Source organism: Dendrobates tinctorius, unplaced genomic scaffold (genome assembly GCF_039654945.1).
Source record: "Dendrobates tinctorius isolate UK_male_01 unplaced genomic scaffold, ASM3965494v1 ptg000048l, whole genome shotgun sequence".
Taxonomy (NCBI): domain Eukaryota; kingdom Metazoa; phylum Chordata; class Amphibia; order Anura; family Dendrobatidae; genus Dendrobates; species Dendrobates tinctorius.
Window position 1 is genome coordinate 23,761,700 of NW_027361716.1, and position 72,089 is coordinate 23,833,788.

Genomic DNA, 72,089 nt, shown 5'->3' on the forward strand with positions numbered 1-72,089 from the left:
CTGCATGAGTCAATGGTGAAATGCAGCAGCAAAAAGGCAAACACCATTCTAATATGTTTTAAGAGAAACATAAAGTCTAGATCATATGAAGTAATTATCCCCCTCTTCTCCTTCTTGGTCAGGCCTCATCTGGAATACTGTGTCCACTTCTGGGCACCATATTTTAAAAAAAGACGTTGAAAAACTGAAGCATGCTCAGAGAAGAGCCACCAGGATGGTAAGCAGACTGCAAAGCATGTCCTACGAGGAATGGTTAAAGGATATGGGTATGTTTAGCCTGCAAAAAGGAAGGCCAAGAAGAGATTTAATAGCTGTCTCCAAATATCTGAAGAGATGTCACAGTGTAGAGGGATCATCATTATTCTCATTTGCACATGAAGACACGAGAAGCAATGGAATGAAACTGAAAGGGAGAAGGTACAGATTAGATATTTGAAAAAAAAAATTGACAGTGAGGGTGATCAATGAACAGGCTGCCACAAGAGGTGATGAGTTCTCATTCAATGAAAGTCTTCAAACAGAGGCTGGACAGACATCTGTCTGAGATGGTTTATTGAATCCTGCATTGAGCAGGGGGTTGGACATGATGACCCTTGAGGTATCTTCCAACTTTAACATTCTATGATTCTATGAACACCAGGTTGAATTGCTGGTTTAACTACCTAGTTCATGCTGTTTCACAAGCTACTTACATATGTAATACTATTTACATATGTGACACACCAGAGTCCGGTTGTCACAGTGACATCGCCTCCCTCTATGAGATGAAGTCAAGCTTGGAGGCAGAAGGGGACCCCCATACCAGGTAACATAGATTAAATCACGATTCCTGCTGCAGGTCAGAAAAGGGAGCTACCTTATAAATTCTGGCCATCAGAGGGGGTTGGTGAGTCAGCTAGAAGTGAGCTGAGGGGGTTGTCATGGAAACGAGAGCAGCTGTGAGCTGTGAGGAAAATGACAAGACAGTTAAACGTGAGGTAAAAAGATCTTGCTGGAAGATCCAGTCAGTTCAAGACAGGGAGCTGATCTGTGAGGAGCTGGTGAGGAGGAGCTGATCTGTGAAGAGGGAAAGGACAAGAGCAGAGATGGAGAGGCTCTGGGGAAGCTAAAAACTGCATATAGCAGACCCCAGAGCAAAGCGCTAATAGGGAGAAAAGGGACGTCAGAGTCCTTGGTGGACAGGAGCTGTATGTCCTGATCGCCGAATATGAAAGTACAGGGGATTGTAAATTTCTGTGCAACATTGAACACCTGAGGGCATGGCAGCGGATAAGGAGCCCAGGGCCGATGGTGAAAAGGATGGTACCTGTGGAATAGGCTCACGCTGACAGCCGTACAGGTTAGTGAAATCATCACACAATTGAGGGTCGCAGCATAGTTATAAACAGCGGAGACCCACACACAAAGCGCAGAAGGAAGATCCTAAATCCCCACCTGGTAAGGTGGATCCCCTGAATGCCTCCAGGCGAGCCGGACTCATTCCATCACCTGTATGTGGTACTCCGGATAGCAACCAACTGCCAGTAAAAGGTAAACAAACTGCTCCTCTCTGTGTCCTCCTCTCACTTCTCTGCACCCCAATGTTCACAGCCATTTTGACTATTAATCTAACATCTTTGCCCTGGGACTATTGCTCTACCTGTGGAGAGCTATTTTCACCTCAGCTGCGACACACCAACAGTCTCAGGGGGAACAACACCGCAGCACTGGTCACCTCTGACCAGAATACCACAGGTGGCGTCACGTATTTAATCATCTATAAACTTTATCTTCATTTTTACCACATCTAACAACATCACAAAAACTTTTCCCCTTTCATCATTTTTATTTAATGGAAGCCCCAGGGCCACGGACCGGGTCGCCGCCGCCGTGACCCTGTCCCCCATTGAAGTCGACGGGCCCGGTACCGAGTACCCCATGGTCCTGCACAGCGTGCGCGCTCTCATGCCGCCGCGCCTGCCCGGGCGCTCCACATACACTCTGGCTCTGTGAGCTTCTCTGCTCCTCTCATGCATGCTCATACATGGAAAGTGTGTATAAAATGTTTGAATATTGACTTTTACATGAGCAGCGGTTCATAGCAGCTTGTAAAAGAATCATTAACTAGGCAGTTAAGACCACAATTTCAGCATGGTGTTTCAGAAAGAAGCAAGCATACTTCGCAAGTTTGTAAAGACTGATTAAATAAAGACTTTAAAAAAGCTAATTAAATATGCAAAAAAAGTTTAATTAATCTAGAATTGTCCAAACACTGAAATATAAAATGTTGTCAAACCATTCCGAGAAAATGTTGCAGTGCTTGTAACATTATTTTCCAACTTAAGAACATGACTTGATGGTTGTATAATTTCAAGCCAATGCCATTAACATGTTAGTGAGTTCTCTATACTCAAATAACCCGTATGGTTATCAGATCAGAACAGTTTATTGCTTTGGAGCACAAAGGAGATTTTCTAAGTTAATATGATCAATCCGTTTTCTACTCTTGTATTTGGTGCTATCAACAATGACAAAACGTGGACATTTCTAGCATATTCTTGACTCCATGACATGCAGAAATTTTAGTACACTGCTTCTGAATAAGTTACAGAGTGTACAATAAATGTAGTTTCATTCAGAAAAAAATAAAAAGAATTATTCTGTTCTGTACAGCTGTTTATGACAAGTCTTGCCAACTGAATTCATATCCAAGGACACGATACGCATGTTATTCCATATCACCGTGCCAAGTTTGCCACCTGATATAAGACCAATGTGTCCCATTGTTCAGGACTCATATGCCATCATGAGACCCTGGATAGCTCTGTCTCTGCTTCTAGCTGGTAAGCCATCTGAGAAAGAAAAAGAACTTTAAACTTTTTCTTCTTCAATTTTTAATGGTGTGAACAATTATTTTAAAATGTAACCATGATTTTATTTTTTTTCATAAATCAGTAGTACACATGAAAATGAGGAACTGTAATAAATATTGTTAGATATACTTAAGTCTTCCTGGAATGATCATTCACAGTATTCTCAATTCACAGGTAAAATCTGTCGTCTGTGTATACAGATTTTCCCTTTACTAAGATAGGATATGATAATTGGTGCTTATGAAGTTCTATGGAGAAGTGAGGAGGGACGAGCTAGAGGGAGACATTCTGCTGAAAGTTCTCCTGAATCACCAGTCACACTTTTCCAAATTTTTCAAGCCCTTTTTGTAATACTCCTGTAGCTTAAAGTACTTGCATATGTATAAAAGATCGTAGATTACATGTCATATATTTACACATAACGTATAGATGTAGGATTTCAGTAATCTTAGCACTTGGTAGTTTCTTCAGAAGAGAAGGGCAATGTCTGATTCAAATGTGATGGTGCAGCAGGGGAAGTGAACACAGGCCGGCGTCACGTTAACGCAGAATATGGGCTAGTGCTATTCGAGAAAACATCGCATAGCACTCGGACCAGTGTTTTTCTATGAGGCAGCTCACATCACTGTTTATTTTCTCAGGCGTATTCCACATGCGTGTAAAATCATAGCATGCTACGATTGTAAGCGTATATCGTCCGAGACTCGCCAAAGCAAGCCTATGGGTGCAAAAAAAAAATCACACAGCACTCGGACCATGCGAGTGCTGTCCGATTTTTACGCACCGGTGTTCTTTGAAAAGCCGGCAATTCATGTGACGCATACAGTAAAATCACAGAGTGACAGGTTAGAATTAGTGATGAGCGAGTATACTCGTTACTCGAGATTTCCCGAGCATGCTCGGGTGATCTCTGAGTATTTTGGCGTGCTCGGAGATTTAGATTCTGTCGCCTCAGCTGCATGATTTGCGGCTGCTAGACAGCCTGAATACATGTGTGGATTTCCTAACAAACAGGCATTCCCCACATGTATTCAGGCTGTCCAGCAGCCGCAAATCATTCAGCTACAGTGAAACTAAATCTCCGAGCATATCGAAATACTGGGAGATCACCCAAGCATGCTCAGGAAGTCTCCAGAAACGAGTATACTCGCTCTTCACTAGTTAGAATAGATAGAATAGATATATACTGTACACAAAGAATAAATAGATATATACACTCACTGGCCACTTTATTAGGTACACCATGCTAGTAACGGGTTGGACCCCCTTTTGCCTTCAGAACTGCCTCAATTCTTCGTGGCAGAGATTCAACAAGGTGCTGGAAGCATTCCTCAGAGATTTTGGACCATATTGACATGATGGCATCACACAGTTGGCGCAGATTTGTCGGCTGCACATCCCTGATGCGAATCTCCCGTTCCACCACATCCCAAAGATGCTCTATTGGATTGAGATCTGGTGACTGAGGAGGCCATTTGAGTACAGTAAACTCATTGTCATGTTCAAGAAACCAATCTGAGATGATTCGAGCTTTATGACATGGCGCATTATCCTGCTGAAAGTAGCCATCAGATGTTGGGTACATTGTGGTCATAAAGGGATGGACATGGTCAGCAACAATACTCAGGTAGGCTGTGGCGTTGCAACGATGCTCAATTGGTACCAAGGGGCCCAAAGAGTGCCCAGAAAAAATTCCCCACACCATGACACCACCACCACCAGCCTGAACCGTTGATACAAGGCAGGATGGATCCATGCTTTCATGTTGTTTACGCCAAATTCTGACCCTACCATCCGAATGTCGCAGCAGAAATCGAGACTCATCAGACCAGGCAACGTTTTTCCAATCTTCTACTGTCCAATTTCGATGAGCTTGTGCAAATTGTAGCCTCAGTTTCCTGTTCTTAGCTGAGAGGAGTGGTACCCAGTGTGGTCTTCTGCTGCTGTAGCCCATCTGCCTCAAAGTTCGACGCACTGTGCGTTCAGAGATGCTCTTCTGCCTACCTTGGTTGTAACGGGTGGCAATTTGAGTCACTGTTGCCTTTCTATCAGCTCGAACCAGTCTGCCCATTCTCCTCTGACCTCTGGCATCAACATGGCATTTCCGGCCACAGAACTGCCGCTCACTGGATTTTTTTTCTTTTTCGGACCATTCTCTGTAAACCCTAGAGATGGTTGTGCGTGAAAATCCCAGTAGATCAGCAGTTTCTGAAATACTCAGACCAGCCCTTCTGGCACCAACAATCATGCCACGTTCAAAGGCACTCAAATCACCTTTCTTCCCCATACTGATGCTCGGTTTGAACTGCAGGAGATTGTCTTGACCATGTCTACATGCCTAAATGCACTGAGTTGCCGCCATGTGATTGGCTGATTAGAAATTAAGTCTTAACACACAGTTGGACAGGTGTACCTAATAAAGTGGCCAGTGAGTGTAGATGTCAGTGGCACACACATGTATATATGGTTTATCAATCATATTTCACAATGGTATATACTATATAGAAAAGAAGTGAGGATAACAAAAAAGTGAAATGAAGTCATTATCTTTACTGAATACAATTAAAAATGTGAGAAAAATTTAAAAAGACAAGGCAAGATGGCCTCCAAAAAAGGGGGATTGACTACGGCAGAAAAAAAATTAAATTTTAAATGCAATAGAAAAATTGGTAACCCTATGAAATTATAATAATGCAGATAGGATTTCCCAAGCAAAATAGTCTATATAGGAAGAAGCTACCTAGTGAAACGGCGTTCGTCGGGCAGGGGTAAACAACCTGCGGCAGTTAACCCCTTTCATACTTGCAATCACTGCACCAGCCCTAGCAGTCCTTTAACATCAGGTAAAAACAACTTGTGTTTACCGTCTTATGCATGTGCACTTTACTTACAATCTCTCATTCTGTGCAGTTCTAGGTGCATTCTAATTGATAAACCCTTATGTTATTATTTTTATAAGAAATACTTCAAAGGTTCCTAACTGTCAATATGGGCGACATGTAGTGTTGAGTATTCTGATACTGCAAATATCGGGTATCGGCCGATATTCGCGGTATCGGAATTCCGATACTGAGTTCCGATACTTTTTGCATATCGAATACCGGAATCGGAAGTTCCCATAATGCTATGAGCCAGTTTGATTTCATTCAGCCAATGAGGAATCCTAAGAAGTGTGGGCACATCCTGTTAGGCATGTAGGCATGTTAACTAATAGCATGTGTTATGATTGAGTCACCGAGGAGGAAAAAACAAAACACAAGCTCAGCCCAGAAAATCAGAGAGGTTGGAAACTAGTGGATTGCAGACCCCTAATCCTATCACACAACTAGCAGTAGCCGTGGAGTGTTCCTACGGTGATCCTAGACACCTCGTCACAGCCGGAAATCTACATAAGCCTAAAGAGAGAAAAGGGAAAAACTGACTGCCCCAGAGCAGCCCCCAACATATAATGACGGTGAAGCAAGATGAAAACACTAACACAGATAGAAAGATAGGTTGAGCAAACGATGGGGCCCAAGCTAACTAAAAAGGACAGGACAGAAAAGCTGCTGTCTGCAATCCGAGAAAACCCTGCTAAAAATATTACCAACACAACTGATAAGCAAAAAGGACCCTGAAGTCACTAGACTTCAAACCCTATATAAGCACTCAGAATATTCTGAAAGCAGAGCAAAAGAGAACACTGATCAAGGAAAAAGAATCCAGCACACCCCCAGCCGGGGATGGCTGAACTCAGAAAACAAGGAAAACAAAACCAAAACTAATAAGTTCAATAGCAGAGCAAAAACTTATCTTTGGGAAGCAGGAATCAGACTGGTCTCCAAGAATCCAGCAAAGAAATCACCAGCCACTCAGAAGGGCGTCGGCTGCCTTATATCCAGTCTGAAGTTCCCGTTACCCAGTCACAATCCACCTGATCAGGTGTTTGGTTTCTTTCATCCAAATCAGCCTCACTACCTTCCTTCACCAGAAGAGGGAGATCCTCAGACACAAAAGGTGAATGAACAGATGAGCTCACAACAGTACCTCCCCCTTGAGGAGAGGTCACCGAACCCTCATCCAAGCCACCAGGCCGATCAGGATGAACCCGATGAAAAGCATGCACCAAATCTTTCGGCATGAATATCAGAGGCAGAGACCCAGGAATTATCCTCCTGACCATAACCCTTCCACTTAACCAAATACTGGAGTCTCCGTCTAGCCAGACGGGAATCCAGTATCTTCTCTACCTCATATTCCATGTTACCTTCAACCAACACAGGGTCAGGAGGTGCCGCCATAGGAACTTCAGCAAACCTCTTCAACAAGGACTTATGAAACACATTATGAATTTTAAATGTAACAGGAAGAGCCAACCGAAAAGAGACCGGATTAATAATCTCCAAAATCTTGCAAGGTCCAATAAATCTAGGTTTAAACTTTGGAGAAGCCACTTTCATAGAGTTATTCTTTGATGACAACTAGACCATATCACCCACCTTAAATCGGGGACCAATGGTCCTATGCTGGTTAGAAAACCGCTGGGCCTTTTCCTGGGAAAGAGACAACTTATCCACCACTTGGTCCCAAATGTGCTGCATTCTTTCCATCACAGTGTTAACCCCTGGACAGGCAGAAGACTCCACCTGCCCTGAAGAAAATCGAGGATGAAACCCAAAGTTACAGAAAAAGGGTGACATCAAAGTGGCAGAACTAGCTCTATTATTTAAAGCAAATTCGGCCAAGGGTAAAAATGAGACCCAATCATCCTGATCAGCAGATATAAAACATCTCAAATAAGCCTACAAAGTCTGGTTTGTTCTCTCCGTCTGCCCATTGGTCTAAGGGTGAAATGCAGAGGAGAAGGACAACTGAATTCCCAACTTGGAACAAAAGGTCCTCCAGAATCTAGAGACAAACTGAACTCCTCTGTCCGATACAATGTTCTCAGGAATCCTGTGCAAGCGAACCACCTGTTGCAAAAACAAGGGCATCAACTCTGAGGAAGATGGCAACTTAGGGAGTGGTACAAGATGGACCATCTTAGAGAACCTATCACAAATCACCCAGATAACAGTCATCCTCTGAGAGACAGGCAGATCAGAAGTAAAATCCATTGAAATATGGGTCCATGGCCTCCTGGGCACCAGCAAGGGCATCAACAACCCACTAGAACGAGAAAAAGGCTTAGATCGGGAGCAAGTCCCACAGGACTGCACAAAATTTCTGACATCATGAGACAAGGCAGGCCTCCAGAAAGACCGACTCACCAAATCTCTAATACCAAAAATACCTGGATGACCAACCAACGCGGAGCAATGAACCTCAGACATCACTTTCCTCCTCCACTGGTCAGGAACAGACAACCTACCACTGGGACAACGCTCAGGCTTATCCTCCTGAAACTTCTCCAGAGCACGTCTCAAATCGGGCGAGATGGCAGAAAGAACCACCCCCTCACCTAAGATGGTAGCAGGCTTGGTCACAATAGGAGAATCAGCCAAAAAACTCCTAGAGAGGGCGTCAGCCTTAACGTTCTTAGTGCCCGGAAGAAAGGAGACCACAAAATCAAAACATGTGAAAAACAAGGCCCACCTGGCCTGTCTCGGATTCAAGCGTTTAGCCGACTCAAGGTAGATCAAATTCTTGTGGTCAGTGAGGACCACAACTTGATGTCTAGCTCCCTCCAACCAATGTCTCCACTCCTCAAATGCCCACTTCAAGGCCAACAGTTCTCGATTCCCCACATCATAGTTGCGTTCTGAAGGAGAGAACTTTCGGGAAAAGAAGGCACAGGGGTTCATTTTAGATGTTACAGGATCCTTTTGGGACAAAACAGCTCCTGCACCAGTCTCTGAAGCATCCACCTCCACCTGAAATGGAAGTGAGACATCGGGTTGTCGCAAAACCGGAGAAGTGAACCTCTGCTTCAGCTCCTGAAAAGAAGAAACAGCCTCTGGAGACCAATTCAGCAAATCAGGGCCCTTCTTAGTCAAATCAGTCAATGGTTTGGCAATAACAGAAAAATTGGCTATAAACTTACGATAAAAATTAGCAAACCCCAAAAACTTCTGGAGGGACTTCAAAGAAGTGGGCTGAACCCAATCATAAATGGCCTGTACCTTGGCCGGGTCCATTTCAATAGTTGACGGAGACAAAATAAATCCCTGAAATTAAATCCCGGAAAATATCATTCATGAAGCACAGGAAGACAGAAGGGGCGTTAGTGAGCCCAAAAGGCATCACCGGGTACTCAAAATGTCCCTCCGGAGTATTAAACGCGAATAAGATTATACGCCCCCCTGAGGTCAAGCTTGGTAAACCAGCAAGCACCTTCAACTCAAGAAAATAGGTCAGAAATCAGGGGTAACGGATACTGATATTTAGCAGTAATTTTGTTAAGGGAGCGATAGTCAATACAGGGCCTTAATAAACCATCCTTCTTGGCCACAAAAAAAACCCAGCACCCAAGGGTGAAGAGGATGGTCTAATATGATCCTTCTCCAATGACTCCTTAATATAAGAACGCATAGCCTCATGTTCGGGTACAGATAAATTAAAAAGTCGACCCTTGGGAAATTTACACCCCGGACTCAGCTCAATTGCACAGTCATAACTCCTATGAGGAGGCAAAGACACCGACTTACTCTCACTAAACAGATCATAAAAATAAGCCAAATAGTCAGGAACCTCATGCGACTGGGGAGAGGTGGAGAAAACAGGAGTGTCACTAAGAGCACACCGACAACCCCAACTCACCACAGACACAGATTTCCAATCCAAAACTGGATTATGGAATTGCAACCAGGGGAACCCCAGAATGATGGTATCATGCAAATTATGCAACACCAAAAATCTGCAATTTTCTTGATGGTCTGGAGCGACCCGCATTACCACCTGGGTCCAAAACTGAGGTTTATTCTTCGCCAACGGAGTAGCATCAATACCCCTCAAAGGAATAGGCATCCGCAGGGGTGTCATAGGGAAACCACAACGTTTAGCAAAATCCAAATCCATTAGGTTCAAGGCCGCTCCTGAGTCCACAAAGGCTTTAGCGGAAAATGTAGATAGGGAGCAGATCAGAGTAATTGCCAGAAGAAACAGAAATAGTATTAGAGGCATCTCCACAGAAAAAACACAGCTTATTATGTCTTCTAAACTCCTGACGTTGCGCCCTAGACAAACCTCTATCACATTGCATAGGTTCAGACATTTGTTCAACAGGTGGCAGCATTTACCGTGTAATTTTACGTTCACGTAAACGCTGATCAACCTGAATGGCTAATGACACAGAATCGTCAAGACCAGAGGGAACAGGAAATCCTACCATAGTATCTTTTACGGATTCTGACAAACCCTTCCGAAAGAGAGCTGCCAAGGCACCAACATTCAAGTGGTGAGGACCGCCCACTTTCGGAATTTTTGACAGTACAGTTCTGCAGAATCTTGACCCTGGCTCAATGCCAACAGGGTCTTTTCAGATTGATCAATCGCATTAGGTTCATCATACAGCAACCCCAAGGCCTGAAAAATTGCGTCCACATTTGTTAGAATAGGATCATCTGGTACTAAAGAAAATGCCCAATCCTGGGGATCGCCGCGCAGCAAGGATATGACAATTTTAACCAGCTGCGCAGAGTTCCCCGGTGAGTTAGGCTTCAAGGCAAGAAATAATTTACAATTATTCTTAAAATTCAAAAATTTAGACCGATCCCCAAAAAACACATCAGGAGTGGGGATTTTTGGTTCAACAGCGTGTATTCACACGAGCAAGATAGGCGGAAATTCCTTGCACTTCAGCAGCAAGCTGCTCCACACGATCAGACAATTGCTTAAACTCCATCAGAAAAAATATTCCTCCTATGGTCTCAGAGAAAAAGAGGAAAAAATATACACACAAAAAAAAAATTCTGACACTTTTTTTTTCTTTTTTTTTTTCCCTTTTAACAATTCCTTCCTGCTTTTGAGTACCTTAGAATCTGCGGTATGACTGGTGATTCTATTATGATTGAGTCACCGAGGAGGAAAAAACAAAACACAAGCTCAGCCCAGAAAATCAGAGAGGTTGGAAACTAGCGGATTGCAGACCCCTAATCCTATCACACAAATAGCAGTAGCCGTGGAGTGTTCCTACGGTGATCCTAGACACCTCGTCACAGCCGGAGATCTACATAAGCCTAAAGAGAGAAAAGGGAAAAACTGACTGCCCCAGAGCAGGCACCAAAGCAATAGGCAGCCCCCAACATATAATGACGGTGAAGCAAGATGAAAACACTAACACAGATAGAAAGATATGTTGAGCAAACGATGGGGCCCAAGCTAACTAAAAAGGACAGGACAGAAAAGCTGCTGTCTGCAATCCGAGGAAACCCTGCTAAAAATATTACCAACACAACTGATAAGCAAAAAGGACCCTAAAGTCACTAGACTTCAAACCCTATATCAGCACTCAGAATATTCTGAAAGCAGAGCAAAAGAGTACACTGATCAAGGAAAAAGAATCCAGCACACCCCCAGCCGGGGATGGCTGAACTCAGAAAACAAGGAAAACAAAACCAAAACTAATAAGTTCAATAGCAGAGCAAAAACTTATCTTTGGGAAGCAGGAATCAGACTGGTCTCCAAGAATCCAGCAGAGAAATCACCAGCCACTCAGAAGGGCGTCGGCTGCCTTATATCCAGTCTGAAGTTCCCGTTACCCAGTCATAATCCACCTGATCAGGTGTTTGGTTTCTTTCATCCAAATCAGCCTCACTACCTTCCTTCTCCAAAAGAGACACAAAAGGACACAAAAGGTGAAAGAACAGATGAGCTCACAACAGGCATGGCTGTGATTGGCTACGAGCAGACCACCCAGCTGCTCCTCCCCCAGACACACGCTGAACAGTGATCTATGGAAAGTGAAACTAGTGAGGGAGGAGGAAACTACCAGTTCTCATTTCAATGCCAGAACACCCCCCCGGACGTTTATCTTAGAAGCAAGAGATGATATCTTGGAAACCGTGCAGACTAGCCACAGAAGGTAAATTACTTATTGTCAGCATTCTGCAGCCTAGATATGCACTGAGATTATGTGAAAAGCCCGGACAACCTGTTCTGTTATGTATTTCCGCCAAGTTGGATCGCCCGCCAGGGCTGGTGGGGTACTCGGTACAGGGCCCGTTGGTTTCAATGGGAGATGTCATGGTAGCTGTGACCCGGTCCGTGGCCCTGGGTGTTCTAAAAGGGAAATTCTAAAAGGGAAATGTTGAACGTGTGGATGATGATTAAATTTATGAGTGAATGATTCGTGACGCCACCTGTGGTGTTCGGCAATGAAGATGTTAAGCCGACGCTGCAGATAGATCCTCTGGGACAGATGGTGTGGTGCAGCTTTGATGTTGAGGCCCTCCACAGGTAGAGCTGTAGTCCCAGGGCAGTGTAGATGGAGAGGTAGTGAAGAGACGTAGATGGTGCGCAGGAATAACTGGAGGACACCAGGGCATGTAGTTCCAAAGCTTTACTCAGTCTGTTGTGCATACAGGTGCCTGCATCCGTGCCATGTCCTCCGGGTCAGGGGCTCAGTCAACCTCCAAGCTAGATGAAGCACTCTGTTCCAACACTCCGCCAACATGTGCCTTTTCTGAACGTCTCCCTCTATTGCTACACAACCCCTTTAACATAGTCAATATCTTTGTAACTCCGAACGTCTTAAAAAAAATTACTTCCTGCTATTCCATTTGATTGGGCTAAACCTCTATGCCTTTAATGTCTCCTCCACCTCCCCCAATACATTCTACATTATTCTTAGTTGTTTTCGTTCATTTAGAATTAACCTACAAGGAAAGAAAGGGTTTATTTTAATTCCGATATTTCTGTCCCATTGACTTGCATTGGTTTCCGGTATCGGAATCGGCGATATCCGATACTTTTTGGGTATCGGTCCAATCCAATCCGATCCGATATTTCCCGATATCGGAAGGTATCGCTCAACACTAGCGACATGCAATATTGCTTCCCTGCAAAACTTAGTAGCAGCAAACAATAGCATATTATTGTCATTACTAAGGCATGTTGACTCCTATATAGACTATTTTGTATGGGAAATCCTTTCTGCATTATTATAATTTCATAGGGTTACCAATTTTTTTGTTGTATTTATAATTTAATTTCTTTTCTGCCGCAGTCAATCCCCCTTTTTTTGGAGGCCTTCTTGCCTTGTCTTTTTAAAATTTTCTCACATTTTTAATTGTATTCAATAAAGATAATGATTTTATTTCACTTTTTTTGTTATCCTCACTTCTTTTTTATATGGTATATACCGTTGTGAAATATGATATAGTAAGTATCGAAGTGACCCTGCCTAAAAGGAAAAAAGGACTATGAGATTAACAGATGTATATATGTATATATAGATAGAAGAAAAGCTGGCAGTTAGTCTGCCGTGTACTGTAAAATCAATGCAGGAGATGACATGATAGAAGAGATGGATTACATAAGTAAATACACATAGAATAGATGTCAGTGACAGATACAATTAGTACAGTGTGTACCACTTACTGTACATGTATTTATTTAATAAAATATAATTTTTTTGAAAAAAAAATGGTGTGGGCTTCCGTGTAATTTTCGTAACCTGCAGCGGGAAAGCCAATGGCTGGGAACCGAGGTCTATAGCCTGGGAAGGGGGTAAGACCCATAGAGCTTCCCAGGCTATTAAAATCAGCTCACATCTGTATACTTAGCCTTTACTGGCAACTAAAATGGGAGACCCTAAAAAAATTACATAGAGTCCTACTATAAATAATAACCAGCAAAGGCTATGCAGACAGCTGCGGGCTGACATTAATAGCCTAGGAAGGGGCCATTGGTACTGGCACCCCAGGCTAAAAACATGAACTCTCAACCACTCCAGAAAAGGCACATCTCCAAGATGTGCCAATTCTGCCACTTACCTTGTAGCTGTGGCAAGTGGAGTGATAGTTGGCGGGTTTATGTCACCTTTGTATTGTCAGGTGACATCAAGCCCCAAGGTTAGCAATGGAGAGGCAATAAGACATCCCCAATACTAACCCCATAGTCACAATGTATGAAAACACAGACACCCGGAAAAAAGCCCTTTAATTGAAAGAATGACACAAACTTCTTTAATAATCTTAATTAAAGCATACTTTTGACCTCGCCCATTCCCCTGATGCCCTCATAATCTGCAAAAGAGATAAAAAGCAAACAACAATAGTCCTCACCTTTCCACAGAGATGCTGCCTATCCATTTTCCCACGACACATCCAGCTATACTACATCTAGATGGTAGGCTGCATGGTGGCATGATTCAACCATACAGCCTGCTATCCTGCAGAGACACTGAACAGCGTGTGCTCAGTGTCTCTCAGTGTCTCTCAGTGAACTTCTATTACCTATCTGACTGCACCTTAAGCATGAGAACGTTCTCCTGCTTGCAGTGCCATCAGACAGGTCCAGCGAGTTCACAGCCAATGAACTCACTTCACCTTGCTGATGTCAATACGAGCGCCATGGGAAAATTTCTATAGCAAAAAAAGATTTACTACAAAACTACAATTTCTCAGTAAAGAGCTCATTGTCATGGGAGAATTGCTGAGCAATTTATGGATTCGAAAAATTGTATATAGATGATAACATCTATATCCATTTTTTATTCATACACAGATTTTAAGTATTGGGATCACATTTTTTGCAGCAAAAATTGATCAGCAAAATATATATATTTTTTAATGTGCCCTAATGTATGTATTTAGTGATGTTTACAATATCAGAATGCTTATTGTTATTGTTCCCACTCTAAAAATATGTTTTTCTACAGTGACTTTAGTTTCAGGTCGACCCGAGTCTAGAAATCTCATACAGTTTAGAAAAATAATAAAGTGCATAATACCAGACAGCCGTCCCCTGGAAGAATACAATGGCTATGGATGCTACTGTGGACTTGGAGGCTCTGGTACACCAGTAGATGAGCTTGACAAGTAGGTTCTTAAAGGTTTTGAACACAAATGCATACTTGAAAGTCCTGAACCTCAATGCAGAATCTGTATCATTACCACAAATATATATAGAACTGGCGTTCACTTATGTAGTGTGTAGGGGGATGGGAAGACTTTAAAGGGTATTAAGTTATTCAATTTCCTTTATTTTGTTAGACAGCATGAAAACAAGCATGCTTGCAATAGACTTGCATTTTCTATCTGCTGCCATTCTCCTTCTGTTGTTAATTTCTATGGATTCTGCCACACTAGGGTGTGGCCCTTCTTAATTGTCTGTGGCCGAATTGGATCTCTGGCAGAGATTTTACGTGCACGGAGAAAAGAATACACAAGACAAGGTGTATCATGTCAATATGATTCTTCTCTATCTTTAATCCAAGGTGTACAGTTTTTATAACAGAAATTGCGCTATCTCATTGTGTTACATCATGGGTGCATTTCCAAATTACTGTTTACCCCAAATAGCAAATTAGTATTGATCTCATATGATCTCATATGTTCCCATATCGCTACAAAATCATTATGTACATAATTATCGTCTTCTAGCCCGATCCACCCAGTCCACCCAGTATTGCATGAAGCCTAGGTGGGTTATACAATACAGAAACAATTCTCAGAAAATCAGAAGTATCTTAAAGTTACATGATCACAATATTCAGCAAAGCGTCTATATAGTGGTACAGTTTTGATTCTTGTATATATTCATGTGCCATATATTCTCCCCTTAACACTGTGAAAAGCTTTTTTCTTACAGATTGTACAGCTTGTTTCCAAAGAGTTGCCCAGTGTGCTCAGTAGTTACATCTAGGAGAGGAATTAATTGCTAATGTCACAGCCACCTCTCTCTAGCTCACTTATTTCTATACATCAGTTTGCTCACCTCCCTCACCGCTTCTCAGCTTCTCATAGAGCTGTTATCACTCTTGTACAATTAGAATTGGGGGGATTCTGACATTGCAATCCCCCTTGCAACAGTGGTTTTCTGATCAGTTTTCCTAATCATGACTCTTACTTTTCTGAGCCATGTACTTGTTGAAATGCACTGTTATGCATGGTCACTCTAGGAGGAACATGTTGCCTTCCTGTGCAGTTCAACACGACGCACGCGGATGCCTCCGCATACAACGCATGTCCCTGCATACCCGATGTTAAAGATAGGTACGCAGTCCACATGCACATCTATGCGGATCTGAATGGAAGAAGTACGCAGCCCTATGCAGAGCACCCAAATGAAAATGTGAACTTAGCCTAAGAAAGTTTAGTGCTGCTGATGACCATGTGCTCAAAGTGAAATGGAAGTCTAATTTGACATTGCCAATTTTGTAAGTTTTCCCACCTACAAAGAATGGAGAGGTCTGTAATTTTTACAGCAGGTACACTGTGAGAGTCATAATCTTAAAAAAAATCCAGAAAATCCATTATATGATATTTACATTATTAATTTGCATTTTATTGCCTAAAATACGAATTTGATACAATAGAAAAACAGAACTTAATATTTGGTACAGAAACCTTTCTTTACAATTACAGAGGTCAGAGGTTTCCTGTAGTTCTTGAGCATGTTTGCACACACTGCAGTATAGATTTTGCCCACTCCTCCATACAGATTTTCTCCAGATATTTCAGGTTTTTGGTCCGTCGCTGGGAAACATTGAGTTTCAGCTTCCCCCCAAAGACTTTCTGTTGGGTTCAGGCCTTGAGACTGGATAGGCCATTCCAGGACCTTGATATGCTTTTTAAGGAGCCACTCGTTTGTTGCCCTGGCTGTTTGTTCATTGTCATGTTGGAAGACCCAGCCACAACCCATCTTCAATGATCTTACTGAGGGAAGGAGGTTGTTGGCCAAAATCTTGTGATACATGACCCCATCCGTCCTCTATCCAATACAGTGCAGTCATCCTGTCCCCTTCGCAGAAAAGCATCGCAAAAGTATAATGTTTCCCCACCATGCTTCATGGTTGGTATGGTACTTCTTCCTCCAAACAGAGCAAATGGAGTTGATATCAAAAAGTTCTATTTTAGTCTCATCTGACCATATGACATTCTTCCATGCCTTCTCTGGATCATCCAGATGGACATTGGCAAACGTCAAATGTGCCTGGACATGTGCTTGCATGAGCAGGGGACCTTATGTGCCCTGCAGGATTTTAATCCATGACGATGTAGTGTGTTACTAACAGTGATGTTTGAGACTGTGGTCCCAGTTCTCTTCAGGTTATTAACCAGGTCCTCTAGTGTAGTTTTGGTTGGGTTACTGACCTTTCTCAGAATTATCCTTACACCACGAGGTGAGATAATGCATGGAGCTCTAGTGCAAGGAAGATTGACAGCCATCTTGTGCTTCTTCTATTTCTCAATAATTTTGCCAATAGTTGTTACCTTCTCACCAAGCTGCTTTCCTATTGTCCTTCAGCCCATCCCCGCCTTATGCAGGTCTACAATTTTGTCCCTGGTGCCATTAGCCAATTCTTTGGTTTTGGCCATGGTGGAGAGTTTGGAGTGTGATTGAATGAATATGGACAGGCGTCTTTTATACAGATAATGAGGTCAAACAGGTGAAATGAATGCAAGTAGTGGCTAGTGAGTGCTGAGTAGGAGGGTTTCTTAAAGAAAAACTAAGGTCTGTGGGGGACAGAATTCTTGATGGTTGGTAGGTGTTCAAATCCTTATTTCATGCAATAAAATGCAATTTCATTATTTAAAAATCATACAATGTGATTTTCTGTTTTTATTTGTAGATTCCGTTTATCACAGTTGAAGTGTACCTATCATAAAAATTACAGACCTCTCCATTTTTTGTATGTGGGAAGACTTGCAAAATTGGCAGTGTAGCAAACACTTCTTATAACCACTCTATCTAGTGATACGAAGAATAAAAAAAAGACATTGTCAACAAGGACATAATGATTGCGACAATAGAAGATGCAACCATGACAGGTCCCGTGGAGTCAGGAGGCCCACTGTCATGATCCAGGCTGGGGTTTGTTTCTTGTTATTCTCTCCACGGTCTGGTCATGCAGGAGTTATCCTCCTTTGCCTCGTTTTTGGGTTCTGTGGGGCTATTTCAGTCTGCTGTGGCCTGCAGACCAATGTCAGTGATAGTTCATGCTTCCAGTCTAGAGCAGCTTACCCCTTGATATCGTGTTTTGTCTTCTAATCGTGTACTCTGATCCCGTGACTTCTCTTTCCTGCCTCTCCACTTCCCTTAGTGTTTGCTCCCTGTGTTTGGACCTCTTGGTATGTGACCCGGCTTGTCTTCTGACCTGTTTGACTGTCTCAAGTCTCTGTTACCTCTACTCCCATCTGTTTCTGACTTCTAGCTTGTATTTGACTACGTGTATTGCTGTGACCTCTGGTACTTCGTTCCCTCTCAGTTTCTGACTTGACTCGTCTGACCTATCTTTCGCTACCAGGTGGCGCCTGTGCTTCTGCTCAGTGGTGCTGCGCTGTGTGTGCAATCTCTCTTCCCTCACCAGCTCCACCTGGTGGAGGTTGCACTGTACTGCACTGCAGTACCATTACACCCATCAGTGCCAGTCCTGTTTTCAGCTGAATGTGCAACCTCCAATGCACATTCAACTGAAATGTATTGCAGTAACCATCGGTTCCCTGCACTGCAATTTTTCTTTAACGGGTTAAAGAAGATAATGGTGGACATTATAATAGAATGGGCTCATTATTACAGATGGGGTCCAGGAAGAGGAACATCATTATTGAATGGAGACCAGGACGGGGAAAAGTATTAGAAGATGGAGGCGAGGATGGGGGAGATTATTATAGGACGTGGGCCAGGATGGTGGACATTATTACTAGATTGGGGCAAGGACAGGGCACATTATTACAGGAAGGCACCAGGACAGAGGAAATTATTGCAGGATGGACCCAAGGATAGAGGCCATTATTACAGAAAGGGGCCATTATTAAAGACAGTTAAAGGAAAGGCAGCAGCACAGACAATGATTTGAAATAGGGTGAGCATGCCTCAAACATGATTCAATAGTCAAAATAGTCAAAAAATATAGAGTGAGGCAGTGAAATAAACCTTTTATTCACCTATGCTTGTATGGGTGAATACAAAGTTAATTTCACTGAATGTGTTATCTCACTCTCCATATTTTTGGCCATTATTCCACAATGGATCTCAGGATGGAGGACATTATTACAGGATGGGGGCCAGTATGGGCAACATTATTAATGTTATCCAAATTTTGCATGCATGCCCATAAATTTTTATGTTAGTGATTATTAAAATTTTTAAAGAATACATTTAACAGAAAAAACAAACAGATTAAAACAAAAGGTCATTTTCTGAAGATACATAATTTTTTAGCATTGCCACAATATAGTCCCTTGTGTTACTGAGGTGTATTTACAAAATGTGTTATTAAAAAGATGAAAAGGGGAAGAAGGTCCAGTGGCAAGTGTAGTTTGAGCCACTTGACTTGCAGACATAGGTTACTGCGTTAGGTTCTGTTATCATATACACTGGATCCTCCATTCATAGACTTCATCCAGATTTGACGAAAATGCTGAACACAATAGTGCGCATGTTGTGCTATTTTGCCCAGAAAATATGAGACCCAATTCCAAAAATCTGAGTAGATATGGTCTCTTGGGCACTGTCCTTGTAGCTGTCAACCTGTAGGGGTATGGCGATACATTTTTTTTCATATTTCCTTTTTCTTATAATAGAAATAAAAAAAATAAAGGTATACAGTGAATTTCCTCTTATTGATTTAGTGAGGCAGTACTGGGCCGCAGGTGTTTGAATGGAGGAAGACATGACAGGGTTGAGGGGGATATAGGGAGCTGAGGATGGATTAAGGGGTGGCATGGTAAGGGTTAACCCTCCGTCAGGAACAATATTCGCACTAACTCGTAATGGAACAATGTGCCTGTCAAGCGCAGGCTAGAAAAATGCCTAGAATATCTAATTTTCTCAATTTCAGTGATCTAAAAGTGATCAGAGACCTTCATAGGGATGTAATAAAAGAGACTACACATTATCAGGTGCAAAACAAACCCATTTACTCAACATAAAAGTAATAACTTTGATATACACAAATTTCAAAACTCCCACCAAATAGCCCCCAATGATATCAAGTTACGGTTATTAAAAAGAGAAAATTTTGGCACAAAAACAATTTCTAGGCACCTAGAATAATATTACACACAGAATTAATCTGAATTAGATCCTGAAGGTTCCCCAGAAAAAACACATTTGCAAAGCAAAGAGCAAGAATTGCAATACATTTTTGCATGTGTCAGGCAGATTGCATGATGACATTTGAGACATTCATAATTTGAAAGCCTTCTGTTCCCGCTTTCCATGGTGCAGGTGGTGCATCTTCTTCTTTTGGGAGGTGGTCCAGGTGTTGGATTTTCAGTATCAATATCTGGGCGGAATCTTTTGAGCCTAACTTGAAGGCCAGAGGGGATACCGATGGTTTTCATACGTCTCCTGCGTAGCTCTCCAAGCATTAGTTCATGGGCCAATTTTTTTAGGTACAATCGTCTACGGAGTGGTTCAAGCTGGTTTTCAAGGTAAATGATTTGTGAATTTATACCACCCAAATTTAGCATAGCGAAAAATATGACCATTGGCCAGCGCTTGGTGTTTCTGCTGACGCTGAAAGTTGAGCACATCTGATCAGCTTTATCAACACCCCCTTTGGTTTCATTATAAAATGTAATAATCTCTGGTTTTTGTTGTGCTTCAGATTTAGGATCGATGGCATCATCATTATGAAGCGTTGAGAGAAGAAGTACTTTTTTTTTTTTCGCGTGGTACATAGGAAACCAAAACCTTTCCATCATGGAATGCAAACATACTGCTGTACTGTTTTCCCCCTGTCACAGTAATAAGCTGTGGCGGCAATTCTTTATCATTTTTTCTTACAGTTCCGACATATGAAAGCTTCTGCGTTTTTAGATAATCAATAAGATCACAATTTGAAAACCAATTATCAGCAGTTATATTGCGACCTGATCCAAATAAGGGCTCAGACATTCTTTTCACAACATCAGTGGGTTTGTTGCTGACACAGTAAGGACCATCTGGCTGTTTTCCAGCATAAGTTTCTATGTTGTATGTGTAGGTCTTACTGACATCAACAAGGGCATACATTTTTATTCCGTATTTGCTAGGTTTTGATGGTATGTATTGATGAAATGCGCATCTGCCCTGAAAACCAGGGAGCATTTCGTCAATTGTGACATTTGCCCCAGGGCGATAGTTTATCTTACAGTTTTCCACAAATTTTTGGAATACATTGTGAATTGGAGCAAGCCGGTCATATGTTTTACGTTCGGTTCGGGTAGTTCTGTCATCAAACCGAAGGCAACGAATTAGAATCTTGAATCTTTTTAGAGACATAACAAGGCTAAATTTTTCAATTCCATCACTTTCTATACCCCAAATGAGGTTCCATACTTTTTTTATGCTTGGATTCTTGTTCCATTTGTTTTTTTTTATCTTTTCCCATATAATAAGATTCTATATCTTCTTCCTCCTCATCACTGTCACCATCTTGCTCTGTTTCAGAATTTAGTTCACAGACTTCCACCTCATCATGAGAATCAATCTCACTTTCTTCAAAATCCTCATTCATTGTGGGGTCTGCATCATCATCATCATCTAACAGCATGTTTCCCACTTCCTCAACATAATGGGGTTTTGAAAGATCATACATTTTCTTCTCCATTTCAGAAGATAATCTGAAGCAAGAGAGAGAGAATATGCATTAGGGAACAATGTGCCTGAGAAGCACACTTTCATTTGTAAGAAAATCTGCCTTATTTATATGAAATATCCACAAACCTTTCTCTATCCATTCATAAAACAAGCTAAATAAACAATAGCAATGACTAAAAACATTACATACCAACCTTATAAAGTGTGATGTGTTCGGGACCAATGAGCCTGAGAAGCCAGCACAGCTATATCTTCCTCTGCAGACCAACTGTGGTATCAGGTTTCACACAGCAGCTAGAGCCAGGAGACTATCTAGAGAGAGGGGGTTTCCTGAAAATCTGGTGAGAAAGGAGAAATGAAAGTAGAAGAGCTGCGCCTGTCAGATCCATTGTTCCTGATGGAGGGTTAAGGGATTTGAGTGTGATAGGGCTGGGATAGGGCTCTGAGGGGTTGGAGGGGTCAGAGGTGGGGATAAGGGGATCATTATAAAAAGAGGGGCCATCTTAGTGGGGCAACCATTTTAGGTACCCCTTGCAGTGAGAAACAAGCTGTGTGCCTAGAGTACCTGTAGGATGGAAGTAGAGCTGATACTCCAACAGCTGAGGGACGCTGCCGCTGCAGGTTTGCGAGGTGCAGTATGGCTGCAGGCCTCTGCACAGGGCTTGCTGCAAGGAGGGGGGGTGGGCACCCTCAAGCCCCACAGGATGGATGCCAGGCTTGGAGGACCAGGCCTCTGCAGTGCCTCAGTCCTGAGGCTACCCCCCAGGTCCGGTGCCATGTTAGGAGCCCCTCCGGGGACCCTCCGGCAAGGGGTGCATGTCGCAGGCCGAAGGCATTCAGTTCCAGAGCCGGAACGAATCCGGCATGGACTTGCAGCACGGGGAGGAGTTGGCCTCCCTCTCGACAGTGCGGCAGTGATAGCTGAGGATCTGGGCCTAGGCACGATGGGTTCCCAACAAGGAATGGGCCCCGCTCAGCATCACCAGGAAGCTACGGTGGACAGACGGGGGTCTGCGGGTCAGGCGCCTTCATGGAAGACCCAGCGGGGTGGCTCCACCCACCCATCTGCAGCGTCTGTAAGTGAGGATCCTGGCACAGGGGCGGCAGGGGTCCCTCATGGAGAGGCCTCTGCTCAGCATTGTCAAGGGTCAGGACAGGGGCGAGTGGAACAGGCCTCTCGGCATCAAGCAGCCAGTGATAGCTCCGCCCACTCGCTGTCTGCAGCGAAGTTTCAAAATGATGGCGAGCAGCATTGTGCTAACTCTGCAGTAGCAGAAAGGGGGAGCAAAAGAAGATGGCCACTGGAGAAGCTCCCGGTTGGGGGTTTCGGGGGTCACTTAGATGTATGGGGAGGGGAAAACAGCATCACAAGCATTTGTCAGCGCACGCAGAAGTCACGGAAGCACAGAGTGCAACGCGGAGGACTACCGTACCCGAGGCTTACGCAGCAGACCATTGAGGCCGGCTGTATAGGGCTGCAGAAACTTTGGGTCAGCAGAATGCCACAGTGTAAGGCACAGACCGGCTTCATCTGGATTACGGATTGGCGGCTGCTGGAGACACAGCACCCAGGCAGCCAGGTTTGAGAGACACAGTTTTTCCTTTTAACCCGTCACTAGCTTCCCCTGGGAATATAGATATGTTTTCTGGGGGGGCTGAGACAGTTCATTTGGACAATGCGGCTAAGGGTGAGGTTTATGTCTGTTTTTACAGAGGACATGAGGGAAAAAATCTGGAATACATGGACCTTTTTTCTTTGCTTCTCTTGGAACGTTTTAATTTAGACAGGGTAAGAAGGGATGAGTCTAGGAAAGAGGATGAAGATAAGAGGATGTTTCACTTAATTACTTGAACTTTCTCTAATTGGTTGCATGCGTTTGCTACCCTAGCTACCGTTATTGGGGAAAAGTCACCAGAGAATAATTTGGCCCTCTTTTGGATACGGGAGGCATATGGAGTCTATGGGGGGCAGGGATGGCTCAAATATGATGAGCAGTTCTGTCAACAAAAAGCAGTATGGCCTAGCATCCGTTGGGATCACAAGGACATAGCACTATGGATGAGAGTAAGGGCGCCAGGTAGATCATGACAGGGAACTCAGTCTTTTCCTGGGGGCCCTGGAGGTCCGGGACAGTCAGGGCACTCAGTGGTGATGCAAAGAGGGCTGTGTTTCTCATTTAACGAAGGTTCCTGTAGATTTGGGGCCAAAATGCAAATTTAAGCACAAATGTTCTTCCTGTGGAAGCAGTCATGGGGCATCAAAATGTTTTGCGGGAGGAAAACAGATGGGGCCAGATGGAATTGAAAAAAGGAATGACACCAGTGCGTCTGGTAGAGATGAAGCAATTTCTAAATAGATATCTGGATGTTACTGAGGGATGGTTTCAGAGATGGCTTTAAAATTCCTTTTGTTGATGTCAAGGTGAGGTTATCAACCAAGAATTTGAAATCAGCCATGGAATTCCCTGAAGTGATCACCGATAAACTGAATAAAGAAGTGCCATGGGCAAAATGGCTGGACCATTTCAGTCGGCTCCCATTAGAAATTTGAGGGTTTCACAGCTGGGTGTAGTGCCAAAAAAGGAGCCTAACAAATTCAGGTTGATTCATCACCTTTCTTTTCCAAAAGGTTTGTTGGTTAATGATGGGATTGATCCCCAGTTATGTTCTGTTTTGTACACATCTTTTGAAGCGGCCATGGACTTGGTTTGGGAGTGTGGTAAGGGGGAGTGGCTGGCAAAGACTTATATTAAAGTGGCTTTCGTTTGTTTCCGGTTCACCCTGACAGCATGCATTTGTTGGCATGCTTCTGGGAAGGGTTTTTTGTGTGTTCGCTATCATGTGCAGACTTTGAAACGTTAACCACGTTTTTGGAATGGACTGTCAAGGGGGTGTCTGGTTTGAGTTCATGTATTCACTATTTGGACGGTTTTTTGCTCATCGGTTTGGCACAGTCACACGATTGTTCCTTGTTACTTCGAACAATAGAGGGGGTATGCCAAAAAATTTGGGGTCCCCTTAGCAGCTGAGAAGATGGTGAGCCCAGTGACCTCTTTGAGGTTTTTGGGTATTGAAATTGATTCAATCGCAATGGAGTGTAGGTTACCGGAGGAAAAAGTGCTGGATATGAGAGCAGAGGTGAGGCAGGTTAGTAGTCTGAAGAAGGTAACGTTGCAGGAGGTTCAGTCGCTGTTAGGCGAATTGAATTTTGCATGTCAAATTATGCCGATGAGTAGAGCATTTTATCAGACTTAAGGAGTTGAAGGATGATTTGAAAGTGTGGGCTCTTTTCTTGGAATCATACAATGGGAGGTCTATTTGGATCGCACCAGTTTGTCTGCAGAAGATTTAGGATTTTTGGTGAGTTCATCTGGCGAGCTTGGATTTACTTTGTTTTGCAAGGCGTCTGGTTGGTCGAGCATTGGCCACAATCTGGAAGGATAGGGGCTTAGCGGCTAACCAGGTGCTGTGATAGATGTTCTCCATCGTTGTGGTGCTATCATTATAGAGCAGGAGAGTTCAGAACAAAAATATTGAGTTTGTTGTGAGTCGGTAGGAGCGGTGAGGGCCATAAATTCATTACCATCACCTGATCAAGCATTGGTCAGAGTTTTATAACATATGGTTTGGGTGGGCTTGAGTTTTAACTTGTGGGATCACGTTCAGGAGTGGGTACCTCAAGTGGAATCAACAGGGTTGGTGTGTCCAGAGGATTTGTGAAACCTTCAGTTGGGGCAGTAAAGGATCTGTTATCCAGATCTTTATCAGCTGGAACGTGGGCACATTATACTAGGGCATGGGGGTTGTGGGAAGCTTGGAAGGCAAAGTTGGGGGGGGAATTGGGGGATGAGAGCAAGTTATTATTGTTACTTGGCATAATTGGGAAGCTGGTTGGTCAGTCCCTAAAATTACCAACTTCATGTCTGGTTTAGCTTTTGGTTTTATGTTCAGGAGGTTACAGGATTTAACAAAATCCTTCTTGGTTCTTCAAGCGGCGAATGGTTGGAAAAAAGGCTGGAGGGTATCAGATGGGAGACGCCCGGTGTCCTATGAAGTGTTATTGATTTTGGGCAACCAGTTAAAGGATGTCTGTTCCTCTCCAGGGGAGAGAGTTCTTTTTAAGATGGCTTTTTCGCTGGCGTTTATTGGGTCTTTTCGTTTGGGGGAGTAAGTTATTCCATCCAGATGTTGGAAAGGGGGGCTGCTTAGGCAAGATGTGGATATGTATGGGAATAGGTTAGTGATATTTATCCGGTCTTCTAAGACGCATGTGGAGGGAAGGGCTTGTAAGATGGTACTTTTTGAGGTGAATGGTTCCCCTTTATGTCCAGTGAGGTATATGTGGAATTTTTTGAGGAATAATGGACCGGTGAGTGCCCTGTTGTTGGTACATGTAGACGGTTCCTTTTTTGTCACGTTTCCAGTTTGTGACAATATTTAAGAGATGTTTGGAAAAAGGGGGCATTCCTTCAAAAAATTACAGTGGTCATTTGTTTCATATTGGGGTGGCTACGGAAGCGCTAAGAGGGATTTGAGGGAGGAAGTGGTAAAGAGGATTGGTCGCTGGGAGTCTTTAAGGTTCCTATCCTATGTTCATCCGTCCTTGGTATAAGTCTGTGAGCAGATGTAAAATGGTTCAATTTTATATGGTTGTTGTGTTTTGTTTTTATTTCAGAGCCGGGACAGCTGCTCATATGGATCATGGGACATTCCTTTGTCTTATGGTCTGCGTTGAGAGCAGCGGTTCGGCCAGGCAGGAGGCAGCTGGGTGTGCCAAGTAATTTAGCGGTCTTGAGGTGGATCGTAAAATGGGGGATGGTGTGGATACAATGAATGACAAAATTTCACAGATTTGTTTGTTAGGACCGAGCACTGGAGGTGTTGGTGATACATTTTGGGGAAACGATCTGGGAAAGTGACCATGCAGGGAATTAATTAAGGACATTAAGCTCGATATGTTGTGGCTACAGTCCATGTTTCCCAGGTTTTTGGTAGTGTAGTCTGCCATTCCTAGGATGGTATGGTATGGAGCAAGGTTGGTACTAGGTGTAAATAGAGCTAGGATCAAAATGAATAGAGCAGTGTCCCACTTTATGGTAAGGAAAGGGGCGATCGTGGTGCATCACATGGACTTGGACTCGGGTGAGGGGGAATTTTGGTGGAAGGGCGGGATTCATTTAAATGCGATCGGGCTTGATATGTGGTAGTTAGCTGTGCAGGAGGGCATTGAGAAAGGCTTGAAGGTGTGGAGGGACATAAATGTTTGAGGGGTCAGAACATTTATGTTGGTGGCGTGGGAGGTGGTCCTTGAAGTTGGTGATGCTATTAAATGGCGGCTCGGAGGGGGGATCTCAAGAGGTCCTGGACTCCCACTTGGTGGACTAAATGGACGGGAATGTAATTATCACACGGAAGGGATAAAAAGCGATCCGTGTTTAGTGGTAGTGGATACTGGCCAGTCGAGTCGTTTTTTTGGTGTCTCTGAGCTGGTGCTTAGCGGCTAGAGGCAAGACTCGGTCTGGGGCCAGGTTCGAATATTGACCCGAGGCTGTTATAGTTTGGGACTTCGAGGACCGCCCCCTTTTGGCTGGTGTTTAAAATGTTATGTTAAATATTAATAAAAGGATGCTGTGGCCAACTTGTCCAAAAAAGTGGAGAGTCTTTATTAAATTGGATATGGAATTAGAATCTCTGGGTAGAAATGGCTTGGGGGATCTTAGAAGGTGGGTTGAAGCTCACAAGAGTCACAAATACCCAATTATCAAGAAGGAATTTGCAGACTAGCGATGCTGACTTTTGATTCTTCTTTCACAGATGCTGTCAGATTCATGATGACTGCTATTCACAATACAAGTCAATTCAAAACTGTGATATAATATTCGACAACCCTTACACGGAGTTTTATGCATACAGCTGTATTGACAACACTGTGACCTGTAAAAGTAAGTATAATACTCCATGTGCAGAAAAACATTCCTACTGTTAAGGAGTAGGGATGAGCAAGCACTAACATGCTCGGGTGCTCAAATCGAGCAATTCCTAATACTCGCATGCTTGTTTTGAGTAATGAGTATGATGGAGGTCAATGGAAAAGCAGAGTTTTTCCGGCAGACCCTACATAGAGATCTGGGGGGCAGTGAAAATGTTCAAATAGATGGGACAAGTGCTTAATGGAAGGAGAACAACATTGGGAAGACCCCTGGGAGCATCTCTGACTACCAGATCACTGCTGACAACAATGGTGTTACACTCTTACTCCACTTTACTGAGGGACAATAAAAAAATTCCAAACTCGCGAGAATTGCATTTTACACGAAAAAAATGTTAAGAAACATTTTTTTCCTGCATAATGACTTGTATATAAGGCATCATTTAAAATTATTTAAAAAATTATAATTTAAGTAAAGCAAAACTGTTTTTTTGTAAAAAAATTAGGAAATTTCAGTTTAATTTATGAAGGAAGCAAGAACTGCCAAAAATAAGGGAATCCAATACACCCTGTATTAGACGTAAAGGAGGGTCTCATACACATTCTGTTCACATTGTCATGTATTGGACTTCTGGACTCATAAAGGCTCTGCACTTTTGAGGCTTAGCACTAGTCCCAATGTTAATCTATAGGGCAGCTCACATCATCCGTTTTTTTCTCGCCCATATACGTGCGAGTTAAATTGCAGCATGCAGCGATTTCTACCGTATCTCGACCGAGACTCGCCAATGTAAGTCTATGGTGGCGAGAAAAAAAATGGATTACACACGTACCATGCGTGTGACTAGCGAGAAATATGCACTGGTGTTCTTTAAAAAAGTTGTCAATTCAGTGCACTATACTGTAAAATCACACTGACAGGTTAAAATAGAATAGATAGAATACATGTATACAAATAGTATAGGTATATATATGTCAGTGAGACATATATATTTATATTTCATAGAGATCTAGATAGCAGCATAGGTTAAAATTCAATTGTCGGTATCTGTAAAATCATTACAGAACCCAACAGGATATGAGACATGGTTTACATACAGTTATTTTTTATATGTCCCTCACTAATAATGTTAGTAATGTACAGTATGTGTGTAAAATTTTGAGCTGTAGGTGTTGAATGAAAGGATTACTTCACGGAAAAAACTGGCGTGAGCTCACGCGCAATTTTCTCCACCAGAGAGGGCAAGACAGTGACTGAGGGCAGAAATTGATAGCCTAGAGAGGAATCCTTGTTTTTGGGCCCCCCTGGCTAAAAAAATCTGCCCCCAGCCACCCCAGAAAAGGCCCATATGTAAGATCTCACCAATTCCGGCACTTACCAGCTCTCTTCCCATTTCCCTGTAGCGGGTGGTATATTTGGTAATAAGGGGTTAATGTCACCTTGCTATTATAAGGTGACATTAAGCCTGATATATATAGACTGTATATATGTTTTCACGAATATTTGAGGCTATAGACCCATGATATGTCCATTTTGCCAGCCGGCGATAAAATCTGGCCGTACGATGCCATACGGATGTCACACGGATACTTTGATGCAAGGAAGTCGCATTCTCGCTTTGCACATGGATGACATATGGATCACTGTTCATCAAACATTTGTGCGATTCTCGTCAGTGAAAAATGGACCGATTTTTTATAAGTCTAGTGTGACTCCAGCCTAATAAAGATAACGGTATGCGCACACGTCAAGTAGAATTTCTGCACCATTTCTGGATCTCTTGACAAGAAAAATGCAGCTGCAAAAACGTGCATTTTTGGTGCGTTTACCAAATTGACATGCTGCTGAATATTTTGTGCACCAAATCTGCAAGTCAAAAATACTCAACGTGTGCATGACCCTTTAGGTTTCTCATTCACTTTGCTGGAATCTGGTTTTGCCTTCAGGTTTTGTCACAAATCCCCACCGAAAAAATACACCAAATCTGCAAAGTGTTCACACAGCCTAAAAATTTTTCCAGGCTTACATAGCAACAAACTCTACCCAAGAATATATAAAAGTCTATGGATGAGCAGTATAATAACAATAATTTTTTAAACTAGTTTTTGAGGCTTATCTAGCAACAATTAATACTACATATGACCAAAAAGGGTGTAGAAGTGTGTACTTCCAAAATACATAATACCCAAAAGAGGAAAACTTGGGAAACCTTGATAATCAAATATACCAATCTTTATTGAACAATCAATTCTAAAACAGTACAATTAAGAGCAGGAGGATGAATATATGTACAGAGTGAACCTAACCCAAACCCTTTTACAATAGAGAATAAAGAAATGAATACTACTAATACTGTATATCCATAGTGATACCTTTATTGGCTAATCAGAAAATAATATGTTTGCAAGCTTTCAGAGCACAGAGGCTCCTTCTTCAGGCTGGATTACAAATAGATTAATAAGAAAAATGCACAAAATTTAAGTGATGCCACAGAAGGACATTTGTTCAGTAGGTGGGAGGTGTGATGCCTCCTAAAGATAAGCCAAGGAAATCAAATTAGGCAGTTTTTTACTAATGGAGAGGCAGTAGGAATGATATCAGTTCTTAGTTATCTGGAGTCTGTCTGGTGGAGGTGATTCTCAGAGTGATACCTTTATTGGCTAACCAGACGGATTCCAGACACATCAAACTTATTGAGAATTTCACAAGAAAAGCAAAGGTGTGCTTGGGTTTAACGTAACATTATTCTTTCATGAGTTATTTACAAGTTTATAACCACTTATAAAATGTGTTCAAAGTGCTGCCCATTGTGTTGCATTGTCAATGCCACCCTCTTCTCCCACTCTTGACACACTGATAGCAACACGGCAGAAGCACAGGCTTCCAGTATCCATTGCTTCAGATGCTGCACATCTGGTATCTTCACAGCATAGACAATTGCCTTCAGATGATCCCAAAGATAAAAGTCTAAGGGGGTCAGATTGGGAGACCTTGGTGGCCATTCAACTGGCCCATAACGACCAATCCACTTTCCAAGAAACTGTTCATGTAGGAATGCTCGGACCTGACACCCATAATTGATGGTATGGTGTCGTATATTGGGTACAAAGATAGTGGGGCCATTCTTCATTAATAGAAACCTCAATGCTACTGGATATCTGAAATTGTTTCATGGTGATGTTTTGCCCTCTTTATGCGCTGAAGATGGAACGTTCCTGAGTTTTTCCAGCAAGATGGTGCACCACCACATTATGGGTGTCAGGTCTGAGCATTCCTACAAGGAATCTGAACCACTTAGACTAGAATTTCTTCTGCGGTGTTGCTATCAGTGTGTCAAAAGTGGGAGAAGAGGGCTGCATGTGCAGCACTTTGAACACATTTTATAAGTGGTCATAAACTTGTAAATAACCCATGAAAGAATAAAGTTACGTTGAAACCAAGCACACCATTGTGTTTCTTGTGAAATTCTCAATATGTTTGATGTGTCACCCTCTTCCCTTTGGAAAAAATAAAGTTGGATCCAAAATGGCCAACTTCAAAATGGCTGCAATGGTCACCACCCATCTTGAAAAGTTTCCCCCCTCCTATATACTAATGTGCCACAAACAGGAAGTTGATATCAACAACCATTCTCATTTTATTTAAGCGTATCCGTACAAATGGTCCACACTGATATCCAAGTGTGTGTTGTCTCACTCGCACTCATATGCATACATATGGGTGCGATTGAGCCGAGACTCAGCCGAGTGTCGGTGAAAATCGCAGCATGCTGCGATTTCTCTCGCACGTAGAATAGGAAAAAAACGCTGATTGGAGCTGCCCCATAGATGAATGGTGGTCCGAGTGCTATGTGATGTTTTATCGCTAGTGTGACCCTGACCTAAGTCTATATATACACCAAATAAAATTCAGGAGTAGTTGCCAATATTTTTGGTGATACATAATCGATGCCTCTGACCCTCCGGGAACATCCACATGCAACATCCCTACTAGTTTCACCTTGGTTCCCACTTTTGGGCAGAGTTTATATAATCCCCATTCCATCTTGCTCAGGAGTTTTGGGGAATACCAGGACAGTTAGCACTTTTGGACATATTATTCTCTACTATCATCTATTTAGTGTGCGACGAATGCATATGGGACATTATACTTGGCACACTTACTGTTTATAATGTATTCATGTTAATAGTTTGATAAAGCTTATTCATTGTATTTTTCATTCTGTATAGGTAATAACAACCCCTGTGAGATGCACATATGTGAATGTGACAAACAAGCAGCTCTCTGCTTTTCTAAAGCCTCCTATAATGAGGCATACAAGAACCTGGATAAAAAAAAATTCTGTTAAAAATGGAACACACTGCAACAGCTACATTTATATGAAGTAAAGATAAATGTTAATTCATGTGGTTGTGCTTTATTTAATTAAAAATTGTGCTTTGGTTTATTTATTGCACTGAAAAGAAAAATCAGCCTATTTTAACCTTCCTGAATAGGTCAGATTTTATACTTCTGACCAGTCTCATTTTATGAGGCAACAACTCTGGAACGCTTCCCAGAGATTCGGAAATTATTTTTTCATGACACATTGTACTTTATCGTAGTGATAAATTTAGGTTGATATGTATTATGTTTATTTGTAAAAATATTGGAATTTTGACAAAAATTTTGAAAATGTAAAAATGTAGAATTTTTGTATTTTAATTTTTATAACCTTAGGCCAGGGTCACAATAGTGTATGGCATCCAATGCGAAAGCATCGGATGTGATATGCTAATGACCCTCAGCTCCTGCTCTGCTGCGAGTGGGAGCAGAGTGTCATGCGACTGTGCTCTGATCCTTTCGCACAGAGAAGATCGGAGCACAGCTGCGGAGGAGGCGGAGAAAGTAATTTCTCCATCTCATCCATTGCCAGGGTCAGCGTATTTCGCTCAACACCCGGATGATGTCCGAGTGATGTGCGCTGTGTCACTTGCACCCATATACTTATATGGGTGCGAGTGAGCCGAGACTTGGCCGAGTGTTGGTGACAAGTGCAGCATGCTGCGATTTCACTCACACGTAGAATACGACCGAGGAAAAAACTTGGATGGGAGCTGCCCCATCGCTAGTGTGACGCCGGCCTTAAAAAGATAGTTACAGTATATCACACAATATAGTTAATGAATAACATTTACAACATTGTCTACAATACATCAGCGTCATTTTTGAAATTTTTTTTTTGTTAAGTTAGAAGGGTTAAAAGTTTATAAGCAATTTTCCATTTCTGCAACAAAATGTACAAAACCAAAATATCCAAAAGTTACATTAATTTAAAAGGTGCTCAAAAACCATGTTCAATAAGTTTGTTAACCCATCAGGTGCTTCACAGTAATAAAATCAATATGGAGAAAAATGAAAAATGTACATTTTCCCACAAAAATGTTAATGTAGCCACAACTTTCACATTTTTACAAGTGTAACATGCAAAAATGGACCATAGAATTTGTTTTGCAATTTTTCTGGAGTACGTTGATATCCTTAATGTGGTGGAAAACTACTGATTGGGAGCACAAGAAGGCTCAGATGGAAAGGAGCACCAATTGACTTTTGAAATGCAAAATTGACTGGAATGGATAGCAGACACCATGTTGCTTTTGCACAGCCCCTCATGTCCCTAAACAGTGGAAACCCCCCACAAGAGACCCACTTTTGGAAACCATACCCCTCAAGGAACTTATGTAGAGGTGTGGTGAGCATCTGAAAACCATACGAGTGTCAGAGTTTTATAATGTTAAGCTGTGAAAACGAAAAAATACATTTTTCACTAAAAAATTCTACTTTAGCAACAAATTTTTCATTTTTGCGAGGATAGCAGAATTAAATGGACTACACAATTTGGGCAATGTCTCCTAAGTACAATATGCCCTATATGTAGCATAAAACTACTGTTTAGGAACATAGCAAGGCTTGGAAGAGAAGAAGCACCAATTTAAATCTGGAGCATCATTTTATTTGGAATAGATTGTGGTGTCATGTCATATTTGAAGAGCCCTGGACATACCTAATGTAACAACCCTGCTGGCATCACTGCATGGCCTCCCATCCCCCGCACATCAACTGCTCTAGGTCATGCTGTGATTTTTGTCTTCTGCCAGCCCCATGCTCTGTGCCTCTTGCTTCCTGTCTGCTCTCCACATGCTTCCTGGCTGTGTGCAGAGAGGGGGAAGCGCCGGCACTCTCTGGTTCCTATAGAATCAGTGAGCACCTGCCTAATGTGCTCCCGGCCAGTTGTCAAGAGGTCTCTGGTCCACCCAGTGGACCCTGCCTGTGCAATGTCCTAACTCAGTTAGTGTCTTGCTGCTGAGCTGCCAGGCCTTGTTCTGTGTTTTGCCTTCTCTGGAGGCTTTATTCCTAGCTTTGCTTTGTACTTGTTTGTCTGCCCTCCAGGAGGCAGAATATCCTGGTCTCTGTGTCTTTGTTCTAGCCTTGTCTTGTACCTGTCTTGCCGCCCTCCAGGTGGCACAATATCCTGGTCTTAGTGCTATTGCTCCTAGCCTTGCCTTGTACCTGTGTATACCCTGATCCCTGTGTCTTTGCTCCCGTATCTTGACTCGTACCATTACCTTGTGTGAACTCAGTCTTACCTCTGTCTCTTGGTCTCCTCATCTGAGACTCCTTTCCTGCTGTGTTTTTCCTTGTGTCCTCTCCATGTGCCTGTGCTCTGTACTCTTGTGGCTCTGCTTATGCTCCACACTCTTGCGGCTCTGCCTCCTCAGTACTCTAGTGACTCTGCCTGTGCTCCGTACTCTGGCAGCTTTGCTTATGTGTCGCACTCTAGCAGCTCTGCCTGCTCAGTACTCTTGTGACTCTGCCTTTGCTCTGTACTCTTGCAGCTCTGCCTATGCTCCGCCCTATCGCGGCTCTGCCTGCTCAGTACTCTTGTCACTCTGCCTACTCTGTACTCTTGCGGCTCTGCCTGTGCCCCGTACTCTTGCAGTTCTGCTTTGTTCTAGTTCTGCTGCTGCAGAACCTCTTGCTGCTTTACAGCTCTTCTCCGCAGCCTTGTGGTCCTCCTCCTGTGTGAACAGGTCCAAACCTGTTTCTCCATACACCATTCCTTCCTGTCAGTACCAGTACCTGCACCCGCTGTGTGAACAGGACCCTACCTATTCCATACACCACTCCTGCCTGCCCTGTGTCTCAGCCATGCCTGCCTGCCCTGTGTCTCAGCTGTGCCTGATTGCCCTGTGTCTCAGCCTTGCCTGCCTGCCCTGTGTCTCAGCCGTGCCTACCTGCCCTCTGTCTCAGCTGTGCCTGCCCTGCGTCTCAGCCGTGCCTGCCTGCCCTGTGTCTCAGTCATCCCTGACTGCCCTGTGTCTCAGCCATGCCTGCTTGCCTACTCGTCTGAGTATCAGCCATGCTTTTCTGCCAGTTGTGCCTGTCGCTCGCACCTGTTCTAGTGTTCCTGTTCCCCAGTGGGATCAGCAGCCACAGCCAGACACCACCCAGGAGTGGCACCTGGCAGCTGCCTGCTGCACAAGCCTGATCTCACCATCAGAGGCTCCAGTGAAAACCAAGGCAGCTGTTTTAGTCACACCCCTTCCAGGGTAGTCTGCTTTGTGGCACAGTGGGGCCACAGCCCCCTGGCTCATGCCCACCAGTCAGGGCGTTAGCGTGACACCTAACAAGCTGAAACCCCTACAAGTGACCCCATTATGGAATCTATACCTATTGAAGATTTCATCTAGGGGTAAAGTGAGCATTGTTAAACCTCTGGTGATTCATATAATTGTACAACATTGGGCTACGTCAATTAAAAATTACAATTTTTTCCACTAAAATGTTGTTTTGGCCCCCAAGTATTTAATTTTCAAAATGGATATTTGGAGAAAATGAACAATGCAGTTTGTTATGTCACCTCTCCTGAGTACACTAATGCACCATATATGGTCAAAAACTACTTTTGAGCCATGGTGCAAAACTCAAAAGTGATGATGTTTTTGCTGTAATAATTTGAGGGTGCCATGTGTTAGGCGTCGGGTTCCCGCCTCTGCACGGGAGGAAGCCCTAACCTTGCCTTCTACGGTCTCCCATTCTGTTCCAGCCGCAGAGGGGGCTGCTCAGCAAAGGCGTCGATCCCGGCACCTTGCTCAAGCTTGTGCTGTCAGGTTGGTTGCTACCGCCACCTCTGGGTCAGCTTTAGCAATCCGCACTAGCCAGCAGCGAGCAGCTCCAGAGTCTAAGTCCTTTTTGCAGCATACTGAGCATGCCTATGGGATGACCTCTGATTGGAGGTCACGTGCTCAGGTCTTCAAACAGCTCAGATTGGACCATCAGGAAGGTCCCGGAAGGACGCTGCTATAAAAGGTTCACATGGCCGCTCGGCCATGCGCTAGTATAGACTCTACTTGCTATTAGTATGTGTGATGATGGATGATTGAGACAGGTGACTGACTCATTATGACTCCTTCCCTCTGGTTTTGCTTGTTCATAGGGTATATGGTTTAGAGTCAGTGCCTACTAGTGGCATGGTATTGCGCCACTGAAGCTACCTAGTCACAGCACCATACTTAGCGCCAGATTGTGCCATCCAGCACATGGCACCACTCACTGCGTCTACCGCAGCGTCCATCAGAGCGGCACTGTGCGCAAACATTGCGCTTTCCAGCCATAAGGTTAGGCTAGTTAGTGGCGTCCGCCAGTGCGGCGCTGTATGCACCGTGTGCTTTATCTTTAATTTGTGTATGTCCAGGCACCGCAGTAGCAGCGCCGAATGCTAGTGGGTCTAAAGGGACTCTAGCCCCGTGTTCTTGGGGCAGGGTCCTGTGACCACAACACTAGCGCTCACTCAGTGGTATTGCGGTCCTGTGAAGTAACAGGGTCCGCTTCCTATTAACCGGATGAAGTTAACCCGTGTGTACTAGTTATACCGCCTGTTATTGTCCGCCATTACCGAGCAGCAGTTGTCATCGGTGCACGGTGGACCCCGGGCTGCAAATGCACCTCTTACCATCTCTTTATTATTTGGTGCATTCCGCCAGCCCTAACACCATGTCACATTGGCAGAGCCTTTGAGGTGCTAGAACAGTAGAACTCCCCATAAGTTACCCTATTACACAAAAATACCACCCAATGAATACATCTAAGGGTGCAGTGAGCATGTTGACACCACATACAGTTAGGTCCATATATATTTGGACAGAGACAACATTTTTCTAATTTTGGTTCTAGACAATAACACAATGAATTTTAAACAAAACAATACAGATGCAGTTGAAGTTCAGACTTTCAGCTTTCATTTGAGGGTATCCACATTAAAATTGGATGAAGGGTTTAGGAGTTTCAGCTCCTTAACATGTGCCACCCTGTTTTTAAAGGGAACAAAAGTAATTGGACAGATTAAATAATTGTAAATAAAATGTTCATTTCTAGTACTTGGTTGAAAACCCTTTGTTGGCAATGACTGCCTTGAACTTGAACTCGTGGACACCACCAGACGCTGTGTTTCCTCCTTTTTGATGCTCTGCCAGGCCTTCACTGAGTGGGTTTTCAGTTGTTGTTTGTTTGTGGGCCTTTCTGTCTGAAGTTTAGTCTTTAACAAGTGAAATGCATGCTCAATTGGGTTGAGATCAGGTGACTGACTTGGTCATTCAAGAATATTCCACTTCTTTGCTTTAATAAACTCCTGGGTTGCTTTGGCTTTATGTTTTGGGTCATTGGTCATTGTTTCATACTACAGATGGACAATCAGTTTGGCTGCATTTTGCTGGATCTGAGCACACATTATGGCTCTGAATACCTCAGAATTTATTCAGCTGCTTCTGTCCTGTCACATCATCAATATACACTAGTGACCCAGTGCCACTGGCAGCCATGCATGCCCAAGCCATCACACTGCCTCCGCCGTGTTTTACAGATGATGTGGTATGCTTTGGAACATGAGCTGCACCATGCCTTTGCCATACTTTTCTCTTTCCATCATTCTGGTAGAGGTTGATCTTGGCTTCATCTGTCAAAAGAATGTTGTGCTGGCTTTTTTTGATGTTTTTTAGCAAAGTCCAGTCTAGCCTTTTGATTCTTGATGCTTATGAGTGGCTTGCACCGTGCAGTGAACCCTCTGTATTTACTTTCATGCAGTCTTCTCTTTATGGTAGATTTGGATATTGATACGCCTACCTCCTGGAGAGTGTTGTTCACTTGGTTGGCTGTTGTGAAGGGGTTTCTCTTCACCATGGAGATTATTCTGCGATCATCCACCACTGTTGTCTTCCGTGTGCTCCCAGGTCTTTTTGCATTGATGAGTTCAACAGTGCTTTCTTTCTTTCTCAGGATGTACAAAACTTTAGATTTTGCTACTCCTAATTTTGTAGCAATTTCTCGGATGGGTTTTTTCTGTTTTTGCAGCTTAAGGATGGCTTGTTTCACCTGCATGGAGAGCTCTTTTGACCGCAATTTTCCTTCACAGCAAAACCTTCCAAATGCAAGCACCACACCTCAAATCAACTCCAGGCCTTTTATCTGCTTAATTGAGAATGACATAATGAAGGGATTGCCCACACCTGTCCATGAAATAGCCTTGGAGTCAATTGTCCAATTACTTTTGGGCCCTTTAAAAACAGGGTGACACCTGTTAAGGAGCTGAAACTCCTAAACCCTTCATCCAATTTTAATGTGGATACCCTCAAATGAAGGCTGAAAGTCTGAAATTCAACTGCATCTGGATTGTTTTGTTAAAAATTGATTGTGGTAATGTCTAGAACCAAAATTAGAAAAATGTTGTCTCTGTCCAAATATATATGGACCTAACTGTACTACACCATGGTGACACCACATATAACTAAGATGTTGTTTTAGCACCAAGTTTTTAATTATTGCAGGGGCTAATATGAAAAAGTTGACCTCACAGTTTGTTGTGCATTCTCTCATGAGTGCACCAATATGCTACATGTAATCAGGAAATGCTTTTCAGGCACAGTGGATAGCTTAGAAGGAAAGGAACACCATATTAAAATGCAGATTTTACAGCTATGGTTTGCTGGTGCCATGACCCACTGGAAGAGCCCCTGAGGTGCCAAAACAGCAGAACCCACATAAGTGACCCCATATTGCAAACTATGCCTCTCAATGAATTTATTAAAGGGTGCAGCAATTATATTGACACCACAAGTGTGTTACAGAATTTTATACCATTGGGCAGTGAAGAAAAAATAATTACATTTTAACACAAAAATTTTGCTTTAGTCCAAGATTTTACATTTTAAAATGATTAAAAGTGTAATCATAATTTTCTCACAATTTCTGGTGAACATGGAAATACCACATATGTGGCTGTGCAGTACTGTTTAGCCACATGGAAAAATTAGGGAGGGATGGAGTGCTATTTCAATCCTAGATCAAAGATTTTCCTAGAATAGTTTGCAGATTCCACATGCAGAGCTCATACAATATGTGCTAGGAGAGCAAAATTGCTCATCAAGTGTCCCCATTTTGGGAATTATAAACCTTTGGGAATTTATCTACAGGTGTAGTGATGATTTACTGCATGGGTGTTTTCCAGCAACATGCAGCAGTGGATTTTTATGGAGTGAAAACTGCAAAATGCCATTGCAGTGCCAGGACTTGTGGTGTCAAGTGTTTTATGCCCAGCTTGTGCTTCCGGAGTCATGCAGCTGTAAATTAGGAGGGCACTCATTCCTACAGAAATGCCAAACATGTGGATGCTAAATGTGGCTTAGGCACACTGGGGCTCAGAAGGGAGGGGGCGTTTTGATTTGGAAGAGAAAAATTTGCTGGATTTTTTTTGGGAGAGAGTCCTTTCACTTTTCCAGAGTCTTTGTGTAAGGCCGGGGTCACACCTGTGAGAAACTCACACGAGTCTCGCATCTCAATACCCGGCGCTGCCGCCGGCACTCGGAACCAAAGTGTGAGGCTGCATGTATTTCTATAAAGCTGAGCGCTCCGGTCTGAGTGCTGGCGGCAGTGCGGTGTATTGAGACTCGAGGCTTGTATGAGTTTCTCGCAAGTGTGACCCCGGCCTTACCAGTAATATGGAATCTCTCTCTATTTCCATTAACAGATGACAGACCTGAGTTTTTTTGTGGACGGAGTTGAAGCTTTTATTGCAAACATTTTACGTAACATTTTGAATCACATTTGTCTTGTGCCTTATGCTGAGTACTTGCATCTAGTGATGAACGAACGTGCTCGCCACTACTGATTACTCACCCGAGTATCACTGTACTCGGTGTACTCAGCGAGCCCCTAGCATTTCTGGGATTACTCTGCGGGAACTCGGGTCTCCACCCTGCATTTTTGGGGGTCTTTAGAGACCCAATCACCATGTAGGGATTATCTGCCCTGCATTGTAATGCTGCAGCCATCTTTGTTGTGGTCGTGCAGTGATTGGTTGGCCGCATAGCATCATCAGGGGTATAAGAGACTGGACATCGCCCTGCTCGGCACATTCAGCTCCGGATTGAGATAGTGTAGGGAGAGCTGCTGCCGAGATAGGGTCAGATTTGGGGATTTATTAGTCAGTGTGGGGTCTACCATCCTAAACAATTCAAATCCAGCTAATCCAACAGTCCTTCTATGGGCTCATACTCACGTGCGAGTCTCTCGCATGAATACCCAGCACTGCCGCCGGCACTTGGACCGGAACGAGTGGCTGCATAGAAATACATGTAGCCGCACGTTCCGGTCTGAGTGCCAGCAGCAGTGCTAGGTTTTCATACAAGAGACTTGCACGAGAACTGTGCGAGTCTTTCGCAAGTGAGTATGAGCCCTTAGGTCTAATTCTGGATTAGATAGGTTGCAGTGTTAGGTAGGCAGGGAACTGTACGTTGCTCTATACATACTAGTGCAAGGCCTGCAGGCACAGTATGTGTGTATATAGATATCATAAAAAAGGGGGAGACAGAAGCGCACAATAGGGTCTTATCCAATGATATAAACGTTTCACAGATATGGATCCACTCACCTGGTTCAGTTGTGTGGAACACAACAACCATAAGCACAGATGGGTAGGATCCGATGAACTGCAGCAATCAGCCGGTCACTAGAATTGCATATATAGGAAGGAGAGAAGTCCGGCTTTCAGGATCGCGCTGTTCCAGTCCAAAGTTCACAAGGAGTTAATCCAAGGACCAAGCAGTGATTATAACTTTCTTTTTATTCCACAAACTCTACGCATTTCGTGTACACACTGTACACTTCCTCAGGAGCAAAGTAACTTTGCTCCTGAGGAAGTGTACAGTGTGTACACGAAACGCGTAGAGTTTGTGGAATAAAAAGAAAGTTATAATCACTGCTTGGTCCTTGGATTAACTCCTTGTGAACTTTGGACTGGAACAGCGCGATCCTGAAAGCCGGACTTCTCTCCTTCCTATATATATAGATATCATTGCATACATCAAGAGGGTCCATTCCATTACTGTCTGCTGCTACTACCTATAGTATAAATTAACCGTATTTACCTAGCCCCAGGTATAATTGTCTAGGAAAAATATTTTGGCCAGGTTAATAGAGATTATTTTATTGCAAAGCAATCCAGAGCCCTTTTTTTCTCCATTTGCTTTTTGACACTGCACATTACAGCCAGATCCTTTTCCTAGCAGAGCATGAAAATCCAACAATTTTAAAGGGGTTCCAAAAATCACTTTTAAGTGTGCAGTGTGGTATGGAAGAGTAGAATATTTTTTGAGTGTCTTACACAATTTCTTGACACCATTTTGCTGAACCCCCCAAAAAAATACATACAGGCCACATATTTGGCAGTGTGGTATCTCAATGCAAGTCCTCATATACAGTGGGGAAAAAAGTATTTAGTCAGTCAGCAATAGTGCAAGTTCCACCACTTAAAAAGATAAGAGGCGTCTGTAATTTACATCATAGGTAGACCTCAACTATGGGAGACAAACTGAGAAAAAAAAATCCAGAAAATCACATTGTTTGTTTTTTTTTTCATTTTATTTGCATATTATGGTGGAAAATAAGTATTTGGTCAGAAACAAGCAATCAAGATTTCTGGCTCTCACAGACCTGTAACTTCTTCTTTAAGAGTCTCCTCTTTCCTCCACTCATTACCTGTAGTAATGGCACCTGTTTAAACTTGTTATCAGTATAAAAAGACACCTGTGCACACCCTCAAACAGGCTGACTCCAAACTCCACTATGGTGAAGACCAAAGAGCTGTCAAAGGACACCAGAAACAAAATTGTAGCCCTGCACCAGGCTGGGAAGACTGAATCTGCAATAGCCAACCAGCTTGGAGTGAAGAAATCAACTGTGGGAGCAATAATTAGAAAATGGAAGACATACAAGACCACTGATAATCTCCCTCGATCTGGTGCTCCACGCAAAATCCCACCCCGTGGGGTCAGAATGATCACAAGAACGGTGAGCAAAAATCCCAGAACCACGCGGGGGGACCTAGTGAATGAACTGCGGAGAGCTGGGACCAATGTAACAAGGCCTACCATAAGTAACACATTACGCCACCATGGACTCAGATCCTGCAGTGCCAGACGTGTCCCACTGCTTAAGCCTGTACATGTCCGGGCCCGTCTGAAGTTTGCTAGAGAGCATTTGGATGATACAGAGGAGTTTTGGGAGAATGTCCTATGGTCTGATGAAACCAAACTGGAACTGTTTGGTAGAAACACAACTTGTCGTGTTTGGAGGAAAAAGAATACTGAGTTGCATCCATCAAACACCATACCTACTGTAAAGCATGGTGGTGGAAACATCATGCTTTGGGGCTGTTTCTCTGCAAAGGGGCCAGGACGACTGATCCGGGTACATGAAAGAATGAATGGGGCCATGTATCGTGAGATTTTGAGTGCAAACCTCCTTCCATCAGCAAGGGCATTGAAGATGAAACGTGGCTGGGTCTTTCAACATGACAATGATCCAAAGCACACCGCCAGGGCAACGAAGGAGTGGCTTCGTAAGAAGCATTTCAAGGTCCTGGAGTGGCCTAGCCTGTCTCCAGATCTCAACCCTATAGAAAACCTTTGGAGGGAGTTGAAAGTCCGTGTTGCCAAGCGAAAAGCCAAAAACATCACTGCTCTAGAGGAGATCTGCATGGAGGAATGGGCCAACATACCAACAACAGTGTGTGGCAACCTTGTGAAGACTTACAGAAAACGTTTGACCTCTGTCATTGCCAACAAAGGATATATCACAAAGTATTGAGATGAAATTTTGTTTCTGACCAAATACTTATTTTCCACCATAATATGCAAATAAAATGAAAAAAAAAACAGACAATGTGATTTTCTGGATTTTTTTTTCTCATTTTGTCTCCCATAGTTGAGGTCTACCTATGATGTAAATTACAGACGCCTCTCATCTTTTTAAGTGGTGGAACTTGCACTATTGCTGACTGACTAAATACTTTTTTTCCCCACTGTATCTGCGTGCTCCAAGTTTGGTCATTTTAGGTCGGTATTCCAGTGTTTTCCTGTCTGTCACTCTAGTTATAAACAGCACTATTTAGCATAAAAAAGAAAAAAATACAGGCCACATATTTGGCAGTATTCCGTGCCAGGCCTCATATATCTGTGTGCTCCAAGTTTGGCCATTTTAGGCTGGTATTCCAGTGTTTTCCTGTCTGTCACTCTAGTTATATAGAGCACTATTTAGCATAAAAATGAAAAAAATACAGGCCACATATTTGGCAGTGTGTTATCTCCGTGAAAGGTCTCATATATCTTTGTGTTCTAAGTTTGGGCAGTTTAGGCCGGTATACCGTTTTGTTTGCTGTCTGTTACTCTAGTTATATAGAGCACTATTTTGCCTTTTAAAAAAACAGACCATATATTTGTCAGTGTGGTATCTCCGTGACAGGCCTCATTTATCTGTGCAAAAACATGGCCATTTTAGGCCTACATATTCTAGTGTTTTTGCAGTCTGTTACTGTACCTATTTGATAACTCAAAAAACATTTTTAACAACAGTCTTGATAGGTTAACGTGCGGTTTTCCAGCACACATATCACATACAAGTTCGCTCCCAATTCAGCCATTTGTAGTGAACGTGTATAATTTTCTGAGCACAAATAAAAGAAAAAAATATTCCAGCTCCTGGCGAAGCAGCTAAAACAGAACAAAGCTTTATTGGACAACTGCAAAAAATCCATAAAAGTATTAAACAGCACATACCTAAGCACACCAGCGGAGACAATCAACGCGTTTCAACTTTAAACAGTCTTACTCATGAAAGTTGAAATGCATTGATTGTCTCCAATGATGTGTTTAGGTACCTGCTCTTTAATACTTTTATGGATTTTTTGTAGTTGTCCAACAAAGCTTTGTTCAGTTTTGCCACATACACTCCCCTGCTAACCAACAATCTTTATACCCGGTAATTAGTCCTTAGAAGGACTGTTGGTTTAGCTGGATTTGTGGATTCTATGATGGTATACCAAACACTAACTTATAAACCCCCAAATCTTACCCTATCTCAGCAGCAGCTCTCCCAATACTGTCTGAATCCGGAAATGAGTGTGACGAGCAGGTCGGTGGCAGGTCTGTTATAGACCTGATGACGCTGTGTGGCCAGCCAATCACTGTAATACCACAACAAAGATGGCTGCGGCATTACAGTGCATGGCAGACAATCCTTGCATGTTGATTTGTGCTCTAAAGAGCATCAAACTTGAAGGGCAGAGACCCGAGCTCCTGCTGAATAATCCTGGAAATGCTCGGCCGCGAGTACAGTGATACTCAGGTGAGTAACGAGCAATACCGAGCTTCTCGCTCATCACTAATTATAGCACATTATTCGTAGCATAGATGCAAAATGTCAGCTCTTCCCTTCAAAAATCTATTTGTTCACCCATGTTTCATCTCAAAGCTGGCTGAAGCAGTCTCCTTATGTTAAACATTGGATGAGTCAATAAACAGATCATTGAAGAAGAGTGGGGTGCACTTTGATTTTACTGTAATGATCCATTCAAGCATTCATAATATTTTAAAATGTCCAGTGCTGCTTTATTCTATTTGTATGGCTGTGTCCATAGTCTATCCATGTTTGGCCTATCCATGTTTGACTGTGGGAGTTGGAAATCCTGCATCTTTGATGATCAACCCAAAGACTTAAGTAGGAATAGCTGTGGTACCAGGCAGAACTCTTTGGATAAGCCGCTAACCCTTTGGGACCTTACTATCTGGAGTCCTAAAAGTAGGTAATTGATAAATCAAATAATAATGGAAGAGGACAAAAAAGTAAAAAAAAATCCTTTCAATAACTCATTTTTGGGATATTCCATTAGTGAAGCATAGTCTGTTTTTGATAATTTTAAAGAATAATGCTCCTTTATCTCATATTTTACTGGGCATTAAATATATCAAAAAGAAACAATAAAGGAAAGGAAATAGGAACAACCCCTGTTAGCCTCGAAAGAATACCTTGCTTTTTTACTTTTAAGCCAAGGCTATAAAATATTTACAGGCTGCAAATTGTAATCATGTTGGTGGATATAACATTTTTGTGTTGCTTGCATTGCATCTATGACACTGTTATTTTCATAGACTTTATGAAGTGTATAACAATATATGTCAAGCTGAGCTCAGCGACGTGCCTGATATAATAGAATGTAAGACTGGTGTCCTTCAGATGCCTGCTTAGGATGTTTCACTACAATTATACTGTCAAGCACACCATAAAACGTTTGTCATTGCTGTGTGCAGTCCTCTATTCGAGACACAAGCTGAGAATTGGATAATATTATTTTACTGTCTTATTCAATTAATGAAGACAAGTTCATTAGACCAGCTTAAATGTGCTTTAAATATCACATCAAACAAGTACCATATCAGATAACCTTTTGCAGTCATGTTTTAAATTTTTAATCAGGTTTTTAAAATTGTATAAATTGTTGTGGAGTCACATTGCTTCATTATATTTCTTGTACTGAAGCTCCTTGCTGCTAAGATTAAATCTTTAAATCCCTTTTATAACTGCAGGGTAGCTGGCAGAAACCAACATTTTTTCATTTCAATACTTCTCTTTTCGTATGATGAAATAAGTTTTTCTTTTTGAGTAGATCTATTAATTTGTCAATGTTAATGTTAGAAATATGTCCAGAAACAATGTAGACTATAGCATTGCAGCACAAACTGGCTGACTATGTTGACATAGGGCTAAACAACCCCTTGGCGCATTTCCTCAGCCCCATTTAACCATACAAATCAGAACTCAGAGACCAAGTGATGGGTGAAGGTCGGTCACAGCTTTATTAAATGTTAACAACCATTTGAAAAGGCACTTAGCTTTCTTAAAAACGCGCTCGCCGCCTAATGCCCTGCTCCATATTCGCAGGCAAGTCAGCCAGCAAGCCGTAACTTATGTGCCATTACTTCTCCACCACTGTGACTTGAAACTACGATAAAAACAAAACATTATAACATTAGTAAACTTATAACAAAAGGGGGAGGGAGGGTGGGACAAGCACCTCCAGGTCCGCAGAAATCCGGGGGATGAGGGAGGGCTGCCTACAAACCAGGTATTTATACACACAGGAAGGGGCTGTGCTATCCCCTTCCTGATCCTATTGGCCCCATGGATGAAACCCCACCCCGAAAGACGTGGTTGGGCAGACGAATGCTATAGACCAAGAAAAGGGGAAGGGGAGGGTATGAAAGGCACCACAGTCAGTGGCACTTTCCTTAGTCAGTCCCGTGCCCACCATTGTTTGCATTGAAATGCATTAGGGAGAGTAGGCTAATATTTATAGAAACATGCACAAATGACACATACATTGGTCTGGAAAATTTTGGGCACCCCTGGTCAAAATTACTTTTATTGTGAACATAGTAACATAGTTATTAAGGTTAAAGGGAGACTTTAAGTCCATCTAGTTCAACCCATATCCTATCCTAACTTGCCCTAACATGTTGATCCAGAGGAAGGCAAAAAAAAAACCCATGTGGCAAACAGTAAGCTTCACATTGGGGAAAAAAAATTCCTTCCTGACTCCACATACGGCAATCAGACTAGCTCCCTGGATCAACGCAATATTAAGGAAACTAGTGTATATATCCTGTAATATTATACTTTTCAAGAAAGGCATCCAGGCCCTTCTTAAATTTTAGTTGGGAATCACTCATTACAACATCATATGGCAGAGAGTTCCATAGCCTCACTGCTCTTACAGTAAAGAATCCGCATCTGTGAGTATGCTTAAACCTTCTTTCTTCCAGACATAGAGGATGCCCCCTTGTCCCCGTCACAGGTCTAAGAGTAAAAAGATCATTAGAAAGGTCTTTGTACTGTCCCCGCATATATTTATACATTGTAATAAGATCACTCCTAAGCCTTCGATTCTCCAAACTAAATAACCCCAAGTGTAATAACCTGTCTTGGTATTGCAGACCCCCTAGTTCCCTAATAACCTTGGTCGCTCTTCTCTGCACCCTCTCCAGTTCAGCTATGTCTTTCTTATACACCGGAGACCAGAACTGTGCACAGTATTCTAAGTGTGGTCGCACTAGTGACAGTTAAGCAAGTTGAAGATAAAAATGATCTCTAAAAGGCCTAAAGTGAAAGGCAAGATATTTCCTATGTATTTTAGGCAAAAAATAAAATATATATACTTATATATATATATATATCTACTATATAATTGTCTAATTCTGTCTGTCTGTCTGTTTGTTACAGAAATCCTGCATTGCTGATTGGTTGTGCCCGGCCGGCCACGACCAATCAGCGACAGGCGCAGTCCGGCCGCGAATTGGCGTGGAATTCGAACGACGCACACCACCGCTACTATCTGGAGATCAGCGGCAAAGCTTGATAAAGACGGGTCACCGTCGAAACGTCGCCACCTGAGGATTAGTAAAGTATCCACTTTTTTCACATTTAATTTGGAGTGTTGCCTATTTTTCTTGATTTATTAATTTGGTTGTTTGGACACTGCTGAATAAATTCTGCACCAATTGTATAATTTTGGTAGTGCTGCCCTTTTTTTTTACATATATATGTATGTATATATATAAATATATACATACACACACACAATCTGTATATATTCGAGTATAAGCCGACCCAAGTATAAGCCGAGGCCCTAAATTTTGCCAAAAAAACTGGGAAAACTTATTGACTCGAGTATAAGCCTAGGGTGGGAAATGCAGCAGCTACTGGTAAATTTAAAAAATAAAAAAAGAAACCAAAAAAAGTAAAATTAATTAAGACATCAGTAGGTTAAATGTTTCTGAATATTCATATTGAATCAGGAGCCCCATATAATGCTCCATACAGTTCATGATTGCCCCATAAGATGCTTCATACAAAATACACCCCATGTAATGCTGCACAAAGGATAATGATGGCCCCATAAGATGCTCCATAGAAAAATATGCCCCATATAATGCTGCACAAAGGTTAATGATGGCCCCATAAGATGCTCCATATTAAAATATGCCCCATATAATGCTGCACAAAGGTTAATGATGGCACCATAAGATGCTCCATATTAAAATATGCCCCATATGCTGCTGCTGCGATTAAAAAAAATAACATATTCACCTCTCATCGCTGGGGACCAGGTGCCGGTGTCGCCGCTGGCTCAGGCCCCCGACACTTGCAATATTCACCTGTCCCTGTTCCACCACCACACGCTGCTGTGTGTTCCGGGTCTCTGCAGTGACAGTTCAGACAGACTAAACACGTCATCGCCCTCTCTGACCTGAACGTCACAGACAGAGGAACCGAAAGACACAGCCCGGCGGTGGAATGGGGACAGATGAATATTGCATGGCTCACCCTTCCCCAGTCCTATTCACTATCCTGCTGCTACATCTCAATCCGGGGTGGGCGCCTGCTTCTCTCTTCCTGTCTTCCTTCCAGTGCTGAGCGGTCATGTGGTACCACTAATTAAAGTAATGAATATGTGCTCCATGCCTATGGGAGTGGAGATGCATGCATATTCATTACTTTAATGAGCGGCACCATGTGACCTCTCAGCACTAGAAAGAAGACAGGAAGAGAGATGCTGGCGCACAGACAGAGATGCAGGGAGGGACTGATATGCAGTGATGACACCAGGAGGGTGAGTATGATGTCTTCTGCTCCCCTATCCCCCTCCCCCGCTGGCAATGACTCATGTATAAACAGAGAGGGGCGTTTTCAGCACAAAAAAAGTGCTGAAAATCTCGGCTTATACATGAGTATATACGGTATATATAAATATATATATATATATATATTAGCTGAAGAACCCGGCGCTGCCCGGGCATAGTAACTAACTGTGGTTAGTTATAGCAAATTATAATTATCCTCCATCCCATAGTCCCGTGCCCATATACCCATCATACATATCCACGATCCCATAGGCCCATGGCCATATACCCATCATACATATCCTCCATCCCATAGTCCCATGCCCATATACCCATCATACATATTCTCCATCCCATAGTCCCATGCCCATATACCCATCATACATATTCGCCATCCCATAGTCGAGTGCCCATAAACCCATCACATATCCTTCATTTCATAGTCCCATGCCCATATACCCATCATACATATCCTTCATCCCATAGTCCCATGCCCATATACCCATCATACATATCCGCCATCCCATAGTCCCATGCCCATATACCGTCATACATATTCTCCATCCCATAGTCCCATGCCCATATACCCATCATACATATTCTCCATCCCATAGTCCCATGCCCATATACCCATCATACATATTCGCCATCCCATAGTCGAGTGCCCATATACCCATCACACATTCTTCATCTCATAGTCCCATGCCCATACACCCATCATACATATACTCCATCCCATAGTCCCGTGCCCATATATCCATCATACATATCCGCCATCTCATAGTCCCGTGCCCATATACCCGTCATACATATCCTCCATCCTATAGTCCAGTGCCCATATACCCATCACACATCCTCCATCCCATAGTACCGTGCCCATATACATATCCGCCATCCCATAGTCCCGTGCCCATATACCTGTCAAACATATCCTCCATCCCATAGTCAAGTGCCCATATACCCATAACTAGTGTTGAGCGATACCGTTCGATACCCAAAAATATCGTATCGGATGGTATCGCCCGATACGAAAAAAATATCGGGTATCGCCGATTCCGATACCGGAAGTCCCATTCAAGTCAATGGGACTTCCGGTATCGGAATTAAAAAAAGGCCTTTATTTCCTTGTTGGCTAATTCTACATAAATGAAAACAAATAAGAATCATGTAGAATGTATTGTGGGAGGTGGAGGAGACATTAAAAGCATAGTGGTTTATTCAAATCACATGGCATAGCATTAATTCCAATTTTTTTTTTCAAGACGTTTGGAGTTAAAAAGATATTGACTATGTTAACTTTTTAATATTTAGTCAGATATGTATGTTTCGCAACTTCCATGCTCTTCACCTTCTTTTGTACTTCTCCCACACTTTCTCCTTCATGATCCGCAGCAGTAGCATTTTTTTCATCAACTTTTTCTTCACCTTATTCATCTTCTTCTTCTTCACCTTCTTCCCATTAATTTTTTTTTCCATTCTTCATATTCTTCTTATTCAGCTATTATTAATTTTCATATGCTATTTCTTCATCTTCTTCCTATTCTTCTTTTTCTTCATTTTCTTATGGTAACAGGCATTCCTGTAGTACTTATCTATAAAAGTTATAAGATTACACCTTACGTTCTGCCTGTCACAAAAGATTTACAACAGGATTTGTCCGCGTTCAGTTTGGCCTGCAGCAGCAGGCATTTTCCAGGGGCACCACGAGGAGGAACGGACTCACCCCCATTTACTGCTTAGTCTTCTTCTGCTTATAATTTTGATTTCTTCTATGCTGATTTTTTGTCTTATGCTTAATGTTCTTCTGCTTTCTGTTCTTCTGCTTTTGCTTCTTCTGCTTCTTGTTCTTCTGTCTTTTGTTCTGTATCTTGGTGGTTGTCTTCATGTTCTTTGTCCTCTTGGTCTTATTATTTAGGGTCATATTTCTGGTCTTCTTTGGTGTGGTCTTCAGGGTCATCATCATCAGGGTCATCGTCATGGAGATCAATAAGGATTACCAAAGACAATTTCAAAAAGCTTGATCTTGGAAATGTAGCAGAAGGTACAAGAAGGCTGAGAAACTGGCGAGAACCAGCAGACAGTGTTGGCACCCGGATGGGTAGCAGAAGGAACAAGAGCCAATGGCACTACCGAGGACCAACTGACGGTGCTGGACCACGGTTACTAAGCAGAAGGTACCTGTGCTAAAAAGCACTACCAAGGATCAGCTGACGGTGCTGGACCTCGGATACCGAGATGGAGGAACCTAGGCCAAAGGCTGTGGCGAGAACCAGCAGACAGTGCTGGCACCCGGATGGGTAGCAGAAGGAACAAGAGCCAATGGCACTACCGAGGACCAACTGACGGTGCTGGACCACGGTTACTAAGCAGAAGGTACCTGTGCTAAAAAGCACTACCAAGGACCAGCTGACGGTGCTGGACCTCGGATACCGAGATGGAGGCACCTAGGCCAAAGGCTGTGGCGAGAACCAGCAGACAGTGCTGACACCTGGATGGGTAGCAGAAGGAACAAGAGCCAATGGCACTACCGAGGACCAACTGACGGTGCTGGACCACGGTTACTAAGCAGAAGGTACCTGTGCTAAAAAGCACTACCAAGGACCAGCTGACGGTGCTGGACCGCGGATACCGAGATGGAGGCACCTAGGCCAAAGGCTGTGGCGAGAACCAGCAGACAGTGCTGGCACCCGGATGGGTAGCAGAAGGAACAAGAGCCAATGGCACTACCGAGGACCAACTGACGGTGCTGGACCACGGTTACTAGGCAGGAGGTACCTGTGCTAGAAAGCACTACCAAGGACCAGCTGACGGTGCTGGACCTCGGATACAGAGATGGAGGCACCTAGGCCAAAGGCTCTGGCGAGAACCAGCAGACAGTGCTGGAACCCGGGTGGGTAGCAGAAGGTACCCATTGAAAGCAAAGTAGCCAGGCCGCAAGCCGGCCGCAGTTACCGAAACCCACAGTCCTACAGGGGGTCCATGTCCCATTGGCACTACGGATCCAGCCTTCAGTGCCAGTTCCCGCAGCCCACATAGGAGTCACCTAAACTGCAGGCACCGTAGAGTCGGCTAACCCAGCCGCAAGACGACAGGACAACGGATTGGTGGCATAGTGACCTTGACACTACCCGGAAACAGCAGGCATGCTGGAACCAGGCTGGGCAACAGGGAGTCCCCGTGCCAAAGACACTGCCGAGAACCAGGTGACGGTGCTGGAACCCAGATGGGTAGCAAAAGCTACAAGAGCCAATGGCACTACCGAGGAACAGCTGACAGTGCTGGACCACGGTTACTAGGCAGGAGGTACCTGTGCTAGAAAGCACTACCAAGGACCAGCTGACGGTGCTGGACCTCGGATACCGAGATGGAGGCACCTAGGCCAAAGGCTCTGGCGAGAACCAGCAGACAGTGCTGGAACCCGGGTGGGTAGCAGAAGGTACCCATTGAAAGCAAAGTAGCCAGGCCGCAAGCCGGCCGCAGTTACCGAAACCCACAGTACTACAGGGGGTCCATGTCCCATTGGCACTACGGATCCAGCCTTCAGTGCCAGTTCCCGCAGCCCACATAGGAGTCACCTAAACTGCAGGCACCGTAGAGTCGGCTAACCCGGCCGCAAGACAACAGGACAACGGATTGGTGGCATAGTGACCTTGACACTACCCGGAAACAGCAGGCGTGCTGGAACCAGGCTGGGCAACAGGGAGTCCCCGTGCCAAAGACACTGCCGAGCACCAACAGGCGTTGTTTGAGCCCAGGGACAATCATGGTGTAGGCCGAGGCCTACTTGGTGGTAGTTTTAGATTGTTTGTAGGCTACAACAGACTGTCAACGTGCTCCAATTAGGCATCTGTCTCCACTCTGTTTCCAGGATTTCACGTGACCACCAACACCGCCAGTTTATGCGTACAGTAGCCGTCTGCCCAATCCACACGTGTTCCTGTGTTACTGGGATTCTGTAATGTCAGCAGATCCCCTGATGTGTGTCTGCCACTGTCTCCTGCTCTGTCCACATTCCCACCACTTGCAGTGGGAAGGTGGACAGCGCAGGAGACAGTGGCGGACACACATTGGGGGATCTGCTGACGTAACAGAACCCCAGTAACACAGGAACACGTGTGGAATGCGTGGACGGCAACTGTGAGCAGGAACTGGCGGTGTTGGAGGTCAGGGGAAATACTAGAGACAGAGTGGAGACAGAGGCCAAATCAGAGAATGTTTAAATCTGAAGTAGCTAAAATTTGGAGGCAGCAGCAGTTTGCCCGACACACAGCAGGGGATCAGCTGACGTTACCGAACCCCACTTTCACATGAACGAGTGTGTTTTTCTGTGTGGACAGCACTTCCGAGCACCAACTGGCGTTGTCGGAGCCCAGGGAAAATGAGGTAGTAGGCCGAGGCCTACTTGGAGCCAGGTGTAAATCTGAGGTTGTTTGACTGTGGAGAGAGCAGGACACTTTGCCATACACACAGCAGGGGATCAGCTGACGTTACCGAACCCCACTTTCACATGAACGAGTGTGTTTTTCTGTGTGGACAGCACTTCTGAGCACCAACTGGCGGTGTCGGAGCCCAGGGAAAATCAGGTAGTAGGCCGAGGCCTACTTGGTGGCAGTTTGCGATTGTTTCTAGACTACTACTAACTGTCAACGTACTCCAATTAGGCCTCTGTCTTCACTCTGTTTCGAGTATTTCCGCTGGCTTCCAACCACGCCAGTTGCTGCTCTGAAATGCCGTCTGCACAACCCACACTTGTTCCTGTGTTACTGGGGTTCTGTAACAGCAGCTTCTCCCTAGAGGTGAGTCAGGCAATGTCTCCTGCTCTGTCCACATTTCCACTACAAGTAGTGGGAATGTAGACAAAGCAGGAGACATTGCCGTGCTCAACTCTGGAGATGAGCAGATGTTACAGGACCCAGGTACCACAGGAACAAGTGTGGATTGTGCAGACGGCACTTGAGAGCAGAAACAGGCGGTGTTGTAGGCCGGAGGAAATACTCAAAACAGAGTGGAGACAGAGGGCAAATCAGAGAACATATTAAATCAGAGGTAGTCAGAAGTTGTAGGCAGCAGGAGAGTTTGCCGTACACACAGCAGGGGATCAGCTGACATTACCGAACCCCACTTACACATGAGCGAGTGTTTTGTCTGTGCGGACAGCACTTCTGAGCAACAACGGGCGTTGCTGTAGCCCAGGGAAAATGAGGTAGTAGGCCGAGGCCTACTTGGAGAAAGGTGTAAATCTGAGGTTGTTTGACTGTGGAGGGAGCAGGACACTTTGCCATACACACAGCAGGGGATCAGCTGACGTTACCGAACCCCACTTACACATGAACGAGTGTGTTTTTCCGTGTGGACAGCACTTCCGAGCACCAACTGGCGTTGTCGGAGCCCAGGGAAAATGAGGTAGTAGGCCGAGGCCTACTTGGAGCCAGGTGTAAATCTGAGGTTGTTTGACTGTGGAGGGAGCAGGACACTTTGCCATACACACAGCAGGGGATCAGCTGACGTTACCGAACCCCACTTACACATGAGCGAGTGTTTTGTCTGTGAGGACAGCACTTCTGAGCACCAACTGGCGGTGTCGGAGCCCAGGGAAAATCAGGTAGTAGGCCGAGGCCTACTTGGTGGCAGTTTGCGATTGTTTCTAGACTACTACTAACTGTCAACGTACTCCAATTAGGCCTCTGTCTTCACTCTGTTTCGAGTATTTCCTCTGGCTTCCAACCACGCCAGTTGCTGCTCTGAAATGCCGTCTGCACAACCCACACTTGTTCCTGTGTTACTGGGGTTCTGTAACAGCAGCTTCTCCCTAGAGGTGAGTCAGGCAATGTCTCCTGCTCAGTCCACATTTCCACTACAAGTAGTGGGAATGTAGACAAAGCAGGAGACATTGCCGTGCTCAACTCTGGAGATGAGCAGATGTTACAGGACCCAGGTACCACAGGAACAAGTGTGGATTGTGCAGACGGCACTTGAGAGCAGAAACAGGCGGTGTTGTAGGCCGGAGGAAATACTCAAAACAGAGTGGAGACAGAGGGCAAATCAGAGAACATATTAAATCAGAGGTAGTCAGAAGTTGTAGGCAGCAGGAGAGTTTGCCGTACACACAGCAGGGGATCAGCTGACGTTACCGAACCCCACTTACACATGAGCGAGTGTTTTGTCTGTGCGGACAGCACTTTTGAGCAACAACGGGCGTTGCTGTAGCCCAGGAAATAAAGTTCAGGTCATAGAAACATGAACACAACAGGAGACCTGGATCCTGTTGCCAGACAATTATTTATTCTGGAAGAGGACTGGCAAATTCAGGTGAGATCCAGGCCTTGTTCATTTTCACAAAAGTAAGCCGGTCAACATTATCGGCGGATAGTCGCGTGCGACGGTCTGTTACCACACCACCTGCAGCACTAAAGACATGTTCCGATAATACACTGGCAGCAGGGCAAGCCAGCACCTCCAATGCATACTGGCTAAGCTCTGGCCATGTATCCAGCTTAGAGACCCAATACTTGAACGGGGAAGAGCCGTCTGGGAGAACACTAACAGGGCACGACAAGTAGTCTGTCACCATCTGACGGAAACGTTGCCTCCAGCTGACTGGAGCCGTCTGTGATGGTGTAGCCGTTTGTGGTGGTCCCACAAAACTTTTCCACATTTGGGCCATACTGCCCTTGCCTTGTCCTGCGGCACTGCCTCTGCTACCTCTTTGTGCAGAGCTTCCTCCACTGCCTCTACCCACATGGCTGCTTTGAAAAGCACTACCAGCAACACTTGTGGGGGGAATGGAGAACATGATGGCCTGCACTAGTGTTTCTTGGTACTCCCGCATTCTTCGCTCCCGGTTCAACTGTGGTATGAGGCTTTGTAAGTTGTCCCGGTAGCGAGGATCTAGGAGGGTGTACACCCAATAATCAGCCGTGTGGAGAATGTTGGCGATGCGGCGGTCATTTAACAAGCACTGCAGCATGAAATCAACCATGTACTGCAGACTGCCAACTGGACCGGAAACGCTGTCCCCAGCTTGAGGCAGCATCTCTGCCTGCTCAGCATCACCCCACCCTCGCTGTACACACTGACTACTAGAGCCTTGTGTACCTCCCTCCTCTGGAAAGATGTGTTCCTCCTCCTCCATTGACTCCTCGTCATCTTCCTCACTAAGTGTCCCCTGCCTGGGCCTTTGTGTGGAAGCACGTTGCGCAGACTTGCCAGAAGCAGATGGCATTTCTGACTGCAAATCCTCGACCTCTTCAAAAACCTCCTCACTTAGTGCTTGTAAGGTTTTTTGAAGCAGACAGATGAGGGGGACAGTCATGCTGATTAGTGCATCATCTGCACTGGCCATCCGCGTGGAGTCATTGAAGGCACGCAAAACTTGGCAGATGTCCCTCATAGTGGCCCACTCAGTGGTGGTGAAGTGTGTCCGGCGCACAGTGCGACTTGTTTGCGCCTGATGCAGCTGGTACTCAATTACTGCTGCCTGCTGCTCACACAACCACTCCAACATATGTAACGTTGAATTCCACCTGGTGGGGAGGTCACATATGATGCGATGTTCTGGCAGGCGGAATCGGCGTTGCAGAGATGCAATGCGCGATCTTGCCATGCTGGAATGCCGCAAGTGAGCACACTCTAGGCGAACCTTGTGCAGCAGTGCATCAAGATCCGGATAGTCCCTCAGAAAGCTCTGCACGACCAAATTGAGCACGTGTGCCAGACATGGTATGTGAGTGAAGTTGCCTAGGCCCAGAGCTGCCACTAGATTTCGGCCATTGTCACTCACTACCAAACCTGGCTGGAGATTCGCTGGCACAAACCACACATCGCTCTCCTGCTTGATGGCATTCCAGAGCTCCTGTACTGTGTGGCTCCGATTCCCCAAAGAAATTAATTTAAGGATGGCCTGTTGACGTTTGGCCACACCTGTGCTCATATCTGGCCTAACAGGCTCACGCAGTGCTGATTCCGAGGAACTAGAGTAGGAGGAGGACTCAATATGTACAGACTGCATTCCTGCAATCCTTGGAGTTGGCAGAATACGTACAGAGCCACTCTCCAGATCTGTACCCGGCTCCACAACATTGACCCAATGGGCAGTGAGGGAAAGGTATCGTCCCTGTCCATGGCTACTGGTCCACGCATCGGTGGTCAGGTGGACCTTGCTACTGACGGCATTTAGTAGCGCATTTTTAATTTTTCCCTCCACATGCTTTTGCAGGGCAGGGACAGCTTGCCTGCTGAAATAAAAGCGGCTGGGCACATTGTATTGTGGAACTGCCAATGACATAAAGTTCCGGAAGGTGTCAGTCTCCACCAGCCTGAATGACAGCATCTCAAGGGCCAGTAGTTTGGCAATGCCGGCATTCAGAGCCAGTGCTCGGGGATGGTTTGCCGAGTATGGCCGCTTTTTCTCCCATGCCTGTGCTACCGATTGCTGGTGAGTGGCCTGGGAGTGTGCTGATGACTGCGAACGTGGTTCAGTGGGTGGAATTTCACTGGGTCTCTGGACAACAGTGGCAGTGGTTCTTCCATGGCGTTCCAGTGAGGAAGCCGAACCAGCTGTGTGTGAGCTGGAGGAAGAGTCCCCAACACGAGCTGAAGAGGTGGTAGGTGCTGCTGAAGGTTGGCCTACATCTTCAGTGTGTCTGTGTAACTCCACCTCGTGCTTGGTATGCACATGTTTCCACATATTTGTGGTATTGAGGTTGGTCACATTTTTGCCTCGTTTCACTTTCTGATGACACAGCTTGCATTTGACAAAGCAAATGTCATCTGCAACTGTGTCAAAAAAAGACCACGCACTGCAAGTCCTGGGAGCGCCCGTTTTGTGTTTTGGAAGAGGATTGCTCCTCACGGGTGCCAAAGTGGAGGCTACAGGCAACCAAGTCTGCCCCCGCCCTCTCCCTCCTCTTTTGGCCGTTCGGGGAATCTCTTCCTCAGAGCTGCTCCCACCACCTTCCTGTGGCTGACGCCATGATGGGTCAAGGACCTCATCATCTACACTCCCCTCTTCAAGCACCGGCTGGTCCTGGGTTGTCTCGCCAGCACCATACGCACCAGAAATTGGCAACTGAGTCTCATCATCATCTGATGCATACTGAGGTGTGCTGACCATAGGCACTGGCCCACCCGCCTCTTCAGATTCAGAGGGACAAAGCAGTTGCGCATCACTGCATACTCCCTCTTCCTCACACTCTAGAATGCTGCTTGGCTGGCCACCTCTTTCCAAGCCAACAGATTCTGAGAACAGAAGTAAAGATTGAGATGGCTCCTGTCCAGGGCTCTCAGACTACCTGGGCAATTTGGCAGGTGGTGAAGAGACAGATGGTTGCTCTTCAGTGCTCTGGCCTTGGGAGGCTGCGGAAGTCATTGAAGTGGATGCGTTAGCTGCCATCCATCCGACAACGGCTTCAATTTGTTCGTCACGCAGCAGTGGGGTACGGCGAGGTCCTACAAAGCTGCGCATGAAGGACTGTTGCCTGGCAAAAGTGGGGGATGCCGGGTCACTGGTGGCCGCAGCAGATACCGAATCCCCACGTCCTCTCCCTGCTGAATCCCCCCGTCCTCTCCCTGCTGAAACTCCATGGCCACAACCACGTGCCTTACTCCCTGCCTTCTTCATCTTGGTAGACTGATAAAGATAGGCAGAAAAGTAAAAAAGGGGTGGCTTAGTGTTCTTATTCCTGAACACCTGCTAACCAGTATAAGAAACACTAATTTGGCTAAGAGTGTGTGTACTACACTTTAATATGATCTAATGTGGCCTAGACAACTGTAAAGTGGAGTGTTTGGTGAACTTTATTTCCTTTTTTTTGGGTGGGGGGAAAGGAAAGGATGTGACCAAAGTTTGAAAGCTATAGTATCACAAACTTTTTGGAGCGATTACAATGCAGGAAGCTAACCTACAATGCAATTGATGAGGCTCCAAAAAATAGGGTGATACTAGCCTGGCTGGCCCTGAAGGGCACAAGCCAGCAAAAAGGCTCCTCTATCTAATCCTATATAGTGTTTGCAACCAACCAATGACAATGGATGCGGTTGGAAGCACACTAATATAGGAGCAAAAATCTGGCTAAATTAGCTGCAAAAAAAGGACTATGTATGAGGCAGTGACGCACGCTGAGCGGACTACAGCTAGCGGTGGCTGTAGAACACACTGCAACGTGAGCTGCACTCACACACAGAGAGACCTATCAGACAGCCAAAAACAGTGCAGAGAAATGGGCTATAGCACTGAAAGGCTGCTGAAAGGCTCCGCTGTCCACTCCTTTAGTGTTTGCAACCAACGTATATGGATACGTATGGAAGCACACTATACAGGAGAAAAAAAAAGCAGCAATAAAAGAAAAATGTGTATGAGGCAGAGACACACGCTGGCCGGCCTACAAGCAGACGTGCCTGCAGGACACACTACACAGCGTGGGTCTGCACTCACACAGCCCTTGCAGACAGCTGTGAAAACAGCGCTGCTAGGGAAAAGCAAGCTACAGTGGTGGTTTATGTAGCCTGGGTTAAGCACTATATGTTTTGTGGAATCGCTATTTCTAACTGTCCCTCACAGTCTTCAACAGCAGCCTGTCCCTAACTGAATTCACAGCAGAGTGACCAGAAATGGCGGCTGCAGCGCTTTTTATAGTGCATCATGACATCATTTCAGCAGCCAATCACAGCCATGCCAGTAGTTAACATGCCTACATGCCTAACAGGATATGCCCACACTTCTGAGGATCCCCATTGGCTGAATCAAATCGAGCGGGCTCCTAGCATTATGGGAACTTCCGATTCCGGTATTCGATATGAAAAAAGTATCAGAACTAAGTATCGGAATTCCGATACAGCTAATATCGGCCGATACCCGATACTTGCGGTATCGGAATGCTCAACACTACCCATAACACATCCTCCATCCCATAGTCCCATGCCCATATACATATCCGCCATCCCATAGTCCTGTGCCCACATACCCGTCATACATATCCTCCATCCCATAGTCCAGTGCCCATATACCCATCACACATCCTCCATTCCATAGCCAACCATTATGACATCATAATGAGTGGCGGGGAATGCAACCTATGATGACATCAGCGTCACCATGGCAACCATTGTGACATTATAATGAGGGGCGGGGCTTGATACGCACACACTGTTTCCCCGTTATGCAAATAGGGGCATTAGGACATCACAATGAGGGGCGGGGCTTGACGCACACACACTTTTTCCCCCAGTATGTAGATAGGGGCAAAATTGTTTGGTGAATTGGAACACGCGGGGTTAATATTTCGCCTCACAGCATAGCTTAGGACGCACGGGGTCCAGACGTGTGACTGTGCCAAATTTTGTGGCTGTAGCTGCGACGGTGCGGATGCCTATCCCAGACATACACACATACATACACACACACATACATATACACATACATACATACACACTTTGAGCTTTATATATTAGATATACATATGTACAGTTGAAACCAGAAGTTTACATACACTTTATAATAAGACACATATGCATGTTTTTCTCAATATCTGACATGAAATCGGAATAAACCTTCACCGGTTTAGGTCAGTTAGGATTACCATAATGATTAATATTTGCTGAATGCCAAAATAATGAGAGAATGCATTAACGTATTGTTTTTACTTACTGCATTGTGAAAAGTTTACATACACTAAGATTCCTTTAAACTATTCCTTTAAACAATTCCTTTAAAGGATTGTGGACTGCCCATATGATGATGTCATGTGTTAGGATGTGTTAACCTCCTTGTCACATTGAATCTCATAGCTGCAGGCATCCTTACTATATCTATCTTCAGCATGCATATCTCATGAGAGAAGGTGTAACCAGTAATATGGTAAAGCAGAAACAAGTATGTTGACTTCTAGTTTTACTGTAAGCTAAGCCAACATGGCTGGTTTCAGCTCATTGTACAAGTTAAAGCAGAGGCAAGACTTTGAATAACATGATGATCAATAAGATTAGGTAGAACAATTCTAGCTGATATGCAATTAAATTAGTGCCTGTTCTTGAGGTGCTGACCACTGCTCATCCAAATTACAATACCTGAAATCTATTCTAGACCAGCATTTAAAGATATACAGTTTATAACTAAAAGTACTTGTACGAAACCTGTTTAAAAAATGCATTTCTGAGGCTCCACCTTCTAGTTGAGGAAAGATTCTTGGAAACCAAAAGAGACTGTTGGTTCTATTAGTATATGATCCAGTGTCTCCTTATGGGCTGTCAGGTGGTCATCACATGTAGAAGCTGTATGAAAGAGGTAGTGGTGGGAGACTTTATGCTACTGGAGCTGGAATTAGAAAACCAAAAAAGGACCATAAATATAATATGTCAACTTCCGAAAGATGACAATAAACCCAAAAAGGGGAAGTGCCAGACAAGAGTAAAATATAAGTAATTTATTAAGAAGTTTTTTTTTTTAAATTACACCAAAATTAGACAAGATTGTGTATAACAAGGCAGAGTGAACTCCAAGCAGCACAAATAAAATCATGTGAACCAGGTCTATATTGTAATGTATAGTTTAAAGACCAGAAGCACATATCCAATCTGTTAAGTTATAATACCCATGTGGGTTATAGAACCAATAAGGGTGAGAGACTGGACTAAAAAACACAATAGCAGCAGTGTGACCAGATACTAATGTGATACAGGGAAAGGTGCAACGTGCCAAAGTGCTGTAAATACATGTATACACATGTGTGTACAGCCCATATAGCTGAAACAATGTCCAAAGAATAGAGCACATACAAAAATGTGCAAAGTGCTATAGTATACTGGCAGAGAAAGTAATCTCAATAGGCTGTACAAAATTGCTGCTAAGTAATGAATATTACCTGGTGATGTTGCTGGGAGAGGAACCCAGACGCACGTTTTGATTAAAACCACTTCTTCCAAGGGGGCATAAGTGAGGAGGAGTGATAGTGCTGTCTATATATACCCTGAGGAGGTAATGGCGCTGATGTTGGGCATGCAAGGAGCCGGAAGCGGCAGGTCCGGCGTCCCACGTCATCAATCCCCACCCACCTTCGACGCGTCAGAAGGAGGGAGGAAGAGATGTCGCGACGGGATGCGTTACCGCGGCAACCCGGTCCAGCTGCTCGGCACAAGTGCACACCGCAGGAAGTGCAATAAATGCCATGATGAACCAGGGAAAACATAATTGAATGGATGGAAGTGTAAAGGGGACATGAGGAGGTCTAAATGGAGTGTGTAAAAAGGCAGTAAATAAATTAATTATAAAAGTGTATTTGTATATATTGTTATAAGTACTAAGTGGCTAAATTAATCATATGTATAACACAACAGAGATATACATATAAATCAATTAATCATATATAATAAATTCACAGTACACAATCAGCTACCGTAAAGTGCATATAGATAATAAATCACATACAATAAATCATATAATTAATCATACAAAATAATTTAGCAGTACATAACTAGTTATCATAAAATGCATGTAAATAAATATACATCAATTAAAAAACACATAAATTACATGATTAATCAATTAATAAATAAATAAATGGACACCTAAATATAAATAGTGAAATAGATGAATAGTGTTGACATGAAGATCTATTGAGCCACCAAGTCAGGGAAAAAAGCACAGATCAGGTTCCATCACGATGAGCAGAAGTTGCTAAAAAAGGTGTGAATAGAATTTAATTAAAAAAAAGCATAAAAACAAAAAAAACAATTCAAAATAAAAGCACTATCAGTACAAAAAGTAAATTAAAGAATGGGAGCAAAACTGATCACTTCATTTAATCCATGAGGCTGTAATGAACCTATTTTAGAAATCCATCTTGTTTCTAGTTGTGCCAACTTCATTTTCATATCACCGCCACATGAATCATTGAAAAGTCGATCAATGCCAATAACACGGAGTAGGTTGGAATTACACCCATGAACTCTCTTAAAATGCCAAGGTATTGGTTTAAGTTAAGCTAAATCATTAATATCACGGGCATTCACAATATCTCGAATGTGTTCTCGGGTGCGTATCTTCAATTGACCGGTAGTCATACCCACATATATCCGAGAACAAGGGCAAACAGTGTAGTAAATAACATGATCTGTACCACACGTGATATTGTGAGTGATATAAAAAGTTTTATCACCCTGAGCATTTTTAAAAGTCATAGCTCTATCCATGTTGGCATAAGCCAAGCAGTTGTTGCAGGGGTAAAATCCCCATTAGAACTCCTGGAGCCAAAACAGTTTTCCATAGTTTCACCTCTGTATTGGCTATGAACCAATTCATCTCCCAAATTTTTAGTTCTTCTATACGTAATGATTGGTGAAACACTGGTGCTCTTTTCCAGCAAGGGATCACTTCTTATGATTGGCCAAAATTTCAAGAGGGCTTCTCTCATGGAATTAAATTATTCATTATAAGTGGATATAAATCTTACCTCAATGGAATCAGGTTTAAGTTTTCTAGGTTGTAATAGGTGAATTCTATTTTTACTACGTGCCTTAGACCATCCATGGTTCATGACCCGATTAGAGTGTCCTCTTTCTGAAAAATGTTGTGCCAGTTCAGAAGATTGAGATTCAAAGGAAGAGTTACTGGAACAAATTCTCTTTGTTCGTAAGAATTGACTATATGGGATACTATTTTTCAAAGGTTTCGGATGAGAGGAGGTTGCATGTAAAACCGAATTAATGGCTATCTGTTTCCTATTCACTTCATTCTACACAATCTTGTCTAATTTTGGTGTAATTGTTTAAAAAATCTTGTTAATAAATTACTTATATTTTACTCTTGTCTGGCACTTCTGTGGTGCCACCAGGAGTATGGTGGCCACAGTGGCATTACCTTCCTCCTAGGGAGTGTGATGTCATGCTTGGAAGCAATAAAGGGTCTCTCTATCAGTTAAACACAACACACAGCACAGTTCCCACTCCAGGCCAGCAGAGGGAGCTCTGAACCAAAACTGGGGGAAGAGCTGCTCTCTGGGGGCCAGGAAGGGGAAATTGGTTAGTTCGTGTGAGGAGGGAAACGTGTGTGGACGTGAGGAGAGGAGCTGGAAGATTGAGCAGAGTTCAGGGCTCACTTCTAGCTGTAATGCATGATCTGGAGTCCGGTCTCCAAGGTTTTAAGGATACTGATGGTCCTGCAGCAGAAACCGGAGTTATAGGAAGCTGTAAATGCTCTATTCCCACATAAGACTCGGAGGCACCACAGCAACAGGTGAGCCAGAAGAAGAAGGCTACAGCTGTCTGCCATACGAGGGAGTTCTGAAAGAGAACAAGCAAGTGGAACTTCAGTGTAACACAGTATTGCAAGTACCTCAAATAAGCGCTAGAAAGGAGACTACACAACCCATCTGCAAAGAGAGATTCCTAAGTTGCTTCCAGGCTAATCAGCTCCTGTTCCATCTGTAATCTGGACCCTGGACTGCATTTACAAAGCACAGTAAAGGTACATCTTGCTGCCTTATACCATCTGTCCCAGAGGCCTGCAGCGTCGGCTTAACACCTTCATTGCCGATCACCACAGGTGACGTCACGTATTATCCACTTTTAATCATCCACTCTCAACCCCTTTTACATGGACGCCCAGGGCCACGGATCGGGTCACTGCTACTGTGACACTTCCCTCTGAGATACCGGCCCGGTACCGAGTACCCCACTGCCCTGGCGGGCGATTCATTTTGGCGTCACGAACAGGATTTACGAAGCCCGGTGCCACCGGGTCCTGTGTGTCAGAGACTGTGCTGTGTGCCATAGACTATTTGCGCAATTGCCGGCATTACCCCGCTGCTTGGCGCGCGCGGGAAGCCAAAAGGGCGGGCCGTCGTGGGCGGAGCCAGCCGAAAAGCGCAAAAAAGTTAAGTGCTGCATGGGAAGTGTCCAGCGCGCTGGAAGTGAGAAGCAGAGGCCTGCAGTCCTGGCATCCCCCCTATCATCCAGCCTGCAGAGCGGCAACCGGTAAGCCAGGGCAACCTAGGGCCTGGCCAAATGTTAACTAGGGGGGAAGAGATGTCTGAGGCAAGGGAAGATGCCACGGTGAATGCCACCGCACCCCCCACAGCGCCGCAAGATGCAGGGGCCAGCGCAGCTGCGGCCCCAATGGCACAGCAGAATCCAGCAGCCAGCGCCGCAGCCAGCGCTGCTTCCAGAGCGTAGCAGCAACAAGCGCCCATCACAGCAGTCCCCATAATGCCGCTGTCCATGCCCTATATACCGGGAGCAGCCTGGCTACCGCAGTACTCAGGGGAGCCACATACCCTGAGTGAACTTAAAGAGAGACTGTGCAGTTTGTTTGAGGTGTATCCTCTGTCTGAAAGCCAGAAAGTGAACATCCTTATTGGACAGCTAACTGGTGCAGTGCAAAGGGAAGTAAAAGCCTGGCAGGACACTGAAAAAGAGACTGTTAAAAAGATCCTGGCTAAGCTAAGAAGCACCTTTGACACCTGCACTGCAGCTGAAATAAAAATGAGATTCTTTGGGTGTAAGCAAAGAGTGCAGGACAGTATACGGGACTATGCTCTTAACCCGCAGGAGGCGCTGCGAGCCATAAAGCAGATTGACCCCGACAGTGTGAAAGATGGAGACAGGCTGTTAAAGGAGCAATTTATTGAGGGACTCCTATCCAGTACCCACAGAGCACAGCTGCGCATCATAGCCCTACAAAACCCTGACCTAAACTTTGCAGACTTCAAAGACAGGGCTATTCTGGTGCTGCATGAACCAAATGTCAGCCGTCCAGTGCCCCCTAGGCGCCCAGCGATCACATACCACCAAGAAGCAGCATCTTTCCCTCCCAGCCCTGTGGGGGCTGACGCACAGACTCTGGATAATGATCAATCTACAGAACTTCGCCTTCAGGTCCAAGAGCTGACCAAAAATATGGTTGCACTTGCCAAAACTGTGCAGTCCATGCAGGTGTCCTCAAAGGAGAAGATCCAGCTGGCCTCCAGTCCAGAGGATGTCCCGTGGCTACAGAAGAAGAGGATCCCACCACTCCGAGGGAGAGACAACGATCGCTATGACCAGGACGGACATCCCATCTGTCGTCACTGCCACAAGGCAGGCCACAACGCAAGATTCTGTTATTTAAACGAGCAACCCTTGGGGCAAAGGGACAACCCCCAGGAGTAGGACCACAAGGCCCAAAGAACTGGCGAGCCAAGTATGTTGGAAGGCGACCGGTCCTCCCAGTGGTGATTGATGGCATCCCCATGAACGCATTGCTGGACACTTGCTCTCAGGTGACAACTATGCCATATATCCTTTACAAGCAGTATTGGGCTGACTCTGAACTTACCCGTGGCCCTAGTGATGAATTGACAGTAGTTGCCAGCAATGGTCAGTCTTTGCCGCAAGTAGGATGTAAAGACATTACTATTAAAGTGGGGCAAGTAGAAAAAAAATCTCAAGGTCTAATAGTTGTAGACATTGATCGACGAGAATGTAACCCAATGATGACCTTAGGTACTAATGTGATTGAAAATTGTCTTGCCGAGGTTATTGTTTTGTTCCTGACAGCCAGAGGGGTAGTTGATGTCCGCAAAGGGAGAGTACCTGTGCGCCTCTTAAATTGTGGGGTAGAGGAAGCTACAATACCTCGGTATGCCACAGTTGCTAAGCTGTTTACTGTCAGTAACAGCGCAATACAGGCAGCAGAGCCCTTGATCTCATCCAACCAGGTGGAGGACAATGGCTCTGTAAAACAGCTGGAGGAGTGGTGTCAGCAGCTGCAGGTGGTAACTGACTCCACCCCTTCATACCAAAAGAGTGGGGTTTACCGAGTGACTCAGGAGTATGATCGGGTATTCAGTAAACACCCTCTAGACTTTGGGAAGGCAAAAGGGGTTCAACACCAGATCCCCACTGGAGATCATCCACCCATTAAAGAAAGGTACCGGCCTATACCCCCCAACACAATATCAATGTGCCAAAAGTATGTTGCGGGAAATGAAGGAGGCTGGGGTGATCAGAGATAGTTGTAGCCCCTGGGCAGCTCCAATAGTCTTTGTGAAAAAGAAAGATGGTACCATGAGAATGTGTGTTGATTACAGAAAAATTAACAGCATTACACATAAGGATGCCTACCCATTACCCAGAATTGAGGAGTCATTAGCTGCACTTAAAACTGCTAACTATTTTTCCACCTTAGATCTCACTAGTGGGTATAGGCAGGTTCTCGTGGCAGAGGCAGACAAGGAGAAAACAGCGTTTACCACCCGAATGGGTCTCTGTGAGTTCAACTACATGCCGTTCAGGCTTTGCACCGCCCCAGGGACATTTCAACGGCTAATGGAGTGCTGTCTTGGACACAAGAACTTCGAGACAGTCCTGTTGTACCTTGATGATGTCATTGTTTTCTCCAAGACTTATGAAGACCATCTGAAGCACCTGGCTGAGGTGTTTGAAGCCTTGTCTAACTTTGGCCTGAAAGTGAAGTCATCCAAATGCCACCTCCTGAAGCCCAAGTTGCAGTACCTTTGTCACGTGGTGAGTGCAGAAGGTGTGGCACCGGATCCTGACAAAGTCCCTGTCATCCGGGACTGGCAGAAGCTCAGCAACCTCCATGAAGTACATCAATTCCTCGGGTTGGTAGGCTACTATCGAAGATTCATCAAAGGCTTCACTGAGATAGCCACACCTATGCAAAATCTTCTGGATGGCCAGCCAAAGAAAGCCAGGAAGAAGAGTCCTACATTGGAAAGGAATAAGGAACTGGAGAGGTCCTTCACTCGACTGAAGATGGCCCTCACAGGAGATGAAGTTCTGGCCTACCCAGATTATGATCAACCATTTGTTCTGTATTCTGATGCCAGCAATGTGGGACTGGGAGCAGTATTGTCACAGGTACAGAATGGCAAAGAAAGAGTGATCTCCTACGCCAGCAGGAAGCTTCGTCCCACTGAAAGGAACCCTGACAACTACAGTTCCTTCAAACTGGAGTTCCTCGCCATAGTCTGGGCTGTGACTGAACAATTCAAGCATTACCTAGCTTCAGCAAAGTTTACCATCTTCACGGACAACAACCCGTTGACTCACTTGGAAACTGCAAAACTAGGTGCAATGGAGCAGCGATGGATGGCCTGGCTGTCTAACTATGAATTTACCATCAAGTACTGAGCGGGGCACAAGAATGCCAATGCTGATGCGCTGTCCAGAATGCCCAATCTGCCAGATGCAGGAGAAGACCTTGAGGCACTCAAAAAAATAGTTACCTGCCTTCCACCGGTCAATTGCGGCCCAACGTGCCCAATGAGTGAGAAACAGACGGTCTATCGTGAAAGAGGCCACCCTAAATCCATTGCCTCATCATGACTGGGCAGAAACGCAGGATAGCGACCCCGCAGTCCGCCTGGTAAAGGAGCTACTGTCACAAGCTGACTCACGCCCAGATCCAGATGCTCCTGAAGAAACCCAGCAGTTGTGGAAGGAAAAAGGCAGGCTGTTCCTCTATGAGGGAAAGCTGTGCCAGAGGAGTATCAATGCCTGCACTCATGAGTTGGTCTGGCAAGTGGTAGTCCCAAAGAGGGAGGCATCAATGGTCTTGGAAGCATACCACAATGGAGCTAGACACTTCTGATGGAAGAAGTTGGAGGCCTTGCTCCGGGAGAGACTCTACTGGCCTGGTATGAGGAAGGCTATTGAAAATTGGTGCCGGGAGTGTGGACAATGTAATCTGCGCAGAAAGGACCGTAACAGCCAGCGAGCTCCTTTACAGCCAATAATAACCAAACAACCCCTTGAGTTGGTCGCCCTGGACCATGTGAAGCTGGTCCCAAGCCGTTCAGGCTATGTTTATGCTCTTACCATCGTTGACTACTACTCTAGATTCCTGGTAGTCGTGCCTGTCAAGGATCAAACAGCCGGGACAGCAGCCAGAGCATTCCAACAGCACTTTTGTCCACCACATGGATACCCCGAGCAAGTGCTTACAGATAAAGGCTCAGCCTTTGAGGCAGAAGTGTTCCAGGAATTCTGTAACTTGTACGGTTGCAAGAAGATCAGGACAACACCGTACCATCCACAGACCAATAGCATGTGTGAAAAGATGAATCAAGTGGTAATCGATCTACTGAAGACCTTGCCTTTGGAAGAGAGGAATGTGTGGCCAGAGAAGTTGCCAGATCTGGTAGACCTCTACAATCACATTCCTGTGAATTCCACCAACTGCACTCCAGCCTACCTAATGAGAGCGAGGCCTGGCAAGCTGCCTATTGATTTGGATATGGGAGTCCTTACACCTGACGTGACATCACCAGATGCTGACTGGGATACAGAATGGCAACAGCAATATCGAAGAGTACAGGAGTGTGTAGAAAAGAGTCTAACTCAGGTGAGACAAAAACAGGAAAAGAATTACAATCAACATGCACCTGGAGGTCCCTTGTCAACAGGAGAACAAGTCATAAATAGGAAAAGAAGGATGCACAAATTGGATGACCAATGGGAAGCTGAACCCTACACCGTCCTACCATCAAACTTTGACAACACCAAAGTGTGCCTTATCAGTAAGGATGGAGTAATATGTAAGTAATCAGTAAGGATGGAGTAATATGATTCTATATTCTCATTTGCACAAGGAAAGACTAGAAGCAATGGGATGAAACTGAATGGGAGGAGACACAGATTAGATATTAGAAAAAACTTTTTGACAGTTAGAGTGATCAATGAGTGGAACAGGCTGCCACGAGAAGTGGTGAGTTCTCCTTCAATGGAAGTCTTCAAACAGAGGCTGGACAGACATCTGACTGGGATGATTTAGCGAATCCTGCTTTGAGCAGGGGGTTGGACCAGATGGCCCAGGAGGTCCCTTCCAACTCTACGATTCTATGATTCTATGATTTGATTCTTGATTCTACCTCATCAGCAGTGTCGAGGGATCATCTAAAACTGTGCCCTGACCAACTAAAGAACAGAATGGAAGAGCAAAACAACCTTCAGGCCATAGAGGAAGAAGAAGAAAAGGTCAGTACTGTACTCTGAGAATTCCCTGCAAATTGGACTAGAGTGAATCAAGCCATACTGGTGCCAGTTTTGACCTTTCCCCAACTGGTAGTGCAAGAAGAAGTGACTCAAGACCACCCTGAAAACCAGCATGTACAAGCAGCGGATGCTACACCAGCAGTGGAACAAGAGAATTCTCACCCTGCCAGTGGTGAATCTGTCATGCCCACAGTGAGTAGAAGTGGTCCTAGGAAATCTAGTATTCCTGTGCTACGCAGAACCAACAGTAATGTAGCCAGTACAACACACACTACATCACTAGTAGTTAACACAAGGCATCCAGTAAGGTCTCCAACAACACCAGTGCTACCTAGGTCTGTTCGTAGTACCAAAGGTATACCACCCTTAAGGTTTTGTATATAAATAAGTAATGTAAATTGTAAACTGTAAATATGCATCCTTTTCAAGCTTATGTGCCTACAGAGACTCTGTAAGAACTTTTTGAACATCTTATTGTGTTTTTGATGGACAATTGGCCACAGGACTAAGTGTGGTCAAAACTATCTTGTACATAGTTACTAACTGCTCAGGAAATGGACCATGGACATTGACGCATGGACTAATCGTCATCAGGACTATTTTTGAGCTTTGTTTTTTGTAATTTTTCATTTTTGAAATCCTGTTACATTTGCAATTGTTCATTTGTTAATATGTTTGCATGTTTTTCTTCAGTCCGGGAGTACTGAATTGCACTGGGGGGAATGTGGCACCCCCAGGAGTATGGTCGCCACAGTGGCATTACCTTCCTCCCAGGGAGTGTGATGTCATGCTTGGAAGCAATAAAGGGTCTCTCTATCAGTTAAACACAACACACAGCACAGTTCCCACTCCAGGCCAGCAGAGGGAGCTCTGAACCAAAACTGGGGGAAGAGCTGCTCTCTGGGGGCCAGGAAGGGGAAATTGGTTAGTTCGTGTGAGGAGGGAAACGTGTGTGGACGTAAGGAGAGGAGATGGAAGATTGAGCAGAGTTCAGGGCTCACTTCTAGCTGTAGAGCATAATCTGGAGTCCGGTCTCCAAGGCTGTACGGATACTGATGGTCCTGCAGCAGAAAGCGGAGGAATAGCAAGCTGTAAATGCTCTGTTCCCACATAAGACTCGGAGGCACCACAGCAACGGGTGAGCCAGAAGAATAAGGCACAGCTGCCTGCCATACGAGGAAGTTCTGAAAGAGAACAAGCAAGTGGAACTTCAGTGTAACACAGTATTGCAAGTACCTCAAATAAGCACTAGAAAGGAGACTACACAACCCATCTGCAAAGAGAGATTCCTAAGTTGCTTCCAGGCTAATCAGCACCTGTTCGATCTGTAATCTGGGCCCTGGACTGCATTTACAAAGCACAGTAAAGGTAAAGGAAACTGCACCCTGTTGTGTCATTGCATTCTTCCTGCCAACCCTCCAGCACTGCTACATCTCTGTGCCAGACACTACACCCTCTTCCTCAACACCTATTACCACTGCCCTGGGACCTCAGCTCCACCTGTGGGGAGCTATTACATCTTGCAGCCTTATACCATCTGTCCCAGAGGCCTGCAGTGTCGGCTTAACCCCTTCATTGCCGATCTCCACAGGTGGCGTCACATATTATCCACTTATAAACTTTAATCAGCCACTCTCAACCCCTTTTATATGGACACCAAGGGCCACGGACTGGGTCACCGCTACTGTGACACTTCCCTCTGAGAAACCGGCCCGGTACCAAGTACCCCACTGCCCTGGTGGGCTATCCATTTCCCCTTTTTTGGAGCTATAATTACCACTTCTGAACTCTCCAGTACTTTGTTTCCATCCATTTCTGGGGGCTTCTTGAAGTATGTTTTGGGTCATTGTCATGCTGGAAGGCCCATGACCTAAGATGCAAGCCCAGCTTTCTGACAAGGTACACTACATTGCGACCCTAAATCCTTTGGGAATCTTCATATTTCATGCTGTCTTGCACACAGTCAATAAACTAGTGCCAGAGGCAGCAAAACAACTCAAAAATACCTTTGAATCTCCACCATATTTGACTGTAACTACTGTGTTCTTAGATTTGTAGGCCTTATTCCAGCTACAGTAAACACTAGGGATACTATTGAAGAGAAATAGCGCAATAGTGCATTATCCAGTGTAGGTATATCAATTTAAAAATAATACACTCACCATATGGAGCTTGTAATAAGCATGGAGGATTCGCTGCTGCAGGAACCACAGATCCATGAGGGACTGACGTAGAAGATGCAGGATAGGAAAAAAGTGGTCAGACAATCCGCGCTGCAAATCACTATAAACAATTATTATTACAGTGGTCTTTATTCGACGCGTTTCGAAGTTTCACAGAATTCCTTCTTCAGGAAAAAAACACCCACCGTAATAATAATTGTTTATAGCGATTCGCAGCGTGGATTGTCTGACCACTTTTTTCCTATCCTGCATCTAGTTACAGTAAACAGTACAATGATATATTTTACCAAAAAGCTCTGTCTTGTTCTCATCTGTCCACAAGTTGCCTGATGGCTGTCTAACAAAAGTGAGGGCTGACTGCTGGCTCTCTAACAATAGTAAGGGCCTCCTGATGGCCCACTACAAATAGAGAGAGCCCTC

The 72,089-nt window shown here is 44.3% G+C and overlaps 1 protein-coding gene across 1 annotated transcript; it reads left to right on the forward strand.

The window, feature by feature from the left end:
• Positions 1-2,704: 2,704 nt before the first annotated feature.
• LOC141090273 (phospholipase A2, minor isoenzyme-like) lies at positions 2,705-31,859 on the forward strand. Its single transcript, XM_073576366.1, has 4 exons — positions 2,705-2,822; positions 14,653-14,812; positions 27,339-27,466; positions 31,684-31,859. Exons 1-4 carry the CDS (start codon positions 2,705-2,707, stop codon positions 31,800-31,802), a joined length of 525 nt encoding a protein of 174 aa, XP_073432467.1. The 3' UTR covers positions 31,803-31,859.
• The last annotated feature ends 40,230 nt before the right edge of the window (positions 31,860-72,089 follow it).

Bases quoted from the DNA above. Each gene is read 5' to 3' on its own strand.
- LOC141090273 (XM_073576366.1), top strand. From the start codon at position 2,705: ATGTTATTCCATATCACCGTGCCAAGTTTGCCACCTGATATAAGACCA. The intron at 2,823-14,652 runs GTAAGCCATCTG...GTTTTTCTACAG, and splicing joins TCTGTCTCTGCTTCTAGCTG to TGACTTTAGTTTCAGGTCGA. The intron at 27,467-31,683 runs GTAAGTATAATA...CATTCTGTATAG, and splicing joins CAACACTGTGACCTGTAAAA to GTAATAACAACCCCTGTGAG.